This window comes from Meles meles, chromosome Y, assembly GCF_922984935.1.
Source record: "Meles meles chromosome Y, mMelMel3.1 paternal haplotype, whole genome shotgun sequence".
NCBI lineage: Eukaryota > Metazoa > Chordata > Mammalia > Carnivora > Mustelidae > Meles > Meles meles.
The window spans coordinates 12,293,461-12,365,549 of NC_060088.1; the positions used below are offsets into that span (position 1 = coordinate 12,293,461).

Genomic DNA, 72,089 nt, shown 5'->3' on the forward strand with positions numbered 1-72,089 from the left:
ACTCTGAAAACTAAAGAACACTTATGAAAGAAATTGAAGATGACCCAAAAAGATGGAAGACCATTCCATCCTCAGGGATTGGAAGAACAAATATTGTTAAAATGTCAATGCTACCCAAAGCCATCTACACATTCAATGCAATCCCTATCAAAATAGATATTTATTTTTCATAGAGCTGAAACAAACAATCCTAAAATTTGTATGGAATGGGAAAAGACCCCAAATAGCAAAAGGAATGTTGAAAAAAAAAAAAATCCAAAGCTGGTGGCATCATAATTCTGGACTTCAAGCTCTATTACAAAGATGTAATAATCTAGACAGTATGGTATTGGTACAAAAACAGACACAGCTTTTTTTTTCTTTTTCAAGTGCAGCTGGTATCCTTTTAATCATTTTAAATTCTGGTTCAGATACCTTATATCCCTATTGATTAAATTCCTGGCAGTGAGTAATACTTCTTGGGTTTTTTTTTTTTTTTTTTGAGGGGGTAATTTCTCTGTTTCACCATTTTTTTCCCAGAAATGAAGAGAAGAAAGAAAGAGAAAGAAAGAAAAAAAAAAAACAGTAATAACAATGGAAACAAAACAAAACAAACAGAATAAACAAATAACAAAACAAGAAAAAAGAAACGGGAAACAGCAAAGTAAAACACTAGATCCTGGGTGTGTTTTGTTCTGCCTGTCTTAAAGAATAAGAGAGAAAGAAAAACATATATATATACACACACAAAAATATAATTATAGAAATAAAATACAATGAAAGGAAACAAAAAATAAAACACACATATATATATAACATATATATGTAAATAAATTTTTTTAAAAGAATTTAAAAAGGGTTGAAAGAATAAAAAGAAAATAAAAAAGGGTAAAGAATTTTAAAAAGCAATGAGTGCTATGTACATCCCCAAGAGATGTATCTTTGTAGCCCTGATCAGTAATCTTGGTGTGAGCCAAGTTGTTCCTGCTGGTCTTCTGGGGGAGGGGCCCTTTGTGCTGATTCACAGGTGGACTTGCCCTAGAGGAACTGTGCCTCCAGTGTGTAGGGAGGCAGGATTCAGTGTAGGTGACTTCAGGCTTCACTAGGTGGTGCAATTTTGCTCCCTGAAGGATTTCAGCACTGATGGGTGGGATGAATGTGGTGGTTCCTCTCTCTCTAGCCCAGGAACTGAAAGTTCACACCCCCACTCTTCAGTGAGCCCTCACAGAAAAGCAGTCTCCCCAGTTTCTGATGGAAGTCTATGTTCATTTCTTCACCTTCACTTCATTTCTGTGAAGAAATGTTATCTCAGGCATGCAACTAAGTGTCAAACCCAAATTTTATGGATTCCTGCAAACAGACTCTAGCTGTTCCTCCCATGGGACAGAAAGGTTTCTACCCACACTTATGCCTATTGCTGGACCCCTGCCAGTAAATGGTTGCATGAGCAAGCAGTAATTTGCAGTTTATGGCAACACAGTGCAGGTGGCTGGCACTTAGACTTTCTGTTCTCAGCCAGCTTCCCTACTCATATACCTTGAAACTCTGCTGTACTCAGACACCCATTCTTTTTGCAACCCTAGATATTCTGAGGCCATACAGTCCCACCTGGGATTCTGCCCCACTCTGCCACCTGACCACTTTTAAGCCAGGCACATCCCCACTATAGCAGAATTCTAAAAGCTTCAATTTTGTGCTCTGCTGTTTATAATACTTTGCAGTAGCCTACTTAAGCAAGCTACCCCCTTCCATTCGCTCCTTAGATAAATCATCCCAGGTTCAAGTTTCCACACCACCTGCCTTCCAAAAAGTGTCATTATTCTACATGCAGAATTGCAGCATTTCTTTTCTCGGATCTCAACTGATTTTGCAGCTGTTCAGAATTCTTTGATATCTAGCTGTATTTGAGAGACCAGACAAACTTAGGGTCTCCTACTCCTCTATCATTTTAAGTCCTAGAATAGAGATTACGTCTTAAATAGATTTAATAGTGGTTTCCTTTGGCACCCTGACTTAATTTTATTTATTTATTTAATTTCTCAGAAATTAATGCCCATAGGAAAAAAATGTTGCCAGTTTGCCAAAATAAGAAAGCAAATATTTATACTGAGGTAAATGCACATTGGGAAGTCCATAAATTCAGAATTCTTTGAGGACCAAGAGGTTTCTAAATCCAACAAAATCTTATAAAAATTGGATAACAAAGTAAAAATATAAATAACACAAAGTCCACAAGAAACCAAAATTTAAATATGCTTTGCTGTTACTTAAGATAGCTATTTACAAAGCGCGCACACAAAATCTTTTAAAATGCAAACAACCAGATGGTGGTTATGCTTTAATGGAAATACTGTGCTATTAAAAATAAATAACAAAAATCCTGTTAACTAAGTCAATTGCTACTCTAAAGATAGAAAAGGAATACTTGAGGAATGAAAAGAAACTGTTATTAACTGTCAGAAACCAGTAACAAGCCTTATGTTCTCCCATTCCATAGGTTGCCTTTTTGTTTTGTTGATAGTTGAAATCAAATGAAATATCACATTATACCACGTAGAATGGGTAAAATCAAAATGACAAGAAAGAACAATTGTTGGTGAGGATCTGGAGAAAAAGAAACCCTCAATCATCATTAGTGAGAATGTAAACTGGTACAGCTACTGTAGAAAACAATATGGAGTTTCCTCAAAAATTTAAAATTGTAAATGCCATATTATCAAATAATTCCACTATTGGGAACTAATCCAAAGAACATGAAAACACTAATTTGAAGAAGTATGTGCACTCCAATGTGTATTGCAATATTATTTACAGTAGCCAAGATTTGGAAGCAAAAGTCAGGCATAGAGAGTCAAGAGTATAAGGCTAAACTAAATAAGTCAGAATAAGAAAGGCATGTACCACATGATTCCTCTTATTAGTGGAATCAAAATATTTAAAAAAAATGAATAAGAAAAATACAGAATTGGACTTGTAAATACAGAGAACAAGCTGATTGTTGCCAGAAGGGAGGGAAGGAGGTAGACGGTTGGGCAAAATAGGTGAAGAAGAGTGGAATGAATAAATCACAGCAATGAAAGCTATAGCATACAGAATATATTCAATGGTGTTTTAGTAGCAATATAGTATCGTACATGGTCTAATGTATAAATGTATCAAAATCATTAAGTTGTACACCAGAGGCTAACATAACTATAGTCACATTAAAATATATAAAATTATTTTAATATATAATATATATAATATTAAAATATTTTAATTAGGGAAATATTAACCTCTGTTCACCTGCCATTATTTCCCTAGGATTGCTGTGTTTAGATAAATTATTTGGCCATAGAAATAGTGATTCTTTAATCAGATCAATAAAACAATTATTGTGAGCAGGTGGATGTGGCTCCTGTTCAACATTAAGGTCATTTCAACCCCTGTGCTTCACAAAGTATAAGTGGGAAATTAAAACTACTTAGTATTTCTGTGTATTGGGCCCTACCAATAAGTATAAGTATAATTGTATATATGCCAATATATACATGTATACAATAAATGTATAATTTGCCCTTTAACCTATACTTTGCCAAATTTTTCCTCCATAGTAAGCAGTACTATTTATACATGAACTTCTTTAAAGGATAGTGGTACATCATCTATTTTTATTTCTTTTACTAAGTGAGAAAAAAATTACTCTTATTGAAAAGCCAGGGGTTGTAAGCATTGCAGATATTCTAGTAATAATTATTTCAAAAATTAGTGAATATTCATTTAATGTGATTTTTTCTATTGTGAGCTTGGTGCTTAGACTTGGCACCAGAGAAATTATATTTTTAATATATGTATGTGTGTGTGTGTGTGTGTGTATAATATTCTTTCTTGACCATCAGCTATGAACCCAATTTTTTCTATGTCAATAAGCAATCAAATAAAAAATGCAGTAGCTGGGGCGCCTGGGTGGCTCAGTGGGTTAAGCCCCTGCCTTCCTCTCAAGTCATGATCCCAGGGTCCTGGGATCAAGCCCCGCATCAGTCTCTCTGCTCCACAGGGAGCCTGCTTCCCCCTCTCTCTGCCTACCTCTCTGCCTACTTGTGATCTCTCTCTGTCAAATAAATAAAATCTTTAAAAAAAATACAATAGCTTAGAAAAAAATTCATGGTGTAATATTTAGAATTGAGGGGTTTTGACGTAGAGGACACATTTTAATCTGTTAAATACCTCTTAGTGTCAAGAGACTGGGTGACAAGTTAACTTTTAAAACATTCACAGATAATCAGAGGGAGGAAAGGAGGTGTAATAAAAATAACAGAAGGTAGATGTGAGGAGAGGAAGAATTTCTTCATATATACGGAAGTGTTCTCGTAATGCTTGACTCAAAATAGAAGTCCAAAAAATGTCATATGAATGTTTGTCAGCTCGGGGGTTTTATATATATTGTATTTAAGTATTAACATTTTTAAAAAGAAAATTTATATATCAACTTAAAAATATAAAATTTATGTTCTATATTGTATACTTAAAATATATTAATATATGTTTATAAATAATAAATGATACTTCCTAAAGTACCTCTGATGGGTTTGATGTTAAGGGATAGAGCCCTTTTAAAGAATTCGTTATAAGCTAGAGAGATCATCATTTCTCACCTTTGAACTGAAACTCAGTCTTTGGGGAAATAATATTTAGTGCTGTTAAATAAAAATTCAACCAGGTAAATTTGAAAGTCTAATGAGCTTTATTAAAGGATTCCTGAATTGGGGAACATTCCCGCCTGCAAGTAGAGGGGAGCTCTGTAGTCTGTAGGAATGAGAGGTTTTTAAAGGTAGAGAGGGAAGACAAAAAAAAAAAAAAAAAAAAAAGGGACTTGGTGGCAAAGAACCCATTGTTTTAGGCAAGGTCACCCTCTGAGGAGTAATGGAGGAGGGCTGCCAGTAAACTTCCTAACGCTGACCAAGAAGCTCCAGGTGACTGGTTAAGGTCCTCCTTCCTGGGGGCTTCAAACTGCAGTTAGGTTAGGTACTGAGCTTTTACTGACTTCCGGCCTTAATATAAGTGATAGCGATGTAGAAAGGTGAGGGTTAGAAGCCAATGGTCAAGAAGAAATTTTTGAGACATCTTTTGGTGCACAAAGGTGATTTTCTTAAAGCATGGGGACAGGACCTGTGGGCAGAAAGAGCTGCAGTGGGGTCACAGAAGTGGTCCATTATATCCTTTCAAGTTGGGAGGGGTTAGGGACAGTGTAGGCCTCATGGGTATTTTGGAAGCATGGTTTCCAGGACCTTGAAGGGGCTAGCTCTTGTTGGGAAAAGGTCATTTTATTATCGTATAGTAAAGTCCTAGTCATGAGACCGTTCAGATGTACATCGGTAGGTCACATGCTTGGGGGATGATTGCCAGCATATAGGTTTGTGTGTGTGTGTGGGGGGGTGGTTCGAGTAAAGGAAGTTTCCAAAGCAATTTTTATATGTTATAGCAGACTTACAGGTTCCCGGGGATTGAGCTAAGACTGCCTTTTGCCTTTAGCAAAATTTGAATATTTTCTAATAACTTCTGAGGCCATTTGAGAGGGGGCCTGCAGTAAGAAAATTGAAAAACATGCAATCAGCATTCAGGGAGGAAAATAATTACTTCCAGGCACTGTTCCTAAAGAGCCGCCCAGATTTTCACTCTTCCTCTTTCCCCTCTGATTTTAAAAAACAGAAGCTTAAAAGCCTCCATTGTTTGAAGGGGAGGGATATGCTAATTTGAGGTTCAATTCCCTTCCTAATTCCCCCTACCACTCCCAGTCTACCATTGCTGTGATATGAATGATAATCAGGAGAGGCTCCTTGCTCCTTTGTATTGTGCAGGGACAAAGGGAATGAATACATAGTAGCTCCATTCACCCATGATGCCTCCTGCGGCTGCTGGTGCCTAGAGTTGAGTAGGTTCTCATGGGTTTGCTCTGTCCTCCCCCAGACACTGTCTCCTGTAGTTGCTAGAAAACCCCCTTCTTCTTCTTTTTTTTTTTTTTTTAAGATTTTATTTATTTACTTGACAGAGATCACAAGTAGGAAGAGAGAGAGAGGGAAGCAGGCTCCCCGCTGAGCAGAGAGCCTGATGTGGGGCTCCATCCCAGAGACCCTGAGATCAAGACCTGAGCCAAAGGCAGAGGTTTAACCCACTGAACCATCCAGGTGCCCAGAAAACCCCCTTCTATAGAGCACTAAGGCTGCATCCTTGCAGGAAGGTTGTTTGCTTCATATTCATTGAAGTGGGGTGGAGAATTTATGGAAGGCACCTAGGGACTTCCACCTCCTAGACAAGGCATAGCAAAAAGGGAAAAAAAAGTGATTTGAAATAACAAAAACTTTATTAAACTAAGAACTTTGATGTGATGTGTTAGGGTCTGGGAACAAACTGCCAAGAAAGAATTCTTGAGGTGGTGCAAAAAGCATAGGTACAGGACACATGGGCACAAAGACCCTGGGATTGTGGCGGGTGACTGATTATATACTTTTAACTTGAGAGGGGTTTAGGGATAGCATAAGTCTCTAAGGAATTTGGAAGCAAGTCTTCCAAGACTTTGAGGAGCCAACTGCTGTTAAGATAAGGTTATTTACTGTTGTTTAGTAAAATGTTAGTCATGAGATCCTTCACGTATATGTCAGTGGGCCATAATGTTTGGAAGATGGTTGCTAATATATCACAGGTAGGGTAGAGACAAAGGAAGTTTCCAAAGGATTTTTATATGTTAAAGAACACTTGACGGGATCTAGGAGGTCAAATTAATACAAAGCTAGGGTTGCCTTTTGCATCTAAACAGAGTATTATCGTTAAGGCAGTTGTGCGTTCCTAGAGGAACATTACTCTGTCTGAGTCTCGAGTATCAGTGGGTTGCAAGTTCTAAGATTTAATTTTTTTGTTAGACATTTTTTTTTTCTTCACATCACTGTGATTGAAGGGTTATCTAGATACTTGTGTTTTCAAAGCCAGCCTTATCATTATTTAATACATTTTGAGTGTTGTTTGTTTTGTCAAGTCCCCAGCTTATTCAGGTGGCTCTCTTACTCTAAATAACTAATCCGTAGTTTTAAAAAACAAGATTCAAGTGAGTAAATATTAAAGGTCTTGTTGGCTTTATTCAGTGATGTATGATTTGGGCAGCATCCAACCTGGCAAATAGAAAGAAGCCCTGAAGAACTGTACAAGGCAACAGATTTTTATGGACCTCAGAGAGCAGGATCAAGGAAATTATTGTGATTGGTCAAAGTATGATTGCTTTCTTTAAATGGAGCAAAGGGAAGTCTTGAAGTCTGGTCAGGTCATAGATGCTAATGTAACTTGGGATTGGTTGATAAAGCCTTCTTTTTCCAAGAAAGTGCAGCTTAGAAAATGAGTTTAAGTATTGGTTTGCTGAGTAGAGCTTAGCATGAGTGATTCCATCCTGGGTCTAATTTGCTTTTTAACAAATGCTAATTTTTTTATATCTTAGACTTCTATATTTATGAAACAAAATTATCCAGGATTTAAATACAAGAGAAAATAGTATTGCATAAAGAATCATATGATCATAAGCAGAACTGTGTTTTGTTGTTGCTCTTACTGACTGATTTTTATGCAAGCAGGTACAGTGCTTCATTTAATTCATTCTAAGTACATTTTAGCTCAGTGTGCTTTGAATGTGTGAATTTTATATAATGCTAACTGTCTTTTTGTTAGAGATAATGCTCCATAGTTCTGTTTGTTTTGTCTTTCTCTGGTTTTGGTGTCAAGGTAATGTTGACTCTGTACATTGAATTTGGAAATACTCTGTCCTCTTCTGTTTTTGGAGTAATTTGAATCGTATTAATTCTATTTTAAATATTTAGAGGAATTCACCTACAAAGTCATCTGGCCTTGGACTTTTGTCATTGCAGGGGGAGGGTGTGTTTAAATTATCAATTCAATTTCATCACTCATAATCACTCTGTTCAGATTTTGTTTCTTTTTGACTCAGTCTTAGAAGATTATGTTTCTACGAGATTATCAATCTTTTCTAGGTTGTCCAGCATGTTGGCATTTATTTTTTCATTGTAATCTTTTACTCTGATTTCTTATTTTATTTATTGAAATTGCCTCTCTTTTATTTCATAATGGGCCTGCCTAATGTCTACAAATTTTATCTTTTCAAAAAAACATATGTTAATTTCATTGATATTTTATTGTTTGTTTATTCTCTATTTATTTCAAATGTAAACTCTAAGTATTTAACTTGTTTTTGCTGACTTTGGGTTTCGTTTGTTCTTTTTTTCCTAGTTTTGTTAGGTATAAGGTTTAACTTCTTATTTCAGATTTTTCTTGTTTGTTGAGGTCAACCTGTGTCACCATAAATTTACCTCTTAGAATACACTTTACTAGGTCCCAAAGATCCTGAAACTTATTGTTTTCATTTTCATTTTTCTATTTATCATCTTCTTCTTTGATTTCATCATTGACCCAGTGATCATATGGTAGCGTGTTATTTAGGCTACGCATATTTATGGCTCTTTCAGTTCATTTCTTATAAGTAAGTTCTAGTTTCATGTTTTTGTGGCTAGAAAGATGCTTGATATAAATTCAGTCTTTTTAAATTAAGGAGATTTTTTTGAGAACTAACATGTGATCTACTATGTAAAATATTCCATGGGTACCTGAAAGGTATGTATTTTCTCCTGGTTTTTGAATGGAATGTTCTGTATATATTTCTTAAGTCCATCTCATCAAATGTGTCATTCAAAGTCACTGTTTCTGTATGATTTTCTGTCTAAATAATCTATCCGTTGATGTAAGTAAAATGTAAATGTCCCATATCATTATTGTATTGCTGTAATTTCTCCTTTTATGTTTATTAATATTTACTATATGTATTTAGATATGCCTATGTTTCTGCAAAGATATTTTCAATTGTTATAGTCTCTTATTGAATTGTTCCCTTTATCAGTATGTAGAGTTCTTTGTCTCTTGCTGTAGTCTTTATTTTAAGTCTACTTTATCAGACATAAGCGTTAATATCCTAGTTTTTTTCCTTTCATTTGTAGGGTAAATATTTTTTTATCCCTGCCCTTCAATCTGTGTTTGTCTTCAGGTCTGAAATGAATCTCTTCTAGGCAACATATAGATAGGTCTTGCTTTTTTATGCATTCTGACACCCATTGTCTTTTGATAGGGGCATTTAATCCACTTATATTCTAAGTAATTATTAATAAGTATGTACTTAGAACCATCTTGTTACTTATTTTATAGTTATTTTGTGGTTCTTCTCTGTTCCTTTCTTCTTCTCTAGTTCTCGTCTTGTGGTTTGATGACTTTCTTTAGGGATATATTTAGTTTTTTTTCTTTATTTTTTGTGTGCCTGTTATAATTTTTGGCTTGTGCTTACCATGGGCCTATTATATAATATCCATATAATGTGGCAATCTATATTAAATTAATGGTTCTTTAATCTGGACACTTTCTAAAAGCACTAAATTTTTACTCCCTCCTCCAGATTTTACATATGTGATATCATGTTTTTCATATTTCTGTTTTGTGTATCCTGTCCTTAATTTTTATAGATATAATTAATTTTACTACTTTTATGTTTTATTCGTTACACTGACTTTATAACTGATTAGTCTAGTATCTTTTATTATACATTTGCTTTTGCCAGTTTTCTTTTTTTTCCTTTCATAATTTTCTTACTTCCAGTTATACCCCTTCCAGTTATACTTCCCCACACTTGGATGGGGAAGCAGTGCTAGCAAGGTAGATAAAGAGTGTCAAAATTGGCTTCCACAAGCATTCACCCAGCTGGGCTGAAGGAAGGCAAGGAGAATGATGATGCCCCAACACCCTTATTCCTGGAGAAATATCCTGCAGTTCCTGCCTCTCTGGCAATATCCTAAAAGTTAATAAATCATGTGTAATTCAGGTGCTCTTAAATTGTTGCTTCTGTGCTGGGTCTTATGCCAAATGATATAGCATGCTGGGTCTTATAAGAGTGGAAATTCATTGCTTCTCAGCCTTTTGGCTAAGATCAAGTGAAGAGTGGAGATTCAGTTTTCCATTACACTCCAGCTTTCCCACAGTTAAGTCTCACCTCACTGATTTTGAAAGCCAGAAATTATGGGAACTTGTTTGCACGCAGGATCATAGGACTGCCAGTGCCTGGTGTGAGGCTTGATCCTTTTCTCCTAGTTGCTTCTAATGTCCCTCCCCATTGTGCTTTGGTTCCTGATCTTGATTCTGCCCTTCCTGCCCTTTTTGACATGACCTTCTCTTTATGACTTTAAATGTGGAATATCAGTTCTGCCATTCTTCATGCTATTTTCAGAGTAAATTGTGATATGTGTATTTTTTGCCTCACTGTGTCCATGGAAGGTGGTGAACTCAGGATCCTTTTCTAGTCCTCCATAGTCTAGCAAACTATTAGCTGCTTTGTAGATACAACTAGAATTCCAATAGCTGCAATGTGACAGCTAATAATGAGGAGTCTGGAAGGTCTAACATTTTTTACTTGACTGTCACATGCATGGGGGATTGTTTAATTGGGAGCCCTTGATAGGAGAATGTGTATTTGCAGTGTGCCATTCTTAATGAAAAATATGGCATATAGGGTTGCCTGGGTGGCTCAGTGGGTTAAGCCTCTGTCTTTGGCTCAGGTCATGATCTCAGGGTCCTGGGATTGAGCCCTGCTTCAGGCTCTCTGCTCAGCAGGGAACCTGCGTCTCTTCCTCTCTCTCTGCCTGCCTCTCTGCCCACTTGTGATCTCTGTCTGTCAAATAAATAAATAAAATCTTTAAAAATATATGGGATATAATAGTTATTAAAAAAGGACAAATAAAGGGAGTAAGCCACGCATACCCATTGTGGTTGTACACAACAGGATTCCTTCATTTGGGTCTTGTGCTCAGCATTTCCAGAAATAATTTAGATTGCAACCATATAACATGCATAAAACATGTTTATTGTAGTTGGAAATAAAACTAACCTGGGAGTATAATTAATATAATAGGTAACGAAAGACAAATTTAAAATTATCTGGAGAAGTTACAAAAATGAACCAGGATGTTTAGGCAAGAACATGAAGCCCTATGTATATGTTTAAAGTTTAGTTGGACCAGAGAAGTGTCCTATTTTGTTAGTAATAACTGTAAAAAATACTAGGTTAGTCTCACATATGTCTTTGCTACTCAACCAAAACTATTCTTAATGAAGTTCCAGTGGTTACTTGGCAGTAAAAGCTACTTTCTGTTTGCTGATCCTTTTCCTTTCTGCTCCTTCCAGACCCTTTATTTGACCCTATACAAAACGTTAACTAATTTCGTAATTCCATCATCTCATGTTTTCCTGTTTTACCTGTTTTTCCTTCTTGGTCTCTTTTACCATCCCTTTATTTATTTTTTTTTAAGATTTTATTTATTAATTGGTCAGAGAGAGACATAGAGAAAGAACACAAGCAGAGCGAGAGGCAAGCAGAAGGAGAAGAACAAGAAGCATGATGCAGGACTCAATCCCAGGACTCTGGGATCATGACCTGAGCTGAAGGCAGATGCTTAACTGACGGCTTCCTTTTGCTATCCCTCCAAAGGTTTTCCTTTCCCCTTTTCATTTAAAAGTCAATGTTCCCAAAGTTTTAATCACGGTTCCTTTGTACTCCTCATCTCTCTCTGGTCATTTCTTTGCTATTAATTCATTCTAAACACAGTTGTTGAGGACCTAGGAGGTGAATGACCCATACACTGAAAACTATAAGACACCATAAAAGAAGGTAAAGAAGACATTGATAAATATAAATATATTCCATCTTCATGAATTGGAAGAATTAATATTGTTAGAATCTGTATACTACCCAAAGTAATCTACAGATTCAGTGAAATCTGTATTAAAATGCCAGTGGCATCTTTCACAAAAATAGAACAAACAATCCTAAAATTTGCATAGAACCAGAAAAGATGCAAAATAGCTAAAGCAACATTAACAAATGGATAAGGCTGGGGGCATCTTTCTTTCTGATTTAAAATTTTATTATAAAACCATAGGAATCAGAACAGTATGGTATTGCCATGAAAACAGACATACAGATCAGTGGACCAGAGTAGAGTCCAAAAATAAATCCATGCAAATATGGTCAGTTTATTAAAAAGGACCCAAGAATATGCAAAAGGAAATGGAGGAGTCTTTTCAACAAATGATGCTAGAAAAACTAAACAGCTACATGAAAAGGAATGAAATTGAACCACTATCTGACATTATTCACAAAAATAAATTCAAAATGGATTTAACTAGAAAGTAAGACTTGTAAAACTCCTAGAGAAAATATACTCAGTAAGATCCTTAATATCAGTTTTTGCAATGATTCTTAGATATGATACCAAAAGCAGGTATCAACATATAACAATATAATTGCTATGAAGATTTGGCACAGCAAGGAGAGAATCAACAAAATGAAAGACAATGTATTGAATGGGAGAAAATATTTGTAAATCATATATCTGATAATATTAATTAATATTAAATTAATTTTAATTTAATATTAATTTAAGATTAATATTAAAAATGGGAAAGATCATAAGATTTAAGATGGCAGAGCAGTAGGGGGACTCTAAGCTTGTCTCATCCCTTGAACACAGCTAGATATCAATCATTCCAAACATCCTAGAAATCTATCTGAATGCTGAGAGAATGAAGTGCAAAACTAGAGGGAGAAGAGAAGCAACATCATGGAAGGTAGGAGGTTCAGAGATGTGATTCCAAAGAGCAAAGAATTGCTGATGTGGCAGAGGGGAAGAAGCCTACGTCTCAGAGAGGGGGAGAGAGAGAGAGAAAAAGAGAAAGCAGTGCAACAAGAGAAAGAGTGTACAAGAGAAACACTTCACCAGAACCACTGACTGGGAAAACTAGAGCAGATGATTATCACAGTTTTTATAAGAAGCAGAACTCAAAGTCTGAATTTTTAGAAGTTGCTGCCATCACTGGGATTGCACCCACTTGGGCTTACCAGTGCTCCAAGGGGCAGAAGGTGGAACCCTGGGAGTGCACAACATGGTCTGAGGATCCACTGGGATGCGGAGAGAAATAGTTCCCTTTTTGGAGTATATTTAGGACAGGTGGACAACCTCTTTGGGACTAAAGAGCTGGCAGCACCAGTGTGTGTTCCATTCATTAGGAGCAGAGACACCAGCTGAGGGCAAAAAACGTTGGTGTTGGCTCTTTGCTGGGCTTTACAATAAACTCCAAAAGCCAGTGTGATTTTGTGAGTGCTTTTATGGGACAAAGAGTCACCGGACACAGCATGGTGAGACCCACCCCAACAGGATCAGCACAGGTCCACACTGTGCCAGGTCACTAAAACCTGGAGATTTGAAACCCAGCCTGTCCCTGAGATAAAATACAGGAACTCTGTGCTGCCTGACAGGTAGGCAACTTGGATATAAACAGGATGAAATCAGGGACTTGACAGAAGCCTGTGACACAAGAGGGGAGATCCGTCTACTGTGAGAGTTTCTTAACCAGCAATGGGTGCAAATCTCCCAGTTGCAGGATGAGAGAGAACCATATAATTTGATGTCAATTATATATCAATAAAAATTATGCCAATTATGTCAATTGAAAAATAAGAGGAAAACAAACAAATAACAGGTAATTCAGACTGTTTCTTCATAACTGAATTAACTTTTGTTTTGATTTTAATCCTCATTTGAAGTACTAGTGATACATTCTGTCACAAACCAACTTTACCACCTTTGTGGCTAAGTGGACCTAGTACTATTTACAAAAATGCTTTTACACTATTCTAATACAATACATAATTTAGTTTTCTGTATAGATAGTTACACCACAAACTAATATTTTTCAGAAGTCAGCAGATTTAGCCTCACCATACTTCTCTATTTCCTTACTATAAAACAATAATATTGCCTAGACCATTATTTAAGAGACCAATTAATTATAGCATAGTCTTCTTGAACAATAGGAAAAAAGAAAGATGAAAAATTAAGGAAAATTTTGAAATTAGTCAAAATGATATCAAAAATTCTTTTCTGGTTTAACAAGAAGAGGTACTGAATATACAGGTTTAAGGACTATCTAAAACATTAAAATATCAGATTGCTATATAATTTTAATTCAGTATCTTATACACTTTTCTTTTCAGGTTTAGAGCAAAAAGCCCTCAGGAACAGTGAATTCCTTCCAGGAATGGAGTTAAGTAGTGTAAACTAAAAAATTCCATCCAAGAGTGGCTCAGCTGGTAAAGTGTCCCACTCTTGAATTATGCTCAGGTCCTGATCTCAAGATTGTGAGATGGAGCACTGGGTGTGGATCCTGCTTAAGATTCTGTGCACCCCTTCACCAGCACCTATCGAAAAACAACAACAAAAAAGATCCATTCACAGTATATGTGCTGCCGAAGCGAGCACAAAAGATACATTCACAGTAAAAGAACACTTTGGCCTATGGTTATCAATGGTTATCCAGTATTTAATTTAGTATAAATATATATATTTATCTATACAATTCATGTATTTTATATTATAAATAAATATAGTATAATATATAAAATATATAATTTATAACATTATATGTAAGTATATAATAGTACATTGTATATACAATAAGTATATAATACATAAAATATATAGTAGATATATAATTTATAATATTTATAATATATATTCTGAGTTTATAATATAATATTGTTATATTAGTATTATACTAGTAGTACTAGTATTGATATATTGAGTATATTGGGTTAAATATTCCACTATTTAACTGAGTTTATAATATTAATTATAATATATATTTATATATATTTATAATATATATAATTTATAATATTATTATATTAGTATTATACTAGTAGTACTAGTATTAATATATTGAGTATATTGAGTTAAATATTCCACTATTTAACTTGAGTTTATATGTATATGTACTTGAGTTTATATAAATATTTGGTAGATACAGATATATATGGTAAGCTGTTAATAAAATGTTTAAAATATTGAACAGATATTTGTGAAATTTGGAAGCTGTAGCTTAAAACCGTAATAAAGGCTCATATGCCTGGATAGGTTGAGAACTTTGGTATCTTAATATCTGGGTATGCAAAACCAGCATCAAAATAATAGAATAAGTACAAACTTTATGCTGAATATTAGGAATGTTAAAATACAGTGGTGACTTTCAATGAGGAGCTCCTGTTAATAAAGTGCTCAGTGAGAAAATCCACTGTATTTTGATAGTCATTCCAGAATCTTCCAAAATATTAGCTAGGGATAGCATATTGTAGCATATTATGGTTATTTTTATTTTTATTTTTTTATTTTTATTTTTTTTAAAGATTTTATTTATTTATTTGACAGACAGAGATCACAAGTAGGCAGAGAGGCAGGCAGAGAGAGAGAAGGGAGGAAGTAGGCTCCCCGCTGAGCAGAGAGCCCAATGCGGGGCTCCATCCCAGGACCCTGGGATTATGACCCCAGCTGAAGACAGAGGCTTTAACCCACTGAGCCACCCAGGCGCCCCTATTATGGTTATTTTTAAAAGAGACAGTGCCTCTTTATGAAATTTAACTATAGACCAAGAAATTCATTCTAATAATTAGTACGCTGCTATTGCCATATGCACGTTTGAGTTTTCTTCCCCGCTAGTATTTTGTTTCCCTTTTAATATATATTAAAATGTACGTGTTTATATCTAGTATATATTCTAGAATGAATTAGTTAATCTATCCATTGCATGAAAGACAAATACTAAAGAAAGCGAATGCAACAGAGACCACGGGCTGGTCCTCTGACGGTGTTCTGCCGGGGTGGGGTCAGTGAACTTGAGCCGGCCTGTGATGCCCCACAAGGGGGTCCCCCACTGAAGGAAGGAGTTTGCAGGGACGGAAGCCCCGCGTTCTGCAGAGAGAAAAGTCCGGACCAGCTGAGTCACGTGCTGGGAAGGGGCTCGCGCTTGCTCTCCCCCCCACCTCTCTCCCCTTCTCCTCTACATCCCGTCCTCTGATGTCACAAATCTGTTCCTCCCTGGGAGAGCTGATTAGCTTTCAGTGGGTGCAGTTGGCCGGGAGCAAGCGGCGCGGGCAGGCGGGCGGGGGCGCGGCCGTCTCCCGGGGAGCCGCAGTGGGACTGGGCGCAGGATGGCCGCGTTCTAACTGGGATCCTCGCTGACGTGTGCCTGCCGGCTCCTTGGCAGCCGTCTTTGTGGACCAGTAGGCAGAGGGGAAACGGACGCTGCCGAGCCTTTTGCATCTTGGAAGGGACTGTAATCTACCGTAGGGAAGAACAGAACCTCTCAATCACGCGGTGTAAATAAGAGACGGAGGGGAGCCCAAAAGAAAAGGAAGAGGAGGGGAAAAGTGTGTATTGGGGAGCGGGGAAAAGCATTTTTGGTGGATGGTATGAAGCCAGCCATGGAAACTGCTGCCGAGGAAAATACTGAACAAAGCCAAGAGAGAAACGGTACCCAGCGCTCTGACAATAGCCTGTTTCCAGCTTTTCACTGGGGTGCTTTCAAAGGGGTAGCCCGGTTTTGTGTCTCTTGGAAAATAGCTCTGAAACAATCCCTCTGGCATGGTCTGCTTTCAGGGTGGTTTTTGCCTGTAGGCTGATGTTAAATTAATAGAGCAGCCTTTCTTCAGCCCAGTCCTGTTCCAGATCTTCTTACCTAGTGTGGGATTTCCCACAAAGATGTCACTTTGTCACCTTGGGTTGGGGAAACTTTTTTTTTTTTTTCCATTAATGGAATGAGTCATAACTTAGTTTCGATGTTCTGAGTTATATTCCAAGTAGGTGCAATACCTTGTTTTCTCCTAATGGCAAGGAGGAACTATTAAACATGCTTCGGTTCTGCTAATGCTATAGTGATTCTCTATATTTCTCTAATTTTCTTATCTAATATGATTGCTATTTCTGTGTATCCAAGTTCTAACTATGACATATAGTAAGTATTTACAGTTGAAGCTTGAGAAACACAGTATCAGCTTAATCACCTACTGCTGTTTGAAGGAGTTGTCAGGTTGAGAGTGTCTTCTACTATGTACAATTTAGAGATTTGATGGATGAAAATAGATAAGGGCCCTGTTCCTTAGAGAGAATTTTGGAACATTTCATGATTCTGACATGCAGAATGGCTTTCTTGGAGAAGTATTTGCAGTAAGAAAATGGTAGAAAACAGAAGCAAAAATTAATGTCTTTTCCTAGGTAATAATTGATTTCAAGTTCAATAGCCTCATAGAATTCTCTCAGCTATGTGAAGGGCATCTTTCTGCATTGGAATTTATTTTCTTCATCCAAAGTTACAGATTATCAAAAAGACACAAGAACTACTCTATGCCCACAGAAGCTTTATTATTAAGGTTATTTCTCAAGGCTACAGCAATCACTAGCATCACTAAACATAGTAATTCTTCAAGGTGCAGGCACAAGTGTGTTTTACTTACAAATCTGTAGATTGTACTGTCTGAAATTGCTGTTAGTTAACAATTTACACCTATGAAAACAGTAATTTCACATAGATCTCAAACTGGCATGCTGGTATAGAGACAGTTTTTGTATGAGATTTCTTCTGTACATAAGACTTTGATAACATTGTCTCATAAACAGCAATTTTATTTATAAATTGTTAGTTTATTCCAGTTCTTGCATCAAACTTGTCTACTGCAAAAGACCAAAAGAAGAAGTTAAAGGCAATTCCTGGAAGAAAGAATTTTAAAAGCTACCAAAACTGAAAAATGCAAACAAGCAAATATGGTAATTGCAGAAAATCATCATCATCATCATCGTCATCATCATCATCATCATCTTGTAGTTTCCCAGTTTCTTAGCCCATTTTCATTATCGGTACATATAGTAGACATTAGACTTGTCACTTCACTATTCCTTCAGATTTAATTTTTAATCTTAAATTTAAAATAAATCAAGTAAGTATGTCAGTTACAGTCTTTGTATTTTAATTTCAATGGAATAAACTTTTATTTTAAACTTAAAATTAAACCTGAAGGGATGGTGGAGTGACAAGCATACACAAACACTTGTTTGTTTTAGTGACAAATAGTAGATAAGCCAACCTCTAGAGCAGCATTTTTGGTAGGTCACATTGTGATCACAACGTCTATTGTTGCAGATCAGTAAAAGTAAATTCCAACTCATATTCTTTTTTTTTCTTTCAGCAAGGAATTTTACTACTAAATTTAATCCTATACATTTTATTACCCCACATAATTTTATATGTACTCAATCTCCCCCCTTCTCATTTTCTTTCAGTTGTTGGCATTAGATTCAGTGCCAGTGTCTTAATTTGCAGTGTTATTGCAATACTCTGCAGTTTATAAATAAATAGCATTTGATAGTTATTAGAATGTTTTTTAAGGATATAAATTAAACTTTTGGATGTAAATTGGCCTCAGCTTTTCAAGTTAGTATCCTTTCTGAAGAATTTAGTCTAAACAACATATCTTAACTGCTCTGGTTCACTGATACCTATTTAAGACAACTGTTTCTTTAAAATACATCAGAATGACTTCCTATTGTAATCCAAACCTGTACCAAGTCCATAAGAAAGACTGTGTTGGAAACAGTTTTATATCCATCACAGAACACAAGTAGGTGACCAAAATTTGTAACTACTTTGTTGGTACTCAGGGATTTTTTTTTTTTATTCGTTTATTTGTTTATTTACAGCATAACAGTGTTCATTGTTTTGGCATCACACCCAGTGCTCCATGCAGTACATGCCCTCCCTATTACCCACCACCTGGTTCCTCAACATCCGCCCCCCCCCCCCCCCCCCCCCCCCGCCTTCAAAACCCTCTGGTTGTTTTTCAGAGTCCATAGTCTCTCATGGTTCATCTCCCTTTCCAGTTTCCCTCAACTCCCTCTCCTCTCCATCTCCCCATGTCCTCCATGTTCTTTGTTATGCTCCACAAGTAAGTGAGACCATATGATACTTGACTCTCTCTGCTTGACTTATTTTGCTCAGCATAATTTCTTCCAGTCCCGTCCATGTTGCTACAAAAGTTGGGTATTCATCCTTTCTGATGGAGGCATAATGCTCCATTGTGTATATGGACCACATCTTCCTTATCCATTCATCCGTTGAAGGGCATCTTGGTTCTTTCCACAGTTTGGTGACCATAGCCATTGCTGCAATAAACATTGGGGTACAGATGGCCCTTCTTTTCACTCCATCTGTATCTTTGGGGTAAATACCCAGCAGTGCAATTGCAGGGTCATAGGGAAGCTCTATTCTTAATTTCTTGAGGAATCTCCACACTGTTCTCCAAAGTGGCTGCACCAACTTGCATTCCCACCAACAGTGGAAGAGGGTTCACCTTTCTCCACATCCTCTCCAACACACGTTGTTTCCTGTCTTGCTAATTTTGGCCATTCTAACTGGTGTCAGGTGGTATCTCAATGTGGTTTTAATTTGAATCTCCCTGGTGGCTAGTGATGATGAACATTTTTTCATGTGTCTGATAGCCATTTGTATGTCTTCGTTGGAGAAGTGTCTGTTCATCTCTTCTGCCCATTTTTTGATATGATTATCTGTTTTGTGTGTGTTGAGTTTGAGAAGTTCTTTATAGATCCTGGATATCAACCTTTTGTGTGTACTGTCATTTGCAAATATCTTCTCCCATTCCGCGGGTTGCCTTTTGGAACTCAGGGATTTTTAAAGAAAGGATACAAAGTTTCTTAAGGATTGCTCTAAGAAACGGGCAGTTTTAAAATTGATTACTTTAAATTAAATCAAAATGTGATGGTTGAGTAATGATTGATAATATTCACTGTGTAAGCATATGCCAAGAAAGACATCTAAAGAAAGAATATCTAGAGAATGGACTCATACAGAAAACTGTGGCTGGCCAGATGTTACCAGTTATATGTAGGCATTGTAATACCATTTTCTTTTACTGTTTTAGAAAATTTAAATGTGAAATAGCAGCTCTGATGATCTCTCAATTGCTTTGGGGTCTTTCTTCCCTTTTTTGAAGGGTAACACCTTTGTAGCCTTCCTTCATCAGTTCTCACCAGTAGTGTTTCTGGGGGTTCAGTCCTAACTGTATTCCTGAGATCATTGACATGGTTTATTAGATCTGTGCGTTATATACATACTAACTTCCTTATCAAGATGTTATCCATAATCATGATGTTCTTTTTTGAAAACTTGTTCTCTCTCTCTCTCTTTTTTTTTTTTTTACAATGGACAGAAAATGGACATTTTCTACATTTTAAAGTTCTGGTTCCTGTTTAACAACTCCTTCAATTAATTTCTTTTCTCTCACATTTTGTTATAAGCAGTCAGGAGGTATCAAACATACCTTCTGCAAACACTGGACATAAGCATAATTCTGCCAAGTTCTTTGCACGTCATAAAAAAGGATTGTCTTTTCTCCATTGTTCAATAGCATGTTCCTCATTTCCATCCGAGATCTTACTTAGAATAGTCTCTTATTGACATATTTTTACCAATACTCTGTTCATGGTTATTTATATGTTAAAAATATGGAAGCTTTTTTTATAGCTCTTTTTTTCCTTCTGAGCTTTTTTCAGAATTGTCTTTAATGTTCATATTTCATTCATTCATGGAAGTCTGGGCATTTTTTTTTTTTAAACATGTACCTCCAAAACTTTCCCAGAATCTACCCATTTCCAAAGCCACTTCCACACTTTTAGGTATTTGTTAACAGTAGCACTTTCACTTTTCAGTATCAGTATTTGTCTTAGTCTTCTCCAGAGAAACAGGAACAGAAGCAGATTGTGGAAACAAGTCCATAGTCAGCAGTCAGCAAACTCAACAAAAAGAGTGAGTTTTATGGTTCCATTTTCAGTAGAGAAGACCCAGATTAGTCAAGCAAAGATAACGCAATCAGTCTGATCTCTTACTCTAAGGATATAAATCCCATCATCAGGCCTCATCCTGATGACTTCATCTAACCCTGAACACAAAGACCCTATCTCCAAATACCATCACTGTGGTGCTGGGGCTTCAAATATATAAATTAGGGAGGACAGTAACATTCAGTCATAAGACTATTGCTTCTTTGCTTTTAACCCAATATTTATTTAATAAATATTTATTAGAGATCTATTTGTGCTGGGTATGTAAGAATAACTTGTTAAGATGAGGGTAAATTTTTACAGATAAAATAATTATTCAGTTACTTGGAATCTTTTTGGTTAGGGTCAGTGTGAGAGGTTCACAGCCACTTTAAGAAGCAAAAGTCAGATCAAACCATAATGTAATTTAGTCTCCTGGTTCTTTCCACTAGCCCACTTTACTTCTTAATTTTCAGAAAATAAGTTATATCAGAAAACTTCACGATTATTTGTCACATTCTTCAGGTCTTGGGCTGGGTACCATTATGAAGTGTGCACCTTTATTCATTTTTTCTTATGGAGTTAGCAATGATTATATTGCACTTTTGGTTTGAAAATTAAATAGGCAGAAAGAAAAATATTGTGAGAAAATTTTTAGTATAGACTTAGTGTCTGCCTAAAACAACAATTTTAGGAGTAGAGGAGAGAAAGCTTGGTGAGAAAAATTGAAATAGAAAGATTTTGATGGTTTATATTAACAAATTCAAAATCAGAGGGTGAGATTCAATAAATCTTCCATTTACCATGCTGAGTTAATAAGCTCATATAAAAGACTGCATTTTGATAGCAAACATATGTATCTATGCCAGTATTAGTTTAACTCTACGGCAAAACAATAAATAAAACTGCTAATAGACATTTCCTGGATATAAAGACACTGACTCTTTACCACCTGAAATTAGCAGTGAACAGCAGAGCTGAAATGGAAATTTGCAGGAATCACTGATATACTTAGGCTCAAAGGACCATCAGTACAGTCTATGCCTGTCTGGGAGACAATGCTGGCTTCAAACATTGTATATATCTATATATAACATAGACATTATTAGCTATAATATTATTCAACTTAGTATTGTTTTATGTTTTTCTTGATGCATTAATTATTTCACATGGGTTTGGGCAGAATTGGCCCGTAAAGGATTTTAGTGAACTTTTTTTTCTCTCTCCTTCTCCATTTCATCTCATGTTTTATCTATCTTCTCCTTTCCCCTTGTCACTTTCTTAAAGGAACAGTGTACAGTGAGATTTGTCTTTGAGTTGACCACAGTATTTCCAATGTCTAAAGAAATAATGGGGAAGGGGGTTAACACATGTATGTCATGGGGCTGAGAACTGTGCCAGCAGTAATCTTACCTCTGACAATACAGTGGGTACTCCCAAAAGTCTCTCTGGCCCTTCTGATTTGTATTTCTCTGTCTTAATATCAGTAGATACTTTTGAGAAGGAAAGAATCAAAGCCAATAAATAGCCTCTTTCTTGTCTAGTCAGGTCTGGAACTAAGTAAGTCCAAATAAGAATAGGTTGTTATTGTCATCGTTGTCGTTATCATCATCATCATCATCATCATCATCATCCTTTGTTTTCAAGTTTTAGGAATTCTGGAATAGTATGATAAGGAATATAGAATCAGCAGTGAAGCCATCTAATCCCGGATTTTTAATTATTGATAGAATTTTGATTACTGATTCAGTCTTTTTACTGGTTATTAGTCTGCTAAAATTTTCTTTTCCTTCATGATTGAGTCTCAGTAAATTGTTTCAAGGAATTTATCTGTTTCTTCTAGGTTTTCCAATTTGTTGGTGTATGATTGTTAAAAATAGTGTTTCTATTACATCATTTGTATTGTCTACTCTTTCATTTCTAATTTAAGTCTTCTCTCTCTCTTTTAATTCTTAATCTAGGTAATGGTTTATCAAATTTGTTTTTCTTTAAAAAAAAACAGATTTCAGTTTCATTGGACTTTTCTATTGTTTTTCTGGTCTCTATTAATTTATTTCTGCTCTGATTTTTGTTTTTCTTTTCTCCACTTAGTTTTGGCTTCATTTCTTCCTTTTCTTTTGCAGTTTCTTGAATCATAATGTTAGGTTGTTTATTTGAGATCTTTTTCCCTTATCATTATAAATTTGTCTCTTATAACTGCCTTTGGTATATACCAGGAGTTTTGGTATATGGGCTTCCGTTTAATTTGTTTCAAGGTTTTATTTTTAAATTTCTTCTTTAACCCATTGGTTATTTGGATATGTGTTGTTTAGTATCACATATCTTATGAATTTTCCAGTTTTTCTCCTGTTAGATTTCTAGTTTCTTGTCATTGTGGTCAGAAAAGTCTTTTCTGTCTTAGTCTGCTTAAATCTGGTAAAGATTTTTTTGGTGATCTAACATATGACATATCTTGGAGAGTGTTTTTGTTTGTTTGTTTTATTTATTTATTTATTTATTTATTTTTTCAGCGTAACAGTATTCATTGTTTTTGCATTGGAGAGTGTTTTATGTGCAGTTAAGGAGAAAATGTATTCCGTTGCTATTGAATTAGATGTTTTATATATGTCTTTAAGGTCCATTTTGCCTCAAGTGTAGTTCAAGTTCAACATTATTCATTCTAAGGAAATGATTTATCCATTGTTGAAACAAGTGGAGCATTAAAATACCTTACTGTTATTGTGTTCTTATTGCATTTTTCTCTTCATATCTGTTATCATGTGCTTGATATATTTCGGTGCTCTGATTTGAGGCATATTTATAATGACAATTATAATAACTTCTTATACATTGACCATTTTATTATGTAATAACTTTTTTTTCTCTTTCTATATGTTTTGGCTTAAAATCTTTTTTCTGTCACATAATTATAGTTATCTATTCATTCTTTCATTTAATATTTACATAAAATATCACTTTTCACCTTCACTTTTAGCATTTGTGTACCTTTAAACTGAGGTGAGCCTCTTGTAGGCAGTACATAGTGGTTCCTCGTTTGTGTTGTTGCTGTTGTTTATTTAAGTCATTAGCCACTGTATTTCTTTTGTTGGGAGATTTAAACTGTTTACATTTAAAATGATGATTGGTAGGTAAAGACTTATTATTGCTATCTTTTAAATTGTTTTTGGCTAATTTGAATGTCCTTTGTTCTCTTCCTCGTGTCTTACTTTCTTCCTTTGTGACTTGATCTTCTGTAGTGCTTTTATTACTTTCTCTTTTTTTGTATCAATGATAGGTTTTTGTTATGTGGTCACCATGAACTTTACATAAAATATCACAGCTATAGCAGTCCATTTTAAGCTGGTAACAACTTATCATCAATATTTTGCAAAAACCATAGTTTTATTTCTATTTTCCATTTTATGTTTTTTATATCTCAATTTACATGTTTTCTCTTTTTTTAGGATTTTATTTACTTATTTGAGACAGAGAGCATGCCTAAGTTGGGGAGAGGAGCAGAGGGAGAAGGAAAAGCAGACTCCCTTCTGAGCAAAAAGCCCTACAGAGGGCTGGATCCCAGGAACTTGAGATCATGACCTGAACCAAAGGCAGATTCTTAACTAACTCAACCACCCAGCCTCCCCTCAGTTTACATGTTTTCATATTATGCATATTAATAACTTATTGTAGGTATAGTTAATTGTATAGCTTTGTAGTTTTTAAGCTTTTATAGTTTAATTTTATATTTAATTTTCCTTGACTTGAAACTTTTACAAAGCTATAGAAATAAAAACAGACATCAGTGAAACAGCATAGAAACCCCAGAAATAAACACATGTATAGTTAACTAATCTAAAACGTGGTACCTAAATACACAATAGAGAATTATTTCTGTTCAATAAATGGTGTTAGGAAAATAAAAGTTTAACTATTTATTCTGTCTATATATCTATGTATCTATCCATCTATCATTTATCTACCTATCTGAAATGTCATGATATGTACCTAAATATATATTTATACATATATATCAGTTATACCTCAATAAAGCTAAAAAAAAATGAAAGGTTATTCTTAACTGAAGCAGCTTTTTAATTTAATTTAACTGTTTTAATTGAGAATATATAGTGGAGGGAAATGTACTGCTAATTAGTACAGGTTTGGTACCATGGGCTATTTCATATAGCATAACTAATTTTTTAAAAATATATAATGTATTAAGAGACTATGGACTCTGAAAGACAACCTGAGGGTTTTGAAGGGGCGGGGGTGGGAGGTTGGGGGAACCAGGTGGTGGGTAATAGGGAGGGCACGTATTGCATGGAGCACTGGGTGTGGTGCAAAAACAATGAATACTGTTACGCTGAAAATAATAAATAAATTTAAAAATATATATATAATGTATTATTTGCTTCAGGGGTACAGGTCTGTGAATTATGTCTTACACAATTCAGAGCACTCACTATAGCACATACCCTCCTCAAAGTCCTTCATCCAGCTACCCTATACCTCCCCCTAATTCTCCAGCAACCCTCAATTTATGTTCCGAAATTAAGAGTCTCTTATGGTTTGTCTCCCTCCCAATCCTGTCTTGTTTCATTTTTCCCATCCCTAACCCCCACAGCCCCTAACCCTGCCTCCCAAATTCCTCATATCAGGGAGATCCTATGACAGTTGTCTTTCTCTGATTGACTTATTTCGCTCAGCATAATACCCTCTAGTTCCATCCACGTCGTTGCAAATGGCAAGATGTCATTTCTTTTGATGGCTGCATAGTATTCCATTGTATATATATACATCACATCTTCTTTATCCATTCAAATGTTGATGGACATCTAGGTTCTTTCCATAGTTTGGCTATTGTGGACATTGCTGCTATGAATATTGCGGTGCACATTCCCCTTCAGATTAGCATAACTAATTTTATTATACAAAGGCAATACAGTGAAAAAATTGAGAACATGTCAGTATTTTTTTAAAGAGTTTATTTATTTACTTGACAGAGAGAGATCACAAGTAGTCAGAGAGGCAGGCAGAGAGAATGGGTGAAGCAGGCTCCTTGCTGAGCAGGCAGCTCGATTCGGGGTTCGATCCCAGGACCCTGAGATCATGACCTGAGTCAAAGGCAGAGTCTTAACCCACTGAGCCACCCAGACACCCTGAGAGCATGCCAGTACTTTGATGAAGAGTTTTGATGTGACAGACCTATTGAAAGGGTCTTGCCATTTCATAGGGCTGCAGAGACCCAGTCTTGATAACATGTATAATCCACCCCATGACTCCAAGTGGAGTGGTTGGAACTGGCAGGATCTAAGTACCTGGAAAAGGTAAGAAATGCAGATCTGCCTTTTTTATGGAATCAGCATTTTAATGAAATTCCAAAGGGATTTATAGTCACATTAAAGTTTGAGAACCACTGTTTTTTCAGAGGGGCCTGTAGAATTTTCTTATAAAGGGTCAGATAGTAAATATCCATGGTAGTTCTTAAGCTCTGCCTTTTTAACTTCAGCCATTGACAATTTAAAAAAAAGAAAGAAAGAAAAAAGAATGAGTGTCACTATCTGCCAATAAAACTCTTCATGTTTCACAAGATCTTCTTTTGAATTTTTCTCCTTTATTTGAATTTAAATTTTTTTCTTTTTTTTTTTTGTTTTATTTTTCTTTTCTTTCATTCTCCCTCCCTCTCTTCCTTCCTTCCTTTTCTTCCAACATTTTAGAAATGCAAATACCATTCTTGACAGGGTTGTGTTGATCCCTGCATCACAGTTTGCCACTTCCTGCTCTATAATACTTCTTAATTATGACTGGTTATTGAAACCACATGAATAGCTTTAAAAAATAAACTCATACACTCTGTCCATAGAACTTCTGGTGTAATTGATAAGGTGAAGCCTGAGCTTTAGGATTTTTAAAATATTCCTCAGATGATTCTAATGTACAGTAAATCTTTAGAACTGATTTTTAATACACTTTATTTGAAATTAATTTGTTACAAGCATTATTGTTTTTTTTATTTAAAAATTAGCATTTGGCAATGTTGCCAAATATCTCAGACAAGGATTGTACATAATGAACAGAGCAAAGTTTCTCACCCTTGGGCACTACTGACATTAGCTCTGCCTGTGACTCTTCATAGGGACAGCCTAAGTCACGAATGCAGTTCCTTTCTAGAGATACCTTCTCTTTTGTAGGGGCCATCCTGTGCACTGTACAGTGTTAGTAGCATGCCTGACCTTTACCCACTGGCATCCAGTAACACCACTCCCTACCACAAAGTAACAAACAAAAATATCTTCAGATATTATTTAATGTCCTGTGAGCCATACTCACCCCTACTGAGAATTGCCATGTAGGCCATTTTGAATCAGAGAGCCCATCTACATTCACTTTTGCTTCTGTAAGTCAGATTCTTTCCACCTCCATTCTCCTGTTGCTGGTTGTCTAAAAGATGTAAAGTTGGCTCCTTTTCTTTTTAATTTTGTGGCTTATTATAAATCAGTAAAGTAGGAATGATATATATATAGAGATGTATGTGTGCATGTGTGTGTGTGTGTATGTGTGTGTGTATGTATGACATTCATTCTCTAAGGAAGAATATAGCCGTTGTTAACTCCTGGCCCTCCTTTTGAGCCAGCATTAAATCTGCTGCCAGGATTACAGACACTTAGAGCAGATCATTAGATCATTAGGCCTTTGTGACTTTATAGCCATGGCAACAACTATCTGCAAGCTGAGGACAAAATGTGTTTTATTTTGTTGTACTGCACGATAAGTCCCAGGAATGCCAGAGACAAAATAGCCATTGAGAGTTAGAGGCTCTGATCCATGTTTTTTCCCTCTACTATGTAGTTTATATTTAAACTGTGTTACGCCAATGCACACTGAAGTTTTTGTGTGAATTCAAACATAAAATCCTCTTTAGCCAGAAACTAGATAAATGAAGGCTTATGATATTTAGCCCAATGTAGATTTTTAATATTTGGTGAGAAGTAATGAGAATTTATATTAAAATATAGTAGACTGCCATTTGTTTTACTTTAAATGAAGAAAAGATAATCATCAAAAACTGCTTTCCTTGCCTTTTCTCGTTCATGTTAACCAATATTGCCATTGCGGCTTTGATGCTTGGGAAAACTCCATCTGTGAATTTATAGGTGTACCCAAGAAAGCACTGATGTCCCTAGCTAGGATTAACTTTCAACAGTAGACTGCTCTGCTGATATTTAGCACCACCTTCACATTTGAAAACATTAACCCTACCCATGACACTTCATACTGGGAAAAGCCTGAGTCACAGGTCCAGTTACTTTCTAGACCATGGAGGAGGGGACAGTGAGGCTGGCTTTCTCAGGACCTACTCTGGTACAGCACTAAAGCACCTTTTCTCCTCTGAGAGGAGCAGTATATGTGTGGCTCAGAGATGGCACCAGTTACACTCTTTTCACAAAGCTGAACAATTTGTTTGTCTTCTTTGCAGATCTTGGAACTTGCCATTTGATTGGCAAATAGCTAGAAAAGTATGGCAAGTCCATTGGGCTACCTCTTATGGAGAAAACCAAAAACAGAATTCAGCACAAAAGCCTTTCAAATAGACTCAGGACACCCGCCCCCCACCCAAGAACTGGGGAGATGGGAGTTTTGACCAAAATGGGCTTCTCAAACTCTCCGATAGACACAAATAGCCTGATGTCTTATTAGAATGCTGACTTTGATTCAGCTGACCCAGGGTAGGGCCCAAGACTCTGCATTATTCTCCAGTTCCCTGATGGAGTGGAAGTTCCTCATCCAAGAACTATGTTTTGTGAAGCAAGGGTCTGAGTCACTTTGAAGTGATAAGTGGTCCACTCATGTCTTGTCTTGGTCTCTGAAAGTTCTCATTGCCATCCAACAGCAGCTGACAGCATCCAACTTTAGCTCTTCGGGGCTGTAAACCCAGGAATCCAGTTACCCACTGGAAACCTTCCCTTGAAATGATGTGCAGTGTCCTCAATCTCAACGTGTCTAAAACTGAACTCATCATCTTGGTTCTCCAAGCCTAGCCCTCTTCTGGTCAACCCTAGCTTAAGGAAGAGGACAGCACCCATCCAGTTAGCCACACCAGACATTTAGGATTCCTCCTTGGTATTCACCAGTCCATCCTCAGCCTCACTAGCAAATCCATACCAAGTTGTGCCCATTTGACATGTTAAACATCTCTCAGACTTTCCTTTTTTTCAGCTTCCCCTGCCTTTGTCCCAGTCCAGGCTCCTGTCATCTTTCGTCTGAATTATTATAGTGTACTCCTGGTCCTTTACACAACTACTCTGTCCCTTTCACAGCAGCCAGACTGCTCTTGTACAACCCAAAGTATTCACTGTGCATAAAAATGTTCCATAGCTTCACCTGGTTCTGAGGATAAAGCCCAGAATCCTTAATGCCACTTAGAAAGCCCTAAGTGGTCAAGCTCCAGTAGACCTCTTTTGCCCTTTCCATGCCTTTCATATATTCTGTGCAGTTTTTTTACCTGATTCGGGAAGGAGAGGAAATGTGGTCCCTGTTATTCCTCTTTGCCCAGAAACCAGAAACAGAGGTTCTCAAATTTAAGCACCATCAAAATTACCTAGAAGGTTTATTAAAAACAGACTACTGGATTAATTTCCAGTTTCTGATTCAGTTGTTTCGAGTGCAGCCTGTTTCCCATTTTTAGAGTGTTACTAGGTAATGCTAATGCTTCTGGTATGTGGTTCATACTCTGAGTACCACTGCTTCCAGATATGGGTCTGCAAATTTTTTATGTAGAGTTAGAGCCTTAGGCTTTATAAGAAATGAACTCTGTCTTTTGACTGTTCAACTCTGCCATGTGAAAAAAGAGTTACAATTTGTAAGTAAATAGGCATACCTGTGTTCCAATAAAACTTTTACAAAAATATAGGCTACAGTGTGACTACCACTGTTTTAGGAGAAACTTAACATTGATTCTGTCAGGCATAACAATAGTACTTGTTGCCAACTTTCAGAGCAAAGGAGAAGTCATTAATTGTAGCACATCAGTAATACTTTTACAGAGTTTGATGGTCACTGTACTGAGAATGACATGGTAGGGAAGATTATGTTTGCCTTTCTAGGCTTGTATTTCTAACACTATGAAATAGAACACTACTGTGTACATACATTATAAGAATCCCTACATATCCCTTCCAGGATACACCCAGAAATGGCTACATAATTTTCAGGGATACTAAAGAATTAAAATTCAGACACTGTGTTAAAAACTTATTTAATATTTTACATAATTAAACTAAGACAAAAACTCATTCAATGGCTCAGTTGTTATAATAAACAGATGGCCCTATGTGAATAAACAGGCCACTTGCACATGCACATGAGGCCAGCCTGAAAAAAGAACACCATCATGGCCTCTAGCACCACGTCTATCACATACACATGATATACATGAATACATGAATTTCAGTTCACAAATTCTATAAATTTAGAAGCATTCCTAGTATCAATATCAGATTTAGACAATATATTTAACGTTTTCTTGTAACTCTGTGCATCAGTTTTGGTTTCTTTGGAATGAGGTGTAGCATATGGCCAGATTCCCCTGTGTTCAAACATATCTTAACACACTACAGATAGAGATACTTTCTAGACTCACATACAACTTAAAACCAAGGATATATGGCTGCTCAGATATGTACCACAGAAGCAATTTTAAACCTGCAGAGAACTGATCAACAAAATAAAAATAAGCTCTGCATTTTGCTATATTATTTCATGTATTTCCCTTTATTATAACAGAAGTTTCTTGTTATATTTGCAGTTAGGATCCATGAGAGTTTTATCTGTATTTGTGCAATAAGATGATCAATATATTGACTTCTGGGAGCCAGAATTCCTATAGTTATAAATAAAATCATCTACTGAAAACGCAAGAGTTTTGGAAGTGCTTTGCTTCCGCTGAGAAGGTAAGACTCTTAGAAGAGATACCCCAAATTCTTCAGTCCCTGGTTTTCCCTGCTAAAACTAAATCCATGGCATGGGGTATATAAAATCCTTGAGAGAGATAAATCAAAGGAAAACTTGAGCCTTTTTCTAGTGGTAAGTCTGGAACTGAATGGCATCATTCTTATAACCCCACTTGTCTTTCTGAGCCAGGGAGCAGCTCCAATCTTATGCTCTAAAGCTCTGGGTGGAAGACTGTTTTGAAGTGGTAGCTATGCATTTGGTAGGCTGAGTTCTGTTGTTAATGGGCAAGCATGGCATGCCACCTCAACTCACCCTAATTCAGCACAATGAGGAAGGAAGTGGGCTTACTAAAGTGTGTGCAACAAAAATGTGCAGGAAGTAATGAGCATTTTATCAGATTATATAGCAGTGCTAGTATGTCAGCTGTGTATATATACTGCATACTAGATCTTTCTGCATCAAATTCTTCCTGACTCCCTCCAGTACAAATTATCATTCCCCATCTTCTTCCCTCTCTGCTCACCATTACTGGCTCTGCAGCAGTTTATATTTTGGCTCTCATCACACTACTCTAATAATTGTTGTTTGCCTGCCTCTAGTGTTAAACAGATCTCCTTCAACACAAAGATGTCTTATTTCATAGTGTATCCTCAGTGCCAAGCACAGTGCTGGGCATCCACCAATTCTATAAAAAAGTGTGAATTAATGAAATTCAAAGGAGAACCCAGTTATTATTTAACTCACATCAGCGAAAATTATTTTACAAGTCAAAAATGTGACTTCCAAAGTACTGTTTGGCAGTCATGGAATGCTCTCTGACATTGCACCTATGAAATATGACCAGCACAACTAAATTGATTTTTTAATTTAATTTTAAATAATTTAAATAGCTACATATGCTAGTGCCTACAATAGTGAATAGCACAGTCCTGAGGCCAACATCTCTGTCCAGTGAAGACTAATGAAGCTAACTTCATTAGCTAGGAAAGCAGGCAACATCTAGTTCTTCACACTATCCTACAGGATGACAATAGGGGAGTGGATGAACAACACCACATCAACAGGTTTTTATGTAGTGGAACATAAGGCTGAGAGTTATAGTTTTTCTTGCTTTGGGAGACTGGGGAGAATGTGGACTTTCAGTTGCCTTCTCCCCTCACCTTGTTTCCAAGAAAGTTGTATGACAGGATAAAATGGAACTCCATCTTCCTTGCTGTTAGATCTCAAGTATCCAAAGATCTTGAAGGTACTGACTTGATGGTAAAATTGAATTGTATTGTACACTGGTTCCCATTGCATGTAGTTTCATATATCCATTTTAGGTAGGTTGGATTTAATGACAATAGTGAGCCATATTTTGAAATAAAACAAAGCACACTTTCATATGAAGGCCTAAGCTATTTTATTTTCCAGTGAAGTGAAGAGAAATCTGGTTTATGTCACCTCTGCTTTATGCTGAGTAGTCATTCCCTGTCTACTCTAAAGACCATTTAGGAAAAGTAAATTTAGCTGCATAATATGCTTGTCTTCAAGTATTGAACTATTCTTGATTGCAGTTAAATAGCATAATGAATTCAGAGTTTGGTTTCTCTAACAACCATTAAAAGTTTGGATAATCTAAACAAGAGGTGGAAGTCAGGAGAGGTACTGACATTGCCCCAAGGCCAATGCCACTTCAACAGAAACATAAATGTCTCTTAACTGAAAATATTACCTGGCCCTATCCTTTTGAGAGGGTAGAGAGCTTTATGAAATCTTAAGTAAAAGGTTTGTTCTAAAAATGATTGTCTATATTTCTCAAGATTTAGCTTGAATTTCAACTTTTTCATTTCACTTAATTGATGTTCATTTTGTCTTTTCTTTTTCTTCTGTTCCTTTTATTTCAAGTACGTAGATGTCACCCACTAGTTATGGGTTCTTAATCTGAACACTCATATCAGAGAAAACAGGTAGAAATCGGGGAGGATGAGAAGACAGGAATAAACTGTTGTGTTGGCAAGCCTGGAGAGACATTTTTATTAAAAAGCTGAGGGAATTTGATGTTAACATGAATGAAACTTGAGTGGATTTTGGTGACTTTGTACTTGTATGGACCAAAATACCCTTCATTTTTCCAAATAACTATGTTGATATTTTCTGCACCCAACAATAGTGTAATTACATGTCTGCTTCTTCTGATTGCCCAGGAGGTCAAGACTGGGAGAAAGTTATTGGCTGCTAAGAAATAGAGGTATTTGAAATCCCCCAAGATTAAGTTGAAGTGTCACTATTCCTGGAACTGCAGCTTCACTGCTATCCTCTCTTTTGACTTTGTTAGTGGAACAATTGCTCTTCACTGTCGTTGGAGCCACCTCCCATTCCAGTCCCAGGTCAATGATGAAGTTGTAGAATTGTGACTTACTCCATTCATTGTCACTTGATTGGTGTGCTACTAATCCGAAGTAAATTAATTTATGTTCCCTCTTGGAGTGCCAGGATCCTACCCACAGAGTGATGAGGTCTACACAAAACTGGCTCTTGGCATATTGAGCTGTTATCCACAGAACAGGAAACGGGAGCTGGCAAGGGCGAACCCTCTCTGCAAAATTGTTGTGTTGATGAAGACAGAGAGATCTTGCCCATAACCACTGCATTTTGTCTTCTTTGGGTCCAGGCTGCTTTGGATGCTGCATTAAGTGTTTGGGAGGAGTCCCCTATGCTTCTCTGGTGGCCACCATCCTCTGCTTCTCTGGGGTCGCCCTGTTCTGTGGCTGCGGGCATGTGGCCCTGGCGGGCACTGTGACAATCCTTGAGCAACACTTCTCCACCAACACTAGTGACTACACCTTGTTCAGCGAAGTGTAAGTATTAGTTATCTTTTAAAGTGTACTTAAGGAGTGCCTGATTGCTCACTCAGTAGAGCAGGTAACTCTTTATCTTATGGTTGTGAGTTCAATCCCCATGTTGGGTATAGACATTAACTTAAATAAAAAAATAAAAGTTGAAAATTAAAAAAAAAATTAAGTGTATTTAAAATGCAACAATCTGGGGTGTGGGGTGGCTCAGTGAGTTAAAGCCTCTGCCTTCGGCTCAGCTCATAATCCCAAGTTCCTGGGATCAAGCCCCGCATCAGGATCTCTGCTCGACAGGGAGCCTGCTTCCTCCTCTCTCTCTGCCTGTCTCTCTGCCTACTTGTGATCTCTCTCTCTATCAAGTAAATAAATAATATCTTTAAAAAAATAAAATACAACAATCTTGTGGCATTTCTTAAAGACTATAGTGCAGGATGGATCATTGAAAGATGGTTAAATATGAAATGCCAGGCAACTGTCTTCCCATGCATACAATAATTGTACTGGAAGGATCTGTCTGATACAACTATTTTAAAATTCTAGATTCTATTTAAGGCTTACAACTAACAGGGAGAGTCTTGGATGGTCAATTTTATTCACTTTTAGCCCTCAAAATTGTAGCATCTATTGATACCATACCTTTCACCCTCACAGACCTTGAGTGCTTGCACATTGCTGGCAGAACCAGAGTGGGCAAAAAAGTATCCTACTGTACAAATAGCAGGCATTTATGCTCTAATTACAGAGTGTTGCTTTTGATTACAGGGTCAGGCAGCCACTGTTGCTCTTGTCATTTTTCTAAGTCCTTCCCACTCTGGCTAAAATGACTTCCAGGGCCAATGCTTATCTTCCCCCTCCTTTATTTTCCTCTTTTCTTTGTTGGGAGCAAGACATTGAGGACTACAACCATGTATGTGAGAGAAAATAGAAAGTAACTCCACATGCCCAGGCAAAGACACAGGATTAGAAAAGACATCAGAATATCTTAAATTTACATCTTAGGGTGATCCTCAGCATAGATATTCTGCAAAAATCAAAAGCAATGAACAAAAACAAAAATATAGTGAAGCATAAGGAATGAAAATCTGACTTCTGAAGTTACCACATCATTAGATTAAAATATACAATTTTCAACAAAAAACATAAGGTATACAAAATAAAGAAAGCATTTCCATGGAAAGGAAAGAACAATACAAACTGTTCCTTAAAAAGTTCTAGTGGCAGGTCTGCTAAACAAAGACTTTATAAATCAGTGGTCCTAAAGAGGTTCAAAGACTTAAAGGAAGATTTGGAGGAAGGCTAGAAAACTATTTTCATGTCTGGAACACATGAAAATACCAATAAAGAGATAGAAAATCTAAAAAAAAAAATTCTGGAACTGAAAAGTACAATAACAAATGAAAACATTTGCTAAAGGGATTCAAAGGCAGTTTGAATTGATAGAAGAAACAATCAGGAAACATGAACTAAGGACAAAGAAATGGAGTTTTTTAAACAAAAATAAAGAAATGAACAAAGGTGAACACTTTAAGGGACCAATAAGACACCCTCAAGCCACTCCTTTCCAGGGAGTCCTGGAAGGAAAAGAGAGAGAAAAGGGAGCAAAGAGAATATTCAAAGAAGTAATGTCCAAAAATGTCCCAAATTAGATGAAAGACATTCAGGAAACTCAACAAATTCTAAGTAGGGTGAATTCTAAGGTTAAAGAAAGAGGGAAGAACATTATATATTAATAAAAGTTTCAGTGTAGCAACATGAGAAAACAATTATAAACATATATCACTAATATAAATCAAAAATAGAATTGAAGGTAGAAGAAGTTTTACAATAATAGTTGGACACTGAATACCACACTCTCAGTAATGGATAGAGTAATCCCATATACATAAATATAGAAATAGAGGATTTAATCCATACAAAAATCCAACTAGACCTGCCCAATGTATTCTACATATTCTATCCAACAAGAGAATGTACATCCTACTCAAGTGCACAAGTCTCCTGCATTTCCTATGATAGACCTAATGACAGGGGACATTTCCTATGATAGACCATATGTTAGATCACAAATTAAGTCTCAATGATTTGAAAATTCAAATATCAATATCTTTTCCAACTACAACAGGATAAAGTTAGAAATTAATAACAAAAGGAAAACTGAAAAATTCAGAAATTGTGAAAATTAATATATTCAGGCAACCAATGGATCAAAGAAGAAATTATATGAGAAATTAGACAAATGACAATAAAAACACAGCATACTAAAACCTAGGGAATTCAGTCTGAATAGTGCTGAGGAAGAAATTTATAGCTACAAATGCTCATACAAACAAGAAATGACTGAAATCAATTACCTAACTTTACAAATTAAAGAATTAGAGAGCACCTGGCTGGCTCAGTTGTTTAAGCATCTACCTTCTGCTCAGGTCATGATCTCAGGATCATGAGATCAAGTTCCACATTGGACTCCCTGCTTAGTGGGGAGTCTCTTTCTTCCTCTGCCCCTCCTCCAGTTCATGCATGCTCGCACGCTCGCGCGCGCTCTCTCTCCCCCTCTCTCTAAAATAAATAAATAAACAAACAAACAAATAAATAAATAAATAATCTTTTAAAAAAAGAATTAGAAAGACAAGAACAAATTAAACCCAAAACTAGCATAAAGAAGGGAGTAATAAAGATTAGTGATTATGTAAATAAAATTGGGAATAGAAAAATAATAGAGAAATCAGTGATACATAATTGACAAACCTTTCACTAGAAAACTATGAAAAAGAACAAAATGATTAAAAAAAATTAAAGATGTAAGTGAAGATATTACCAATTCTATAGAAATAGAGAGGATTATAAAAGAGCACTATGAGCATCTGATAACAAATTCGACACCTTAGATGAAATGGACAAATTCCTAGAAACACAAAAATTAGCAAGACTAAAGCACACACCCACAAAAAAAAAAAAAAAAAAAAAATAGAAAGTCTGGGCAGACTTAAATTATTAAGGAGACTGAATCGGTAATCAAAAATGTCCCAACAGGATAGGAGAAGAATAAATGAAACAAGATGGGATTGGGAGGGAGACAAACCATAAGTGACTCTTAATCTCACAAAACAAACTGGGGGTTGCTGGGGGGAGATGGGGTTGGGAGAGGGGGAGGGGATTATGGACATTGGGGAGGGTATGTGCTATCGTGAGTGCTGTGAAGTGTGTAAACCTGGCGATTCACAGACCTGTACCCAGGGATAAAAATACATTATATGTTTATAAAAAAAAAATTGGAAGGGGAGATGAACCATAAGAGATTATGGACTCTGACAAACAACCTGAGGGTTTTGAAGGGGCGGGGGTGGGAGGTTGGGGAACCAGATGGTGGGTAATAGGGAGGGCAGGTATTGCATGGAGCACTGGGTGTTGTGCAAAACAATGAATACTGTTACGCTGAAAAAAAAAAATAAATTTAGAAATTAAAAAAAAAAAATGTCCCAACAAAGAAAAGCACTGGACCTGATGGCTTCACTGGTGAATTGTACAAAGTTTTTTTAAAAAGATTTTATTTATTTATTTGACAGAGAGAGCGAGAGAGGGAACACAAGCTGGGGTGGTGTAAGAGGGAGAAGCAGGCTCCCCACTGAGCAGGGAGCCTGATAAAGGGCTCCATCCCAGGACCCTGGGACCATGGCCTGAGCTGAAGGCAGATGCTTAACAACTGAGCCACCCAGGCATGTCTCTTCAAAGCATTTTAAATACTAATATCAATCTTTATCAAACTTTCTCAAAAAATTGGCTAGACAGAAACACTTCCTAACTCATTCTGTGAGATCTGCATACCCTGATACCAAAGACAGATAAAAACACTACAAGAAAAATACAAATTAATATCTATAAACATTGAAGCAAAATCCACAACAAAGTTCTAGTAAACTGAATTCAGCAGTATAATATAAGTTGCATATACCATGACCAAGGATTTATTCAACCATTATTCAGCATAAGAAAATCACCATATTCATGAAATTCACCAAATCACGAAATTCACCATATTGACATAAAAGGGTAGGGAAAGGAGGAAGCATAATTATTTCAAGTGAAGCAAAAACATTTGATAAAATTCAATACTCTTTAATAAAAACAGTCAACAAACTAGGAATAGAAGGACATTACATTACGAAAAATTTAAATGAAATTTAATGAAAACCGAAAACCAAACATACTCAATGCTGAAGCACTGGCAGTTTTCCCTCCAAAATGAAGAAAAGGCAAGAATGTCTGCTTATACTACGTTTATTCAAAATGCTACTAGAAGTCCTGCCTAGCAATTGAGTAAAGAAACAAAATGCATCAAAATTGGAAAGTGACAAGTAAATTTATTTCTGCTCACAGATGGTGTGATCTTCATATATACATAAATATTATAAATAAATAAATACTATAAATAAATAAAACCCTAAGGATCACAATACTCAAAACTGTTAGAACTTAAATCCAGTGAAGTAACAGGATTCAAAATTATCACTTAAAAATTAATTGATTTCTGTAGAATATTAGTTATTAATTTGAAAATGAAATTAAGAAAATAGTTCCAATTACAGTGCTATCAAAACAAACCAATAAAATACTTGAAAATTAATTTGACCAAGGAGGTAAAAGCTTTGTACAAGGAAAACTATGAAATAGTTCTGAAAGAAATTTAAAAGTACATAAATGGAAAGCCATTCATGTTCAGGGTGTAGAATTCATTATTGTCAGTAGTATCCAAAATGATCTACAGATTTAATGCCATCCATACCAAAATCTGAAAGATGATTTTTTTTTTTTTTTTTTTTTTTTAGAGAGAGAGAATGAGAGAGGTCATGAGAGGGGAGAAGGTCAGAGGGAGAACCAGACTCCCTGTAGAGCTGGGAGCCAGATGCAGGACTTGATCCCATGACTCTGGGATCATGACCTGAGCCACAGGCAGTGGCTTAACCAACTGAGCCACTGAGATGCCCCAAGATGATATTTTTGCAGAAATAGAAACACTGACCCAAAATTTATTGGAATTTCCAAGGTGCCAAATAACCATAATAATCCTTTTTTAAAAAAAGAACAAAACTGGAGGACTCACACTTTCTGATTTCAAACTATTACAAAGTTACAGTAATCAAAGTAGTACTGGCATAAAGATAGACATATAAACTGATGGAATTCAACAGAATAGAGAACTCAGAAATAAACTCTTGCATATATGATCAAAATATTTCCAAATGTGCCAAGACCATTTATTCAACTGGGAAAAGACAGTCTTTTCAATGAATTTTGCTGAGAAAATTGGATATCCACATACAAAGGAGTGAAACTGGACTCTCACCTAACACCATATGCAAAATTTAACACAAAATGGATCCATTCCTTTACCATAAGACCTAAAACTATAAAACTTTTAGAAAAATACATAGGACAGGAGTTTTACATTGGATTTGGCAATGATGTTTCATATATGAAACCAAAGGCAGACAAGCAAGATAAAAGAGACAAATTGGACTTCATGAAAATACAAAAATTATGCATCAAAAGGTATTATCAACAGAGTGAAAAAACAAAGCACAAACTAGGAGAATGTATTTTAAAATAATACCTGTAAAGGGATTAATGTCCAGAGTATACAGAGAACTGTTAAAGTTCAACAACAGAAAAACAACCTGATTCAAAAATGGGCAAAGGACTTGGGGCGCCTGGATAGTCAGTGGGTTGAGCATCCAACTCTTGGTTTCAGCTCAGATCATGATCTCAAGGTCTTGAGATCAAGCCCTACATTGAGCCCCGAGTTGGGTTCCACACTCAGTGGGGAATTTGCTGCTTCCTCTCTGTTTGCCCCTCCCCCTGCTCGCTTGCTCTCTCTCTCAAATAAGTAATTCTTAAAGTGGGCAAAGGGCTTGAAGACATTTATTTAAAGAAGATATGCAAGTAGCCAATAAAAGTATAACTCATTATTCAACATTAGTAGGGAAATGCAAATCCAAACTACAGTGAAATTCTGGGAAAATAGTAGATTAGAAAAATCCTGATCTCACCTCCTCTTAGGGACAATGAAATTACAATTACATATAGTAGAACTAACTATGAAAATAATCTGTGGACTAGCAGAACAGGTCTTCTACAGCAATTTTTTTTTTTTTATGATGAAGAAAGGGAGGGGCAGAGACCTGGTTGGGGACCAAACCTCCAGCATGGGGACCCATAAGAGAGATGGATATTAGGGGAAGGGAGCAATGGAATTAAGCCCCAAACTGGGCATTTGCAACTCTAGGGATTTAGACAGAATATGAAAGACTTTATAGCATCTGTCTTTGAAAAACAACAGGATTTAACTTTAGGAGCTTTAAAAAAAAAATCAGCAGGTTTAACTTCAGAAGAGCCAAAAGGTTGTGGAATATTGAGATTCCACTCTTAAAGGGCCAGAGCACTATATCACTCAGTCCAAGACTTAGCACAGAGGCAGTAGTTTGAAAAGTGCCAAGATTATATGTGAAGGGGAATTACTGACTAATTTTAGGGCATGCATCCGTTTGGTGGGGATATGTAGGAGTTTTATCCAGAAACAGAAGTGCTGGTGAATGCCATTTCTTTTACTCATTTAGCCTAGTTTGTGGGAGGCACTTAGGCAAGCAGTTCTCATCCTGCTATGGCATTCCCAAACAAATCTGTCCCACCTAACATGCCCCTACATGAGGTGTTTTTCTAAAGTAATCTACACACAACCACACTTGGTGGGGAGCTCCAGTCAAGATAGTAGCCCTCCAAAGCAACTAAGGCTCCAAGAAGGGGGTGGTCAACTCCATGCACCTGTATGCCCACCATAGATACAGCCTGTCCTGACAATCAGCTCTGCCTGGATCCAACCTACACCAACTATAGCCAGGCCTCTCCGTCAACAACACCAGAGGCTAGACCTTATCTGTGCACTAGTAGTAACAGCTGGTCATTGCAACCACCCATGCTTGGAGCCAGAGTACACCCTAAAGGAATCACTGCCTCTTAAAAACAATAGAGTAACTCATGCACATATAGGAGGCAGCTCTGGAGTGCTTTGTCCTGGTGACTAGGGGAGATTGAGTTCTAAGCCCAAAAGATGTCTCCTAAACAACACCACTACTTTCAAGTCTAGAGAATGTAGTTTAACCTTCATAATACAGAGGAACAAATATAAAGGGTCAGACAAAATGAGGAAACAGAGAAATATGCTCCAAATGAAAAAAGCAAGACAAAAGCATAGAAAAAGAGCTAAGTAAAATGGTGAAAAACAATGTATTGAAGAATTCAAAGTTATGGTCATAAAGATGCTAATAACACTTGAGAGAAGAGTAGATGAACTCAGTGAGAAATTTAATAAAGTATTAAAAAAATCAGTCAGAGATGAAAAACTCAGTAACTGAAATTAAAAACACACACACACACACAACACACACCCATACACTGAAGGGAATTGACTGCAGATTAGAAGATGGAGAAAAATCGTGATCTGGAAGACAGTGTAATGGAAATCACCCAATCAAAATCGCAAAAAGAAAAGAAATGATAAATGAGAATCAGTTAAGGGAGCTCTTGGACAATGTCAAGCATGGTAACATTTGCATTATGAGGATCTCCATAAAGAATGCAAAGAGAGAGAAAATGGCAGAAAACCTCCTTGAAGCCATAATAGCTGAAAAATTCCCTAATCTGGGGGAAAAGAACAGGTATCTAGATCTAGTAGGCACAGAGGTAGCCTCCAACAAAATCATTCAAAAGGACTCCATACCAAGACACATAGTAATTAAAATAAACACTTCTGAAGAAACAAAAAGAATTTTTAAAGAAGGAAGAGAGAAGCAAATATTTATGTACAAAGGAAAGTCCACAAGACTATCAGCTAATTTTTCGGTAGAAATTTTGCACGCTAGCCAAACTATGAAAAGAACTTAAACATCCATCAACAGATGATGGATAAGAAGATGTGGTGTATACCTATAATGGAATACTATACAGCCATCAAAACAAATGAAATCTTGCCGTTTGCAATGACATGGATGGAACTAGAGGGTATTATGTTGAGCAAAATAAGTTAGTCAGAGAAAGACAATTATCATATGATCTCTCTGATATGAGGAATTTGAGAAGCAGGGCAGAGGGTTATTGGGGGCAGGGAAAGAAAAAAATGAAACAAGGTGGGATCGAGAGGGAGACAAAACATAAGAGATTCTTAATCTCAGGAAACAAACAGGGTTGCTGGGTGTGGGGGGAGGGATAGGGTTGCTGGGTGATGGACATTGGGGAGGGTATGTGCTATGGTGAGTGTGTGAAATGTGTAGGCCTGATGATTAACAGACCTGTACCCCTGGGGCTAATAATACATTATATGTTAATAAAAATGGTTTAAAAAAAAAGAAAGAAAAAGAAATGTTGCAGGTCAGAAGAGACTGGCATGATATCCTCAGAGAACTGACAGGAAAAAACTGCAACTAAGAATACTGTAGGCAGCATGATGATCATTCAGAATTGAAGGAAAAGTAGAGTTTGTGAGACAAACAAAAGTTAAAAGAGCTTATTACCACTAAGCGAGATTTATAAGAAACGTTAAAGGGGATTCTTTAAGTTCTTTAAGTTTAAAGGGGATTCTTTAAGTTTCCTTCTTCTTAAGGAATAAGAAAATTATGAAAGGAAAAAATGTCATTTGTAAAAGAAACATAATGTTTACCTAAAAACCTAGTGTGAAGGTTAAAATACAAAAGTTGGTAAATCAGTTATATCTATGAAAATTGTTTAAGAATCCATAAAATTAAAGAATACTTGGAGGGGAGAGCAAAAATTTAGTGTTCTTAGAATATATTCAAATTTAGGGAGGAGTCAAGATGGCGGAAAAGTACCAGGCTGAGACTCTATCAGGTAGCAGGAGATCAGCTCGATAGCTTATCTAAAAATTGCAAACACCTACAAATCCAATGGGAGATCAAAGAGAAGAAGAACAGCAATTCTAGAAACAGAAAATCAACCACTTTCTGAAGGTAGGACTGGTGGAGAAGTGAATCCAATATGATGGGAAGATAGACTGCGGGAGGAGGGGCCGGCTCCCGGAAAGTGGCGGAGCAACGGAGCACAAAATCAGGACTTTTATAAGTCTGTTCCACTGAGGGACATTGCTCCAGAGGCTAAACCGGGGTGAAGCCCACATGGAGTCAGTGTGGCCCCAGGTCCCGCAGGGTCACAGAAGGATCGGGGCTGCTGGAGTGTCGAAGAGCTTGCAGATATTAGAATGGGGAAGCCAACTACAGAGACAGAGTCGAGGACTGAACTCTCAGCTTGGGGTTACCTTGAACCTGTCACAGGCTGGATGAGCTTGGAGCGTGCCCAGAGGCCAGGGAGATGGGAGTGATTGGATGCTGTTCTCTAGGGACACACTGAGGAGTGGGCACCTGGGCTCTTGGCTCCTCTGGGCCAGAGACTGGGTGGTTGGCATTTTCATTCCTGTCCTCCGGAACTCTACAGAAAACGTTCAGAAAACAGAACCTCCCAAAAGTGAACCTGAGCGGATTACTTAGTCTGGCCCCCGGTAAGGGCAGTGCAATTCCGCCTCGGGCAAAGACACTTGATAATCACTACAAAAGGCCCCTCCCCCAGAAGATCGACAAAAAATCCAGCGAGGACCAAGTTCGCCTACCAAGGACAGCAGTTTCAATACCAAGGACAGCAGTGGAATTTCAGAGGAGGAGAAAGCAAAGCATGGAACTCATGGCTTTCTCCCCATGATTCTTAGTCTTGCGGTTAATTTAATTGTATTATCAATTTTATTTCTTCTTCTGCTAATTTTTTTTTAACTTTTACCCTTTTCTTTTTTAACGTTTTAAACTAGTTTATCTATTATATATAAAAGATATATATATATCTCTTTTTTACATTTTATTTTTATATTTTATATTTATATTTTATATTTTTTATATTTTTTCATTATTTTTTTAAATTTTTTCTGAACCTCTTTTTATCTCCCTTTCTCCCCCCCCACAATTTGGGGTATCTTCTGATTTCGTTAAAGCACATTTTCCAGGGGTCCTTGCCACCCTTTCAGTATTTTACTTGCTCCTTCATATACTCTTATCTGGACAAAATGACAAGGCAGAAAAATTCACCACAAAAAAAAAGAACAAGAGGTGATACCATAAGTTAGGGACCTAATCAATACAGACATTGGTCATATGTCAGATCTAGAGTTCAGAATGACGATTCTCAAGGTTCTAGCCAGGCTCGAAAAAGGCATGGAAGATATTAGAGAAACCCTCTCTGGAGAGATAAAAGCCCTTTCTGGAGAAATTAAAGAACTAAAATCTAACCAAGTTGAAATCAAAAAAGCTATTAATGAGGTGCAATCAAAAATGGAGGCTCTCACTGCTAGGATAAATGAGGCAGAAGAAAGAATTGGTGATATAGAAGATCAAATGACAGAGAATAAAGAAGCTGAGCAAAAGAGGGACAAACAGCTATTGGACCATGAGGGGAGAATTCGAGAGATAAGTGACACCATAAGACGAAACAACATTAGAATAATTTGGATTCCAGAAGAAGAAGAAACAGAGAGGGGAGCAGAAGGTCTATTGGAGAGAATTATTGGAGAGAATTTCCCTACTATGGCAAAGGGAACAAGCATCAAAATCCAGGAGGGGCAGAGAACCCCCCTCAAAATCAACAAGGTAGGTCCCACCCTGTCACTTAATAGTAAAACTTACAAGTCTTAGTGACAAAGAGAAAATCCTGAAAGCAGCCCGGGAAAAGAAGTCTGTAACATACAATGGTAAAAATATTAGATTGGCAGCAGACTTATCCACAGAGACCTGGCAGGCCAGAAAGAGCTGGCGTGATATACTCAGAGCACTCAACGAGAAAAACATGCAGCCAAGAACACTCTATCCAGCTAGGCTATCATTGAAAATAGAAGGAGAGATAAAAAGCTTCCAGGACAAACAAAAACTGAAAGAATATGCAAACACCAAACCAGCTCTACAGGAGATATTGAAAGGGTTCCTCTAAGCAAAGAGAGAGCCTAAAAGTAGTAGGTCAAAAAGGAACAGAGACAATATACAGTAACACTCACCTTACAGGTAATATAATGGCACTAAATTCATATCTCTCAATAGTTACCCTGAATGTTAATGGGCTAAAATCCCCCAATCAAAAGACACAGGGTATCAGAATGGATAAAAAAAAACAAAACCCATCAGTATGTTGCCTACAAGAAACTCATTTTAGACGCAAAGACACCTCCAGATTTAAAGTGAGGGGGTGGAAAATAATTTACCATGCTAATGGGCATCAGAAGAAAGCTGGGGTGGCAATCCTTATATCAGATCAATTAGATTTTAAGCCAAAGACTATAATAAGAGATGAGGAAGGACACTATATCCTACTCAAAGGGTCTGTCCAACAAGAAGATCTAACAATTTTAAATATCTATGCCCCTAACGTGGGAGCAGCCAACTATATCAACCAATTAATAACAAAATCAAAGAAACACATCAATAATAATACAATAATAGTGGGGGACTTGAACACTCCCCTCACTGAAATGGACAGATCAACCAAGCAAAAGATCAACAAGGAAATAAAGGCCTTAAATGACACACTGGACCAGATGGACATCACAGATAATTTCAGAACATTTCATCCCAAAGCAACAGAATACACATTCTTCTCTAGTGCACATGGAACCTTCTCCAGAATAGATCACATCCTGGGTCACAAATCAGGGCTCAACCGGTATCAAAAGATTGGGATCATTCCCTGCATATTTTCAGACCACAGTGCTCTGAAGCTAGAACTCAATCAAAAGAGGAAATTTGGAAAGAACCCAAATACGTGGAGACTAAGCAGCATCCTTCTAAAGAATGAATGGGTCAACCAGGAAATTAAAGAAGAATTGAAAAAATTCATGGAAACAAATGATAATGAAAACACAACAGTCCAAAATCTGTGGGACACAGCAAAGGCAGTCCTGAGAGGAAAATATATAGCGGTACAAGCCTTTCCCAAGAAACAAGAAAGGTCTCAAGTACACAACATAACCCTACATGTAAAGGAGCTGGAGAAAGAACAAGAGAGAAACCCTAAACCCAGCAGGAGAAGAGAAATGATAAAGATCAGAACAGAAATCAAGAAATAGAAACAAAACAAACAAACAAACAAAAGAACAAATTAACGAAACTAGGAGCTGGTTCTTTGAAAGAATTAATAAGATTGATAAACCCCTGGCCAGACTTATCAAAAGAGAAGAGAAAGGACCCAAATAAGTAAAATCATGAATGAAAGAGGAGAGATCACAACCAACACCAAAGAAATACAGACAGTTATGAGAACATAGTATGAGCAACTCTATGCCAACAAATTTGACAATCTGGAAGAAATGGATGCATTCCTAGGGACATATAAACTACCACAACTGAATCAGGAAGAAATAGAAAACTTGCACAGACCCATAACCAGTAAGGAGATTGAAACAGTCATCAAAAATCTCCAAACAAACAAAAGCCCAAGTCCAGACGGCTTCCGAGGGGAATTCTACCAAAATTTAAAGAAGAACTAATTCCTATTCTCCTGAAACTGTTCCAAAAAATAGAAATGGAAGGAAAACTTCCAAACTCATTTTATGAGGCCAGCATCACCTTCATCCAAAAACCAGACAAGGACCCCACCAAAAAAGAGAACTACAGACCAATATCCTTGATGAACACAGATGTGAAAATTCTCACCAAAAAACTAGCCAATATGATCCAACAGTACATTAAAAGGATTATTCACCACGACCAAGTGGGATTTATTCCAGAGCTGCAAGCTCGGTTCAACATCCGCAAATCAATCAATGTGATACAACACATTAATAAAAGAAAGAACAAGAACCATATGATACTCTCAATAGATGCTGAAAAAGCATTTGACAAAGTACAGCATCCCTTCTTGATCAAAAGTCTTCAAAGTGTAGGGACAGAGGGCACATACTCAATATTATCAAAGCCATCAGTGAAAAACCCACCGCAAATATCATTCTCAATGGAGAAAAACTGAAAGCTTTTCCATTAAGGTCAGGAACACGGCAGGGACGTCCATTATCACCACTGCTATTCAACGTAGTACTAGAAGTCCTAGCCTCAGCAATCAGACAACAAAAGGAAATTAAAGACATCCAAATCGGCAAAGAAGAAGTCAAACTATCACTCTTTGCAGACGATATGATACTATCTGTGGAAAACCCAAAAGACTCCACTCAGCTTTGGAGTGAATTTTACAGGAATTCAGTAAAGTGTCAGGATATAAAATCAATGCACAGAAATCAGTGGCATTTCTGTACACCAACAACAAACAGAAGAAAGAGAAATTAAGGAGTCAATCCCATTTACAATTGTACCCAAAACTATAAGATACCTAGGAATAAAACTAACCAAAGAGGCTAAGAGTCTATATGCAGAAAACTATAAAGTACTCATGAAAGAAATTGAGGAAGACACAAAGAAATGGAAAAATGTTCCATGCTCATGGATCGGAAGAATAAATATTGTGAAAATGTCCATGCTACCTAAAGCAATCTACACACTTAATGCAATCTCCGTCAAAATACCATCCATTTTTTTTCCAAAGAAATGGAACAAATAATCCTAAAATTTATATGGAACCAGAAAAGACCTCGAATAGGCAAGGAATATTGAAAAAGGAAGCCAAAGTTGGTGGCATCATAATTCCGGACTTCAAGCTCTATTACAAAGCTGTCAAAATCAAGACAGCATGGTACTGGCACAAAAATAGACACATAGATCAATGGAACAGAATAGAGAGCCCAGAAATAGACCCTCAAATCTATGGTCAACTACTCTTTGACAAAGCAGGAAAGATTGTCCAATGGAAAAAAGACAGCCTCTTCATTAAATGGTGCTGGGAAAATTGGACAGCCACATGCAGAAAAATGAAATTGGACCACTTCCTTACACCACACGCAAAAATAGACTCAAAATGGATGAAGGACCTCAATGTGAGAAAGGAATCCATCAAAATCCTTGAGGAGAACACAGGCAGCAACCTCTTCGACCTCAGCTGCAGCAACATCTTCTTAGGAACATCACCAAAGGCAAGGGAAGCAAGGGCATAAATGAACTATTCTGACTTCATAAAGATAAAAAACTTTTGCACAGAAAAGGAAACAGTCTACAAAACCAAAAGACAACTGACAGAATGAGAGAAGATATTTGCAAATGACATATCAGACAAATGACTGGTATCCAAAATCTATAAAGAGCTTATCAAACTCAACACCTAAAGAACAAATAATCCAATCAAGAAATGGGCAGAGGACATGAACAGACGTTTCTGCAAAGAAGACATCCAGATGGCCAACAGACACATGAAAAAGTGCTCCACATCACTCGGCATCAGGGAAATACCAATCAAACAACAATGAGATATCACCTCACACCAGTCAGAATGGCTAAAATTAACAAGTCAGGAAATGAGAGATGCTGGCGAGGATGCGGAGAAAGGGGAACCCTCCTACACTGTTAGTGGGAATGCAAGCTGGTGCAACCCCTCTGGAAAACAGCATGGAGGTTCCTCAAAATGTTGACAATTGAACTACCGTATGACCCAGCAATTGCACTACTGGGTATTTACCCTAAAGATACAAACGTAGTGATCCGAAGGGGCACGTGTACCCGAATGTTTATAGCAGCAATGTCTACAATAGCCAAACTATGGAAAGAACCTAGATGTCCATCAACAAATGAATGGATAAAGAAGAAGTGGTATATATACACAATGGAATACTATGCAGCCTTCAAAAGAAATGAAATCTTGCCATTTGCGACAACGTGGATGGAACTAGAGGGTATTATGCTTAGTGAAATAAGTCAATTGGAGAAAGACAACTATCATATGATCTCCCTGATATGAGGATGTGGAGATGCAACATGGGGGGTTAGGTTGGTAGGAGAAGAATAAATGAAACAAGATGGGATTGGGAGGGAGACAAACCATAAGTGACTCTTAATCTTCCAAAACAAACTGAGGGTTGCTGGTGGGAGGGGAGTTTGGGAGAGGGGATGGGGTTATGGATATTGGGGAGCGTATGTGCTATGGTGAGTGCTGTGAAGTGTGTTAACCTGGCGATTCACAGACCTGTACCCAGGGGATAAAAATACAGTATATGTTTATAAAAAAATAAAAAATAAATAAAATCTTAAAAAAATTTAAATGATCATCAACTTAATATAGATTGCTATATGCATAGAATATTATATATAAACCCAGTGGAAAACACAAGTCAAAATCCTATGATAGATAAAATAGAGAAAGGAATCAAAACATAACACTAAAGAAAGTCATCAAACTATAACAGATGAGAGCAAGAGAAGGCAGAAACAGAGAAGTACAATGACAACCAGAAAAAAAAATTGCAATAAGTACATATATATCAATAATTTCTTTAAGTATATATGAACTGTGAGCTCTAATGAAAAGATATAGGTTGACTGAATGGAGAAGAAAAGAAGACCATCTGTATACTGCCTATTAGAGACTTACTTCAGACCTAAAGGCACAGACTAAAAGTAAAGGGACAGAAAAAGATATTTCAGATGTGAATGTAATTGAAAAAAATAAAATAAAATAAAAGAAGCCAGGATAGCAATCCTTTATATCAGGCAAAGCAGACTTTAAAACAAAGACTGTACCAAAAGAAAAAGGACATTATATAGTGATGAAGGGATCAATTCAACAAAAAGTTTTAATAATTTTATATATCTAATGTACCTGACATAGGAGTATCTACATGTGTAAAGCAAATTTTAACAGACATAAAAGGAGAAATTAACAGTAATACAATAATAGAAGAGGACTTTAACACCTCAGTTACATCAGTGGTTCGATTATCCAGACAGAAAACCAATAAGAAAAAACAGTGACTTGGAATGACACATTAGATCAGATGGACTTAACAGATACATACAAAACTCTGTCCAAAGTCAGTAGTATACACATTATTTTCAAGGTCAATTGAAGGAGTCTGAAGAATAAATCACATTTTGGGACACAAAATAAATCTTAATAATTTAATAATTTTAAGAATGTTGACGTCATATCAAGTACCTTTTCCAACATAGTTGATGAAACTAGAAATCAATTACCAGAAAAAAACAAACTGGAAAACACACAAAAACATGGGGACTAAAAAACATGCTGCTAAAATCAGTGGGTCAATGAAGAAATCAAAGAGGGAAAAAAAAATACATTGAGAAAAATACACTCCATAAAATAGACACACCCTGATTTAAAATCCTTAGGAATCAGTCAAAGCAGTTGTAAGAGGGAAGTTTAGTGATACAGGCCTACTTTAAGAAACAAGAGGAATTTCAAGTATTCTAACTTCAAACCCGAGAAACTAGGGACAGAAGAACAAACAAAGTTTAAAGTTATTAGAAGGAAATAATGAAGATATAGAGACTTGCAAATAAATAAATAAATGACCTAAGAGCTGGTACTTTGAAAAGATAACAAAAATTAATCATCTTTAGCCATAGTTATCAAGAAAAAAAGAGAGAGGACTCCAAAAAATAAAATCAGGAATGAAGGAGAATTAATAACTGATACCACAGAAATACAAAGGATTATAAAAGACAACTATGCAAAATTATAAGCCAACAAATTGGACAACCTAGAAGAAGTGGACAAATTCCTAGAAATAATTTTCTAAAACTGAATCAGGAATAAATAGAAAATTTGAATAGACTGACTGCTAGTTACAAAATTGAATCAGTACTCAAAAAAATCCAATAAATAAATTAGGGCCCAGATGACTTCATAAGTGATTCTATCAAATATTTAAAGAAGAGTCAATACCTACCCTTATTAAAGTATTCCAGAAATAAAATTCTTGCAAATTAATTCTATGAGGCCAGTATTATTATAACAAAATCAAAGACACTACAAAGAAAATTACAAACCTATCTCCTGTGAACAAACACACAAAAATTCTCAACAAAATATTAGTGAACTGAAATTAATAAGACATTAAAAGAATCATTCACCATAATTAAGTGGGATTTATTTCAGGTAAGAAAGTATAGTTAAATAGTCACAAATCAGTATGACAGCAGATTAACAAAGGACAAAATGTATATGATCATCTCAATAGATGTAGAAAAAGCATTTGACATAATTCAACAAACATACAAAACTACATACGCAAGCATAAAAACTCTCAACAAATTTGTTTAACAAGAGCATCTCTCAACATAAGAAAGTCATCTATTACAAACCCAAGGCTCACACCATATTCAGTGGTGACAAGCTGAAATTTTTTCCTATGAACAGAGTTATAGATACAGAAATAGAATGGTGGTTGTCAGAGGGAGAGGAAATGGGAATTATTGTTTTGAGGGTAGAATGTTTCAGTTCTGTACAATGAAAAATGTGGAGAATGATAGGGTGATGGCTGCACAAGATGAATGTAATTAATACCTTTGAACTATCTACTTACCAACGATTTAGATAGCAAGTTATAATATGAATATATTAGTATAATAAAAATAGTAGGAAAAACTTTTTTTCTGCCAACAAAAAATTGATGTTTTAAGTAAAGTTCACTGTGTGCAGATAACAAAAAAGTTTATGAAAGAGGGAAAAAACTAAAGTAAGGCATTGATTGTTATTTGGAATCTGGGGTGTATTGGACTGGCAGTGGAATTTCACCTGATAACAGCCAAGTATACATATAAGTCATCCTGTATACAGTAACTGTGGATACAGTTGCCAATCTTCATATCGATATAACACCTTCTAGTTTTCTCATAGGAAATTATTCCTGGGCTATTTGGATGTTTGGAAATCCATTGAAGACTTAGCCCAAGTCAAAGTCTACAAGAATATATTAAGCACTCTCTGGCAGAAGAATAATTCCTTGGGCATCCTTACCTGCAGAAAAGGCTGTTTCAGGGGTTTAGTCCCAAATCTTTGCCTTCTCATTCTAAAAATATTCTCAGTGGAGTCTTAACAACTACCATGCATTGATTTTCTAACTATATAAACCCAGCCTTAATAGGTTCTCCCTTTTCTCCATTTCCTTCAGAGTCTTCTTTTTCTCTTTTTGAATCCCAGAGTTTAACAATGCTTATTTTTGTTTTTTTTTGGGGGGGGGAGGGTTTGTTGTTTTATTTTGTAATTGTAAGAAATTTTATTGGATAGAAAAAGATATGAATGAATATTTTTGGAACTATACAGGAAACACATTGGATGAGTCCTTAGGAAAAAAAAAATGTTATTCCTTTTTATCTGTCCATTAATGTCATCCAAGGAAATAAGTGATGTGGGAAGGGAGAAATATCATGGACAGAAGACATTTACTGAGTGGCAAAGAAGACAATGTACAAAGACGACCAAGAAATATTTACCAAGATTGAATCTGGGAAGGTTCTAGGAAGCTCTATAATCCCCATGCCCATGCTTCACCAAGACTAATTAAGCATAATCTCTGAAGATAGAGACTTCTATCTGTAATTTCTAAAGCTTCCACTGATTCTCGTGGATGACCAAAGGGTATGAAATGGTCACCTGGGTCTTTGTAGATATTCATTAGGACAAAGTTAGTTGTGAATTAATTTTCTGTATTTTGACATTTTATCATTTGTGTGGTGAAAATCTCAATGCAAAAGCATCTGCCCAAGTTAACTCCTTAAAGAAGCCCTAAGTGCTTATGTAGAGGATTCTAAAAGAATAACAATCAGTAAGCCTAGTTGGAAGGCATTTTGCTATGGCAGAAAAAACATGTTGTCCTTATACCAGAATTCAAATGGTAGCTCTGCTAGTGATTCTGACCTTTGAGTAACTTAACTTCTCAATGTCTGTGTTTACTTACATGCAAAATAAGGATTCTAGGCCTCATGGCAAAGGATGCTGGTGAGTATTGAAAGATGACAACTGAGCCTCTCTGCCCCTGACCACATTGCTGTACAGGGGCAGGATACCTTCCTGGAATGCCCCATGAGCCACTGAAGCCATTAGCATGGTGGGAGGTATCAGGATATCACTAATCCTCATGTCCTCCTTCCTGGGGCTGAAAACATCTCTTTAACATGTGGACAATGTCAGTTTTCCGGATCTTGTGTTCCTTTCCGTAGAATACAACTGATGCAGTATGTCATCTATGGGATTGCATCCTTCTTTTTCCTGTATGGAATCATTCTGTTGGCAGAAGGCTTCTATACCACAAGTACAGTGAAGGAGCTGCATGGTGAATTTAAAACAAGTGCCTGTGGCCGATGCATTAGTGGAATGGTTAGTACAAATCTCTGTGTGACATACAACCAGAGACACACATCTGGGTATTTATTTGTATTTGGTGAAAGCTATGAGATAATCAAAGGTGGATAAAGTCCATGACACAAATATTGTTCTTACCACTTTATAGTTAGGGACATAATAAAGACTTTCAACATAGTATTGATAATAAATTAAAATCTATTGCTAATAGTACTGAAAATTTCTCCTATTGATGTATGGGAAATAAGAATACTGAAAATTTTTCATATTATGTCAGTGCTATCCTATATCTTTGAAAATTCATATTGGATCTGAAGCCATACATGTAATATGATTACTTATCATAACTGTTCTGGAAGCATATACCAAGCATGCACTTTATCAAGCATACAGCTGGGAATTTTGTTCATTGCTAGTGTGCAAAGATTAAAATACATCCCCTCAAAAAGTTTATAAGCTAAGATTTATAAGCTTAAAAAGTTTATAAGCTTTCAAACTGCAACCTGCAGGCCAAATCTTGTTTTTGTATAGCTAAGAACGGTTCTTGCATTTTTAAATGTTTGGGGGGAAATGTGATGATTATTTTAAGACGTGAAAATTATACATAGTCATATTTGAGTTTTATTATCATATAGCACAGTTTCAGGAGTTTGTATAGTTTTCACATGTGGGCCTATGTTTCGAGTGGTTCCCCGCAGAAGGCATGGGTGTGCCTGGTGGGCTTCTGGAAGACTTGCTCTTTTTTTTTTTTTTTTTTTAATATTTTATTTATTTGACAGAGAGAAATCACAACCAGGCAGAGAGGCAGGCAGAGAGAGAGGAGGAAGCAGGCTCCCCGCGGTGCAGAGAGCCCGATGTGGGGCTCAATCCCAGGACCCTGAGATCATGACCTGAGCCGAAGGCAGAGGCTTTAACCCACTGAGCCACCCAGGCGCCCCTGGAAGACTTCCTCTTAACCAACCCAGTCACTTTTATTTCTTGAATCTGTTACATTAATTTATTTATATAAAAAATCTGTTTTAAAAAGTTGAAAAGACTGCTGTGCAGGACTAGCTTTATTCATTTTCTCATTGGTAACTTGATCCTTAGCACTATTTTTGTTGATACATTCAAGAAGATCATTGAATAAACCTGCTCTGGAGAATGTTAGGAAGACAGAAGTGACAGGGAGGGCTGTTGACAGATAGAGGAATCTGCTAATACAGGAAGTTGTATAAAGTATAAAATATAAATGAGTTTGCCCACCCTGGACAGCAAAACTGAATTTTGTCACCAGAATCCCTGGTACTCTCTGGTCCTTTATGGGATTCTTCTATCTGGGAAGACACGAAAAAGTAACTCTGCATGTTTAGGGTTACAATGATAGGAACAGTCTGCAAGGAGAGCACTTTCCACTGGACTCTGGCCTACACTTTGGAATCCTGACCATCATTGAAAGGCAGGGCTGACCAAGCAAGGAGCTACCCAGTCCTTCTTCAATTTTCTATGGTGTTATTGAAAAGAAAGTAAAATTTTCTTTTAGAGTTAGAAAAAGGAGCCCCGGTTTGCAGTAGTGTATCCATAAGCACTGAGGACAAAGGGTATGTGAAAGTGATGAAATCTACTTCTTTGAATATTTTCAATGGAAATACTTTTGAAAGTGTTGATGTCCTGCAAGTAAAAGAAAAAGTAATCTGTTTCTAGAGTTTCCTGGGGTGACCAACAGGAAGTGACCTGTCTGACACCAAATGGAACTCCTATGGTTCAAATATTTGGCCTTCAGGATCAGTTTAAGAAATAAAACTCAAACCAAAAGAAATCCAAACTCTTGCCACACATTCTGAGGACATGTATTCTGGGAATATAAATACCACAACAGTTTATGGATAGTCTTTAAGAGTTCTCTTAAAATTAGTAGTGAGGCAGAAGGTTATGAATAAAGTGAAGTGATATCATTATGTTTTTCCTGAAATTGCTCATAGCAATGTTCTTCATAGAAGAACACAATGAGGATTTTTTCCTAAGCCATTGCTATGTTTGTAAAACTGCTATGAATGCTAAGTTTGAAAGAAAACTAAAGGGAAATGAGATACTTCTTTCTTCTGTGTTCATTAAGTTCTGTTCGATATAATTTTTAACTTCTAATGAAGACTCACACATCCAATGCTTTTACTCATTTCACAGGGCAATGAAACTAGCCATGTTCCTTTTGAGAAAGAGCTTTTTGAAGTATCTGTTATTGTACTATCCATATGTTGTGTAAAATAAAGGTAAATAATCACCATGGTGAATATTTAGTAATCGCTGCCTTCCTTTCTAATTTAGTCTGCAACTGTGGACAAGGGAAATTACCACATGGGGTTTCCTGGCTTTGTTTGTTGAGAGAGGGACCTGCACAAAATCCCTTAAGTGGCTTTGGACAATCACACTGTCCATTGTGTAGCTCTGGAGAGCATGACTGTCCTGGACCAACCCTGCTTCCCCTCTCCCTTGTCGCTATGCCTGTCACTCCCGTGGCCCAGGCGGTGCTGGGAATGCAGCCCCCAGGTTCATCATCCCGCCAGGGCTGTGTGACCATTTTGTCCCCAGGTGCTGTAACCCTGCCCACCCCTCAGTGATGATTCTTTCTCCTTCTCCTTTTCTGCTCAGTTCATGTTCCTCACCTATGTGCTGGGAGTGGCCTGGCTGGGTGTGTTTGGTTTCTCCGCCGTGCCGGTGTTTATGTTTTACAACATATGGTCAACCTGTGAGGTCATCAAGTCACCACAGACCAACAGCACAGCCACTGTGGAACAGATCTGCATGGACATCCGACAATACGGTACCTCCCTGTATTACACCCAGTGAACTTTTATCGTCTTGTGTATAGGTCCGCACCTTAGTTATAATATGGTGTTCTTTTAATCATTATGATCAGTTTCATATGGTCTTTAAAATAATTAGAGATAGAGTGAGTAGGAAGAGGGTCAGAGAAAGAAGGAAAGAGAGAGAATCTCAAGCAGATTGCATGCCCAGTGGGATACCTACCTGGGGCTCAGTCTCACCATCCTGAGATCATGACTTTAGCCAAAAAGCATTGGTTAAACACAATGAACTGAGCCACCCAGGCACCCTGGTTTCATGCATTCTTCTGTTGGAATTGTTTATAGTCTTTCTCTCAATATACCCAGTTTGTAGGATATTTGTACAACCAATTATTCCTGAAATCATTGTTTCACTGGCAGTTTGGGGACTTGTCTTTTCTCTTCTGAAACACGGAGTTACTTCTGGCTGGAAGGATATGGAGGATGGAAGGATATGCAGATTTTATTTTTTGATCTTTCTTCCTTATATACTGAGAAAACTGTAATTTGGGCTATTTTTAATTTTTAAGTACACATGTATGCAGAAATCATGCACTTACCTTTAAGTTAAGTGGAAAAGAGAAACAATGAGCAATTGTTAAGTATAGAGAGAACTCAGGGTTACCATGAGAGACACATTATAGACTGTGCTTGTCCCATCCTCTGGGATGAAAAATGGTGTTTTTCTTTTTAAATATTTACAACTAGACTTTCAATCAAAATGATTTCTAATACATTTACAGTTACTCTTTTAATCCAAAATTATTTCCAATACTTAAACATAATAAAATGTATTGTAAAATACATGCAAAATACAAATCCAAATTTGTATTTGTAATTTGTAATTACTCTACCAAATTTCTATGAAACTTTGTGAGTGTATGCTCTCAATTTTGGTATTTATCTCACGGTAGACTAAAAAGATCTTGTGAATACCTCTTTTTCACTTGCAAGGCCACAAACCAAGACACTTGTATAGAAATGTATTTGACCTGAGTATAATATAATAACATATGGTGTAAAGAATAGCTTTATAAGAGAGTCATACAATAGTTATTTATTTGTAATTAATAGTTCATAAATTCAGTTTAGGGAAAGCCTAGTTTTCTAAACCAGTAAATATTTAGTAAACAAAGCTTTATTTGTAAAAGGAAAAAAGTCATGGGAAAGGGTCATATTGGTTAAATTTCTTATTCAATTTTGCTCTTACCCTGTTGTCCTGATGGGGCTTACTTTTTATTTCAAAAGACCTGGTCTGCAGAGGGCTGACCTGTCAAGTGTTGATGAAGAACAGTGTACAATTACAATGTAACTGGACCCTGAAGTGATGAGGACCACTGAGAGTATGTAGCACTGCAGTGTGTACTAATAACTAACGTTCTGTTGTGCTTCATCTCACAGGTATCATCCCTTGGAATGCTTTCCCAGGAAAAATCTGTGGCTCCGCCCTTGAGAACATCTGCAACACCAATGAGGTAAACCCTTCTCCTGGCAGAGTCTGAACATGGCTGCTTGGTAGAGCCGGCTGAGGAAAGGGCTCTCTGAGGTAGAAAGAGCAGAAGGTAGTACAAATGCTAGGAAAAGCACGTCTTTGTGCCAAATTGTATGTAATCATCAATACTCAACCATTTTTTGTCTAGCTAATAGCCAGTTTATGTGGCCCAGCTATTGAGTAAGGATATTTAGCAATCAGAAATCTTATTCTTGGGGTGCCTGGGTGGCTTAGTGGGTTAAAGCCTCTGCCTTCGGCTAAGGTCATGATCCCAGGGTCTTGGGATCGAGCCCCTCATTGGGCTCTCTGCTCGGCAGGGAGCCTGCTTCCCCCTCTCTCTCTGCCTGCCTCTCTGTCTACTTGTGATCTCTGTCAAATAAATAAATAAAATCTTTTAAAAAATCTTATTCTTTTGGCAATGATATGTACTGATATCAAGTCTGCACATCTGAAAACACATGTAGCTTCTTCTCTTTGACTGCCACATATTTTTTTGAAAGTAAGACATTTGTGACAAAATAAATATAAATTAATTTTCTTAAAAAGATATCCCTAAATTTGTGTATAATCTCATTTTTTAAAGACTTTATGTACTTGTTTGACAGAGACAGAGATAGTAAGAGAGGGAACACAAGTAGGGGGAATGGGAGAGGGAGAAGCAGACTCCCCACTGAGCAAGGAGCCCCATGCAATACAGGGCTCCATCCCAGAACCCTGGGATCATGACCTGAGCTGAAGGCAGACACTTAACACACTGAGCCACTTAGCACCCCTGCATAAACTAATTTTTAAGTCAATTACAGTTCATTATTTTTATTTCCATAGAAATAAAAGAGACATATGTCTCTTTGTTTTTAATTAGATTTAAAATCTTTGTTTAAAATATCACAGTTCTAGAATATTTTTAAACATCAGTTTATAAGTGTTTATAAAGTGTTTATAAAGGAAAAGTCCTAAATATACTAGTGAGAGTTTGCAAATTTAAGAGAATCCTAGCATGCTTTTTCAAAGCATGTGATTCATTAATCACTGAAATAATCAGTCACTGCCTCCCTCATTAGATAGTTTGTATATCCATAATAAAGCAGGGGCTCCCAAAGTTGGCTGCACACTATAGTCACAGAAAAGAATTATACTTATGACTGAGGTCCAGTCCCCAGATTGTCAGATTTAATTTGTGTAAGGTATAACCCAGGCATCAGAAAGTTTTAGAAAACTCCTAGGTTATGCTTTTCTGCAGCAAGCCAGACGTCTGACAGAGACTTGAAAGGAGTGCACACTGGCACACAACCTCACAGAAAGCAGCTCTGGAGAAGAAAGAACAGGTGTAAGCTCATCAATGCTCACCCAGTGCCCTGTTCTTTCCTAGTTCTACATGTCCTATCTCCTGTTCATTGTGGCCTGTGCTGGAGCTGGTGCCACCATCATCGCCCTGGTGAGTAACCACAGCCCCACACCCAGCCTAGTGCCACTCTCCTCCCTCCAGACTCCCCTGCCAGACTTGTCTTCCCCAGTCCAACTCCAGGACAGAGCCCTGGTTCCATCTCACCCGTGTAAACTTCCCCCTGGATGGGGTGCAGGCAGACCTTCTTTCCTGTCCTAGTAACTAAGGATATATAGTAGAATTTGAATTCCTTGGGGAAAAGAGAGATATCAATATCTGGGATAGGTGTTGACCAGGAATAGCAATTAACCTAACTTCTGCTGTGATTATAAATGGGAAAGAAGCCAGGCCGTGGGTCCCGAGCGGGCAGCTGCCCTGACCACTGTCATCTTACTGTCTTGTGTTCTGTTCTCTTCCACCAGCTGATCTACATGATGGCTACTACCTATAACTATGCCGTCTTGAAGTTTAAGAGTCGGGAAGATTGCTGCACTAAATTCTAAATTGCTTAAAGCCAACAAGGAGCCGTAGGGAGCGCTCCTCGGGAGCTTGACATCTCCTTGACTAAAGCCGAGCCTAGGTTGCTGCAGTTTGGTGACGGGAAATTGTAAATATCTTTAGTCCACTCATTTTGCATTGTAGATTAATAAGATGACTTACCCGGAATGAATTATAAAAAGATGGGATCTGGCTATTTCCACGTTGTGAAAAGGATTCAGTTATGAACCTACATTGGTGAGCATATGTTAAAGAGTAATTTCCTGAAACTTAACTTTCGAGCAGCATCTCTAAATGAAGTGTTAAAATTTTATAATACCTGCATTTTCCATTATTTTTGCTCACTTAGTAACCAATTTCAGTAACAAAAATATAAAGTGTTAAAGATGAAAGAGAAAGGGAATAGTTTAACTCTACATTTTCCTTTATCAGACTGTTTTTCTGCAAAACTTTTGATAGATATATTTTGACTTAAAATACTTTATGATCATATGCTTCATTACCATAACAAATACTCCTAAAGGATCACATGAGAATTTGAAGGAAAAAAGCATAAGTATGTTTCCTTCAAAATTAGAATTAATTAATATGTGACTTGGGGGGGCATAATCCTGTGATTCCTCTTACAGTCCCCAAACTAAGAACTTTAAACTGCTGTGTTTAATAAAACATTCCTCCTCAGTAGCCCATTCCCAAACTGTGCACAACATTTTAATAGAAAGAGAAATTGTGCCTGGATCTGAAACTTTCAAGATATCAAAAAGTAAACATGAAATATAAGATAATATGAGGTACCTATTTATTTTTTAATAAAATAAACATGAAAAAAATGTTTGCCACACCAACTGTAAACAATTATAAGGATTTTTATACACTGTAATATATAGTTGCACTCTATCTGTTAACATAGAGACTGCATGCTTCACTTATAATGTTATTTTCGTGATTTTACATTCATCTAATTTTTCCATATTCAACAGGTACTTTTTTCATTATTTACTCAAAATAAACATTGTTCATACTTTTAAATCTTTGGGAGAAATTGATTTTTGTCTTTAAGGAGAAAATGTCTTTGCAATACAGTTATTTAAAACTAAAACATAGGGTGTTTCTTTTTTTTTTTGAACTTTGATTTTTTTAAAATTTCTTATTTTTTATAAACATATAATGTATTTTTATCCCCAGGAGTACAGGTCTGTGAATCGACAGGTTTACACACTTCACAGCGCTCACCATAGCACATACCCTCCCCAATGTCCAGAACCCCCACCCCTTCCCTCAACCCCACCTCCCCCCAGCAACCCCCAGTTTGTTTTGTGCGATTAAGAGTCACTTATGGTTTGTCTCCCTCCCAATCCCATCTTATTTCATTTATTCTTCTCCTATCCCCCTAACCCCCCATGTTGCATCTCCATATCCTCCTATCAGGGAGATCATATGATAGTTGTCTTTCTCCGATTGACTTATTTCACTAAGCATGATACGCTCTAGTTCCATCCACGTTGTCGCAAATGGCAAGATTTCATTTCTTTTGGTGGCTGCATAGTATTCCATTGTGTATATATACCACATCTTCTTTATCCATTCATCTGTTGATGGACATCGGTTCTTTCCATATTTGGCTATTGTAGACATTGCTGCTATAAACATTCGGATGTACTTGCCTCTTCAGATCACTACGTTTGTATCTTTAAGGTAAATATCCAATAGTGCAATTGCTGGGTCCTACGGTAGTTCTATTTTCAACATTTTGAGGAACCTCCATGCTGTTTTCCAGAGGGGTCGCACCAGCTTGCATTCCCACTAACAGTGTAGGAGGGTTCCCCTTTCTCCGCAACCTCGCCAGCATCTGTCATTTCCTGACTTGTTAATTTTAGCCATTCTGACTGATGTGAGGTGATATCTCATTGTGGTTTTGATTTGTATTTCCCTGATGCCGAGTGATGTGGAGCACTTTTTCATGTGTCTGTTGGCCATCTGGATGTCTTCTTTGCAGAAATGTCTGTTCATGTCCTCTGCCCATTTCTTGGATTGGATTGTTTGTTCTTTGGGTGTTGAGTTTGCTAAGTTCCTTATAGATTTTGGATACTAGCCCTTTATCTGATATGTCGTTTGCAAATATCTTCTCCCATTCTGTCAGTTGTCTTTGGTTTTGTTAACTGTTTCCTTGGCTGTGCAAAAGCTATTGATCTTGATGAAATCCCAATAGTTCATTTTGCCCTTGCTTCCCTTGCCTTTGGTGATTTTCCTAGGAAGATGTTGCTGCGGCTGAGGTCGAAGAGGTTGCTGCCTGTGTTCTCCTCAAGGATTTTGATGGATTCCTTTCTCACATTGAGGTCCTTCATCCATTTTGAGTCTATTTTTGCGTGTGGTGTAAGGAAGTGGTCCAATTTCATTTTTCTGCATGTGGCTGTCCAATTTTCCCAGCACCATTTATTGAAGAGGCTGTCTTTTTTCCATTGGACATTCTTTCCTGCTTTGTCGAAGAGTAGTTGACCATAGAGTTGAGGGTCTATTTCTGGGCTCTCTATTCTGTTCCATTGATCTATGTGTCTATTTTTGTGCCAGTACCATGCTTTCTTGACTTTGACAGCTTTGTAATAGAGCTTGAAGTCCGGAATTATGATGCCACCAACTTTGGCTTCCTTTTTCAATATTCCTTGCCTATTCGAGGTCTTTTCTGGTTCCATATAAATTTTAGGATTATTTGTTCCATTTCTTTGGAAAAAAAATGGATGGTATTTTGACGGAGATTGCATTAAGTGTGTAGATTGCTTTAGGTAGCATGGACATTTTCACAATATTTATTCTTCCGATCCATGAGCATGGAACATTTTTCCATTTCTTTGTGTCTTCCTCAATTTCTTTCATGAGTACTTTATAGTTTTCTGCATATAGACTCTTAGCCTCTTTGGTTAGTTTTATTCCTAGGTATCTTATAGTTTTGGGTACAATTGTAAATGGGATTGACTCCTTAATTTCTCTTTCTTCTGTTTGTTGTTGGTGTACAGAAATGCCACTGATTTCTGTGCATTGATTTTATATCCTGACACTTTACTGAATTCCTGTAAAATTCACTCCAAAGCTGAGTGGAGTCTTTTGGGTTTTCCACAGATAGTATCATATCGTCTGCAAAGAGTGATAGTTTGACTTCTTCTTTGCCGATTTGGATGTCTTTAATTTCCTTTTGTTGTCTGATTGCTGAGGCTAGGACTTCTAGTACTACGTTGAATAGCAGTGGTGATAATGGACGTCCCTGCCGTGTTCCTGACCTTAATGGAAAAGCTTTCAGTTTTTCTCCATTGAGAATGATATTTGCGGTGGGTTTTTCACTGATGGCTTTGATAATATTGAGTATGTGCCCTCTGTCCCTACACTTTGAAGACTTTTGATCAAGAAGGGATGCTGTACTTTGTCAAATGCTTTTTCAGCATCTATTGAGAGTATCATATGGTTCTTGTTCTTTCTTTTATTAATGTGTTGTATCACATTGATTGATTTGCGGATGTTGAACCGAGCTTGCAGCTCTGGAATAAATCCCACTTGGTCGTGGTGAATAATCCTTTTAATGTACTGTTGGATCATATTGGCTAGTTTTTTGGTGAGAATTTTCACATCTGTGTTCATCAAGGATATTGGTCTGTAGTTCTCTTTTTTGGTGGGGTCCTTGTCTGGTTTTTGGATGAAGGTGATGCTGGCCTCATAAAATGAGTTTGGAAGTTTTCCTTCCATTTCTATTTTTTGGAACAGTTTCAGGAGAATAGGAATTAGTTCTTCTTTAAATTTTGGTAGAATTCCCCTCGGAAGCCGTCTGGACTTGGGCTTTTGTTTGTTTGGAGATTTTTGATGACTGTTTCAATCTCCTTACTGGTTATGGGTCTGTGCAAGTTTTCTATTTCTTCCTGATTCAGTTGTGGTAGTTTATATGTCCCTAGGAATGCATCCATTTCTTCCAGATTGTCAAATTTGTTGGCATAGAGTTGCTCATACTATGTTCTCATAACTGTCTGTATTTCTTTGGTGTTGGTTGTGATCTCTCCTCTTTCATTCATGATTTTACTTATTTGGGTCCTTTCTCTTCTCTTTTGATAAGTCTGGCCAGGGGTTTATCAATCTTATTAATTCTTTCAAAGAACCAGCTCCTAGTTTCGTTAATTTGTTCTTTTGTTTGTTTGTTTGTTTTGTTTCTATTTCTTGATTTCTGCTCTGATCTTTATCATTTCTCTTCTCCTGCTGGGTTTAGGGTTTCTCTCTTGTTCTTTCTCCAGCTCCTTTACATGTAGGGTTATGTTGTGTACTTGAGACCTTTCTTGTTTCTTGGGAAAGGCTTGTACCGCTATATATTTTCCTCTCAGGACTGCCTTTGCTGTGTCCCACAGATTTTGGACTGTTGTGTTTTCATTATCATTTGTTTCCATGAATTTTTTCAATTCTTCTTTAATTTCCTGGTTGACCCATTCATTCTTTAGAAGGATGCTGCTTAGTCTCCACGTATTTGGGTTCTTTCCAAATTTCCTCTTTTGATTGAGTTCTAGCTTCAGAGCACTGTGGTCTGAAAATATGCAGGGAATGATCCCAATCTTTTGATACCGGTTGAGCCCTGATTTGTGACCCAGGATGTGATCTATTCTGGAGAAGGTTCCATGTGCACTAGAGAAGAATGTGTATTCTGTTGCTTTGGGATGAAATGTTCTGAAATTATCTGTGATGTCCATCTGGTCCAGTGTGTCATTTAAGGCCTTTATTTCCTTGTTGATCTTTTGCTTGGTTGATCTGTCCATTTCAGTGAGGGGAGTGTTCAAGTCCCCCACTATTATTGTATTATTATTGATGTGTTTCTTTGATTTTGTTATTAATTGGTTGATATAGTTGGCTGCTCCCACGTTAGGGGCATAGATATTTAAAATTGTTAGATCTTCTTGTTGGACAGACCCTTTGAGTAGGATATAGTGTCCTTCCTCATCTCTTATTATAGTCTTTGGCTTAAAATCTAATTGATCTGATATAAGGATTGCCACCCCAGCTTTCTTCTGATGCCCATTAGCATGGTAAATTATTTTCCACCCCCTCACTTTAAATCTGGAGGTGTCTTTGCGTCTAAAATGAGTTTCTTGTAGGCAACATACTGATGGGTTTTGTTTTTTTTTATCCATTCTGATACCCTGTGTCTTTTGATTGGGGGATTTTAGCCCATTAACATTCAGGGTAACTATTGAGAGATATGAATTTAGTGCCATTATATTACCTGTAAGGTGAGTGTTACTGTATATTGTCTCTGTTCCTTTTTGACCTACTACTTTTAGGCTCTCTCTTTGCTTAGAGGAACCCTTTCAATATCTCCTGTAGAGCTGGTTTGGTGTTTGCATATTCTTTCAGTTTTTGTTTGTCCTGGAAGCTTTTTATCTCTCCTTCTATTTTCAATGATAGCCTAGCTGGATAGAGTGTTCTTGGCTGCATGTTTTTCTCGTTGAGTGCTCTGAGTATATCACGCCAGCTCTTTCTGGCCTGCCAGGTCTCTGTGGATAAGTCTGCTGCCAATCTAATATTTTTACCATTGTATGTTACAGACTTCTTTTCCCGGGCTGCTTTCAGGATTTTCTCTTTGTCACTAAGACTTGTAAGTTTTACTATTAAGTGACAGGGTGGGACCTACCTTGTTGATTTTGAGGGGGGTTCTCTGCCCCTCCTGGATTTTGATGCTTGTTCCCTTTGCCATAGTAGGGAAATTCTCTCCAATAATTCTCTCCAATAGACCTTCTGCTCCCCTCTCTGTTTCTTCTTCTTCTGGAATCCAAATTATTCTAATGTTGTTTCGTCTTATGGTGTCACTTATCTCTCGAATTCTCCCCTCATGGTCCAATAGCTGTTTGTCCCTCTTTTGCTCAGCTTCTTTATTCTCTGTCATTTGATCTTCTATATCACCAATTCTTTCTTCTGCCTCATTTATCCTAGCAGTGAGAGCCTCCATTTTTGATTGCACCTCATTAATAGCTTTTTTGATTTCAACTTGGTTAGATTTTAGTTCTTTAATTTCTCCAGAAAGGGCTTTTATCTCTCCAGAGAGGGTTTCTCTAATATCTTCCATGCCTTTTTCGAGCCTGGCTAGAACCTTGAGAATCGTCATTCTGAACTCTAGATCTGACATATGACCAATGTCTGTATTGATTAGGTCCCTAACTTATGGTATCACCTCTTGTTCTTTTTTTTTGTGGTGAATTTTTCTGCCTTGTCATTTTGTCCAGATAAGAGTATATGAAGGAGCAAGTAAAATACTGAAAGGGTGGCAAGGACCCCTGGAAAATGTGCTTTAACCAAATCAGAAGATACCCCAACTTGTGGGGGGGGGAGAAAGGGAGATAAAAAGAGGTTCAGAAAAAAAAAAAGAAAAAATTACAAAAAGAAAACAAATAAAGTTAAAATATATATATTAGATAAACTAGTTAAAAACATTAAAAAAGAAAAGGGTAAAAGTTTTAAAAAATTTAGCAGAAGAAGAAAAAAGAAAGAAAAAAAATGAAAAAAAATTTAAATTAACCACAAGACTAAAGAATCATGGGGAGAAAGCCATGAGTTCTGTGCTTTGCTTTCTCCTCCTCTGGAATTCCGCTGCTGTCTTAGGTATTGAACCTGCTTTCCTTGGTAGATGAACTTTGTCCTGGCTGGATATTTTGTTGATCTTCTGGGGGAGGGGCCTGTTGTAGTGATTCTCAAGTGTGTTTGCCTGAGGTGGGATTGCACCACCCTTACCGGGGGCCGGAGTAAGTAATCGGCTCGGGTTCGCTTTTGGGAGCTTCTGTTCCCTGAACGCTTTCCGTAGAGTTCCGGAAGATGGGAATGAAAATGGCGGCCTCCCAGTCTCTGGCCTGGAGGAGCCAAGAGCCCAGGGCCTCACTCCTCAGTGCACTCCCAGAGGACAGCACCCAACCACTCCTGTATCCCCCGCCTCCAGCCATGTTCCGAGCTCACCCAGTCTGCGACTGGTTCAAGGTAACCCTGAGCTGAGAGCTCAGTCCTCAGCTCTGTCTCTGTAGCTGGCTTCCCCGTTCTAATACCTGCGAGCTCTGCAACCCTCCGACACTCCCAATCCTTCTGTGACCCTGCGGGACCTGGGGCCATGCTGACCCTGCGTGGGCTTCACCCCGGTTTAGCCTCTGAAGCAATGTCCCTCAGTGGAACAGACTTTTGAAAGTCCTGATTTTGTGCTCCGTTGCTCCACCGCTTGCTGGGAGCCGGCCCCTCCCCCCGCAGTCTATCTTCCTGTCGTTTTAGATTCACTTCTCCACCAGTCCTACCTTTCAGAAAGTGGTTGATTTTCTGTTTCTAGAATTGCTGTTCTTCTTCTCTTCCAACTCCTGTTGGATTTGTAGGTGTTTGCAATGTTTAGATAAGCTATCAAGCTGATCTCCTGCTACCTGATGTAGACTCAGCTTGCTACTTCTCTGCCATCTTGAGTCCTCCCCCTGTTCCCTTGTTTTTAAAACACACATATATAGAGATGTCTTAATTTTTAAAAGCATATTTTTATCAACATCCTATTAAAATTGAAAAATCCTCAGTTGTGACATTTCATCATTTTGTTTGGTTGGTAAATGACTAAAAATGTGTACTTGGATTTTTTTTTTTTTTTTTTTTTTTGAGTTGGGAGAAGCTTTCTTCAGTGTAGAACAATTGTTCCAGAATACCTTGTTTTGTTTTCAGGTTGCATGACAGACTTTTTTTTTCCAGCAGTGAAGGTGCTGTTAGGGTCCAGTGTTCTAGAAGACACACTGTCACCAGCCTAATTTTACTTTTTGAATTCTGGTAACTATTACTAAGAATATTTTAAAGTTTTCTGAAGTAGTCTAATAATTTTTATGTAAAAAGCACTAAATTTTTCTATGTGTAAATTTTTGTAACCTGACAGTGAATCAGTATCTTCTGTCAGTGCCTAGAGATTCCTGTGTTTCTATTTAAGTATTACAATAGATATTATAGATAACAGTCATACTTGTGTATGCTTATTTCAAACATCTACTTAGATGAAATAGGTTGCAAATGTAGTAACAATCATGGAATACTTCATTTATTTGGCTTTTATCACACATAAATACTAGCTTTCTTTGTCTTAGAATTGTGTCACCTTTAAATAATATGCATAATCAAGATTTGACAAAATATTATAATTCACCAGGCTGTATTTTGCATAAATATTAGTAGTACTTTATAGATTTATGTACAAGTTAAAAAAAATTTTGACTAGCTTTTCCCACAAAAGTCCTTTGCCCATGGAAATGAAGAGAAACTTAAAATCTGCCACTAATTGAAGAAACTAGAAAAAGAAGTCTTTTAATGTTCCATTTAAATACAAAGTGAGGAGAAAGTGAGTTTAGAGTGCAAAGATGTTATGAGGTGGTGTTGAAAGCGAAGATGTCAAGTTAGTGGTGGCAGTAGGACTCAATGTTTGATATGCTAGATATGATAAAGATGATTCCTGGACACCTCATTTCTTCACTTTCAAAGGGATACTGCAATGAAAAATTCCTTAGAAGCCTAAGCAATAACAAAACAAAGAAATCACCTTCCCACTTTTTTACAGAATTTAGTGACCTAATAAGTATCATGGACAAAACCCATACACCCCAGGTTGTATTTGTATAGGGAAATGATCTCTGAGACCTCACTGAAAAACAGACCAGACAAACCCATCCCATGTTAGGAGGTGGAGGACCATAGGTTAGCACTTTAAATCTCATGGCCTGGGGAACCAATCCAGTCCAGGCAAACTAGGGGGGTGGTCAGTCTCAGGGACATGTTGTGTGCAATTTTTGTTGACTATACTGGCAGTGTCATTGAGGAACTTTTCCAGGATGCTCCCACACACAAAATGATGGACTGTGAGGTATAGGTGTGCAAAGATGAAGAAATGGGAACAATGGCAAATGCATTTCCTCCTCCCTTTCTAGAGGCTCTGTGGGTGCTGCATTGGAGTGCATTTACCCTATTTATTCTCTGTGTGGTTTCTAAAGGTCACTCTGGAAAGGGATGTCCAGTGGGTGACCTACAGCAAGTTGTGGGATGTCTTCCACAGGAGAAGATCCAGAACAACCCCGCTTAGAGGCAGCAATAGTCTCCCACCAAGGTATATATCCTGGCTCTGCTACTTGATGGCCATGAGACGCTAATCAAATCACCAACCTATCTGTGCCTCACATTTCCTCATCTGTAAAATACAGATGGTCATAGTACACATGCTTCATATGGATGATATAAGAATTAAGTGAGTTAATACATTAAAAAGTTTTAAAATTGTACCTGGTTGGGGGGTGCCTGGGTGGCTCAGCCAGTTAAGCATCTGTCTTTGGCACAGGTCATGTTCCCAGGGTCCTGGGATCAAGCCCACATTGAGCTCCCTGTTCAGCAGTCTTCTGCTGCTCTCTCTCCCTTTTTCTCTCTGGCAAATAAAAAAAAAAAATCCTTAAATAAATAAATAATTGATGGATTAATAATAAATAGATAGTACCTGGTACACAGAGAGTGCTCAGTAACTCTTACCTTATCTTTTTATTACCATGAAGAAGGGGTTGCATTCATTCTCAAGAAGAAGATGTCATAAATAAAGACCAGATACAACATTGTATGTACCATTTCTAGAATCTATTATGGAATAAATCAGGGGCAAACCATAAGGAGAGTGTTTGATGATTGGTGTCCCAACTGTGGAGAAGAAACACAGTGAAACTTCCAAATGAAGGCTTGGAATTTGTCTAATAGGATAGGTTAGTCTTATTCAAAAGCTTACACACATTTGGGGGAAAAAACTAGCTTATCCTTATATTGAAGGCCTAACAATGATAAATTTTATGGCTGGAGAAGGGGTATCACATGACTAGATTACTCTTGGTTTACAAACTATAGTATCAAATGAAATGATAGAAAAATCACAATGGATTACACATAAAATCTTTATTAAGAATTTTCTCTTTTTACAAAAAAAAAAATAGCCTTAAGCACTATATAAATTCTCATTACATGTAAAAAATATGAGCAGCAAATGCTATCCCTAAAAGTAAACTGGCTTTTCACGAGAAAAGTCTGTGAAACTAAACTGGGGGAAGAAAGGAATGAAAATTTAAAATATTCATGTCAGGTTTATTGTGATATCTTCATAATCTCATTAATTCAGTGAAAAGTGTCTGTCTTCCTTTCTTATAATTAGTATAAGGTTCACTTGCACAAATAAAAAACAGAGTTTTCTTAAGCCATTTGTTTTGAATGACTCAAGAATTTCTGATAGGCAATCTTCTATCTCAAAGCTTCACTTCATTGAGAAAACTAGTAATAATGGTTTTGGATAGGAACACAATGTTGGGAATACCATACTTTTCCTATTTGTCACTAGATGGCAGTGTGCCCACTCTTGAGCCTTCTCACAGTTTTTTTGTTTTTGTTTTCTTTTGAACTCTGATACAAAAAGAAAGGAGGAATTTTAAATTAAATACATACTAATTTAATACAACTCTTAATTTCTGCAAAAAAAAAAACTTTTTTTGTGTGTGGGACGCCTTGGGTGGCTCAGTTGTTAAGCATCTGCCTTTGGCTTAGGTCATGATCCTAGAGTCTTGAAATGGAGCCCCACATTGGGCTCCCTGCCCAATGGGGAGCCTGCTTCTCTCTCTCCCTCTGCTGCTCCCCCTGCTCATGTTTTCTTTTTCTGTCTCTCTTTCTCTCTCATAGATAAAAATCTTAAAAAAAAATTTTTTTTTTGAAATGTATATGAAATATAACTTGAGTCTACAAAATTGGTCACTTTTTCATGCTAAGTTTAGGAAATTTCCAAACTGTATTTTTGTATTACAAATATTTGTAGTACTTTAGATTTTTGTCTCATTAAGTATTTCATACTTGATGTCTCAGTCCTAATGAATTCATTAGTCATTGATAGAGCTTTGTTTCTTAAATAAAATCTTTACTATTAAAACAATAAAAGACAATCCAGTCTTTACAAATTTGAACAAATGAAAATCTCAAGATTATACCCATGTAAAAACTATGAAATTTTGTTGAAAGAGTGTTATATATGTTAAAAATTAAAGACTCCATTCAAACTTTGGATTTTCATGGTTTTACCTTGTGGTATCCTTAATGGAGATGACAAATTCCTGGCCAAAGGTTTTCATGTAACCCATTAAAAAGCTTGTTTGTATACTATCCCCACCTACAGATCATTCTCTTCAGAGCATTAGCCTCTTGGCTGCCAATTCCTAGTTTCTCCCATGCTGAATAATTTTTTTCAAATTTTTATTTAAATTCTAGTTAGTCAACATACAGTACAATGCTGGTTTCAGGAGTGGAATTCAGTGATTCACCACTTACGTAAAACACCCAGTGCTCATCACAAGTGCCCTTTTTAATCCCCATCAGCCATCTAGCCCATCTCTCACTGATCTCCATCAACCATTACTTTATTCTCCACCATTAAGCGTCTCTTATGGTGGGGCACGTGGGTGGCTCAGTGGGTTAAAGCCTCTGCCTTTGGCTCAGGTCATGATCCCAGGGCCCTGGGCTCTCTCTGCAGAGAGCCTGCTTCCTCCTCTCTCTCTGCCTGCCTCTCTGCCTACTTGTGATCTCTGCCTTTCAAATAAATAAATAAAATCTTAAAAAAAGAAAAAAGAATTTCTTATGGCTTGCTTCCCCTCTCTTTTTTTCCCCCTTCCCATGTGTTCATCTGTTTTGTTTCTTAAATTCCACATATTAGTGAAATCATCATATATCTTTCTCTGACCGATTTCAATTACCATAATATACTCTAGCTACAACCACATCATTGCCAATGACAAGATTTCATTTTTTTGGAAGGCTAAGTAATATTCCATAGTATATACATAACACATCTGTTTTATCAACTCATCAGCCAATGGACATTTGGGCTTTTTTTTCATAATTTGGCTATTCTTGATAATACTATTTTTGATAATACAACTATAAAGAGCAATATACTTGCACCCCTTCAAATCAGTATTTTTGTATCCTCTGAGTATATACCTAGTAGTACAATTGCTGGCTTGTAAAGTAGTTAGTTCTATGTTTAACTTTTGGAGGAAGTTCCATCCTGTTTTCCAGACTGGCTGCAACAGTATGCATTCGTACCAACAGTATAAGAGGGTTCCCATCCTGGGAGAGGACAATACCTGTTGTTTCCTGCATTGTTAATTTTAGCCATTTTGACAGGTGTGAGGTGGTATCTCGTTTTGATCTGTATTTTCCTGATGCCGAGTGATGTGGAGCATCTTTTCACATATCTGTTAGCTATCTCGGTCTTCTTCAGAAAAATGTCTGTTCATGTCTTTTGCCCATTTCTTAACTGGTTTATTTGGATTTGGAGTGTTGAGTTTGGTAAGTTCTTTATAGATTTTGGATACTAACCCTTTATTAGAAATACCATTTCCAAATACCTTCTCCATTTTGTGCTGGCCTTTAATTTTGTTGATTGTTTCCTTCACTGTGTAGAAGCTTTTTATGTTGTTGAAGTCCTGATAGGTTATTCTTCCTTTTGTGGCTTTTGCCTCTTGCTGGTGTTTTATAGGGATTGTATTAAATTGTATACATTATTTTGGATAGTATAGACATTTTAACAATGCTTTTCCAATCCATGATCTTGGAATGTTTTTCCATCTGTTTGTGTCTCCCTCAATTTCTTTCATAACTGTTCTAGAGTTTTCGAAGAGCTTTCACCTCTTTGTTTAGGTTTATTTCTTCATATATTATGGTTGTTGGTGCATTTGTAAATGGGCTCCATTCCTTGGTTTCTTTTTCTGCTGCTTCATTACTGGTGTATAGAAATGCAACCCATTTCTCTACATTGGTGTTATATTCTACAAGTTGGCTGAATTCCTATATCAGTTCTAGTAATTTTTGGTGGAACCTTTCAGGTTTTCTACAGAGTATCATGTCATCTACAAATAATGAAAGTTTGACTTCTGCCTTGTTGATCTGAATGCTTTTTCTTTCTTCTGTTGTCTGATTGCTCAGACTAGGACTCCCAATACTTTGTTAAATAATAAGGGTCAGAGTGGACATCCCTGGTCATAGAGG

At 37.0% G+C, this 72,089-nt stretch overlaps 1 protein-coding gene across 2 annotated transcripts; it reads left to right on the forward strand.

The window, feature by feature from the left end:
• The first annotated feature begins 16,058 nt into the window (after positions 1–16,058).
• Positions 16,059–60,010, forward strand: LOC123935765 (neuronal membrane glycoprotein M6-b-like). 2 transcript variants are annotated; one of them, XM_045996576.1, is made up of 8 exons: positions 16,359–16,412; positions 17,579–17,702; positions 33,352–33,538; positions 52,681–52,837; positions 55,451–55,622; positions 57,046–57,119; positions 58,506–58,571; positions 58,943–60,010. In XM_045996576.1, exons 2-8 carry the CDS (start codon positions 17,684–17,686, stop codon positions 59,021–59,023), a joined length of 756 nt encoding a protein of 251 aa, XP_045852532.1. In that variant the 5' UTR covers positions 16,359–16,412; positions 17,579–17,683; the 3' UTR covers positions 59,024–60,010. The 2 variants fall into 2 exon arrangements, with proteins under 2 accessions (XP_045852531.1, XP_045852532.1); XM_045996575.1 differs by lacking the exon at positions 17,579–17,702 and having other exon boundaries at positions 16,059–16,412.
• The last annotated feature ends 12,079 nt before the right edge of the window (positions 60,011–72,089 follow it).

Coding starts and splice junctions, on each gene's coding strand:
- LOC123935765 (XM_045996575.1), top strand. CDS start 16,352: ATGAAGCCAGCCATGGAAACTGCTGCCGAGGAAAATACTGAACAAAGC. Junction 16,413..33,351: donor ACAAAGCCAAGAGAGAAACG/GTACCCAGCGCT, acceptor CTTTGGGTCCAG/GCTGCTTTGGATGCTGCATT. Junction 52,838..55,450: donor GCCGATGCATTAGTGGAATG/GTTAGTACAAAT, acceptor TTTTCTGCTCAG/TTCATGTTCCTCACCTATGT.